Source organism: Heloderma suspectum, chromosome 6, assembly GCF_057233095.1.
Source record: "Heloderma suspectum isolate Gila_16-S chromosome 6, 16-S_ref, whole genome shotgun sequence".
Taxonomy (NCBI): Eukaryota; Metazoa; Chordata; class Lepidosauria; order Squamata; family Helodermatidae; genus Heloderma; species Heloderma suspectum.
The window spans coordinates 118,785,142-118,844,033 of NC_139463.1; the positions used below are offsets into that span (position 1 = coordinate 118,785,142).

General features: G+C 46.7%; 2 protein-coding genes across 3 annotated transcripts; one reads left to right on the plus strand and one right to left on the minus strand.

Annotated features, from left to right (window-relative positions):
- The first annotated feature begins 700 nt into the window (after nt 1-700).
- Nucleotides 701-22,184, plus strand: LOC146342850 (vomeronasal type-2 receptor 26-like). 2 transcript variants are annotated; one of them, XM_084808654.1, is made up of 6 exons: nt 701-1,008; nt 8,923-9,214; nt 14,553-15,419; nt 15,927-16,154; nt 18,636-18,762; nt 21,283-22,184. In XM_084808654.1, exons 1-6 carry the CDS (start codon nt 743-745, stop codon nt 22,182-22,184), a joined length of 2,682 nt encoding a protein of 893 aa, XP_084664780.1. In that variant the 5' UTR covers nt 701-742. The 2 variants fall into 2 exon arrangements, with proteins under 2 accessions (XP_084664780.1, XP_084664781.1); XM_084808655.1 differs by lacking the exons at nt 701-1,008; nt 14,553-15,419 and having other exon boundaries at nt 8,924-9,214.
- Nucleotides 22,185-33,967: 11,783 nt separating this feature from the next.
- On the minus strand, nt 33,968-41,250 carry LOC146342851 (vomeronasal type-2 receptor 26-like). The gene is made up of 6 exons (XM_084808037.1): nt 40,960-41,250; nt 37,400-38,263; nt 36,754-36,981; nt 36,121-36,247; nt 35,405-35,793; nt 33,968-34,471 (listed from the first exon to the last, which is right to left on the minus strand). The coding sequence occupies exons 1-6, from the start codon at nt 41,248-41,250 to the stop codon at nt 33,968-33,970; spliced, it is 2,403 nt and encodes an 800-aa protein (XP_084664163.1).
- Nucleotides 41,251-58,892: the final 17,642 nt, after the last annotated feature.

Genomic DNA, 58,892 nt, shown 5'->3' on the forward strand with positions numbered 1-58,892 from the left:
ATGTTCAAAACTGGTGCTTACATTGGGGAAATTATTCACAAAATACACACACATTTTCATGTAAAATAGAAAAACAACAATCGCAACGCAGTCTGGAGACAACAGATTGAGTTTTGATATGGAATTTAGAGACTTTTGAAAAGTTTCAGTTTTGAATTAACACTCATCCCTCAACAACATTTCTTCAGTCAAGCTCAAGCCTTCATCTTATGCCCATAATCTCCTGCTGGTATTTCCTCACAAGGTGAAACCCATAGAATTGTTCACACACTAAGTAAAGAAAAATTATCTTATGATCTGAAAAAAGCAACAACAAAGAACAAAACCTAAAAATCTTGTTTGTGATCCATGCTGCTACTCAGAGCCAAGAAATAATTCTCTTCCCTGTTATTATCCTCTTCACTGTAATTTGTGTTTACCCCTGAGAAAGGCTAGAGGATTTTCAGAAAGCTAGAAAACAACCATGAAGCAAGAAGGAAAGTGGTGACATTAACCCCTCCTTTTGTGCCATTCATAGCAAGAAGCTGGCAGGGCTCTGTCACTTTGATCTCTGCCACTCATTTCTTCAGGTCTTATAGGCCAAAATTCAGGAATGTATTGGCATTCTCTGTTGACTGACTGAGGCATGGATTTTGGCCCCTGTTGCTGTTATAAAGAAGGGAAATTGGTCTCTGTTGATGATGTATATTGGCAAAATCATATGCCAGCCAAGGGAGCCTCCAGAAACAAGCAGTTGCTTTAGATGGATGCAGGCACTGTTGCATCTAAAGAGAAGTTTTGCTGCCAGAATACTGGGCTGGTAGTGCTGTTGTTGTTACTTCTGCTTCTTCATTGGGTGTGTGAAGTAGATACCATGAAATGCCTCCTCTCTGATCCTATCCCTGTTCTACACGAGTCAAAGCTGTCTGGGGACCTCCTTATTGGTGGGATGGTTTCTGCAATCAATTTCTATTTTGGAGAATTTTCATTCAAGGAACATCCTTCGCAGGAGTTCTCGGATTATATGCGGTAAAAACAAAACTTTCCTGCATCATTAATTTCTTTATTAAATTTCTTATTTTTCCATCTGGCTGGTAACCTGGCCACTCTGGTCGATGTACAACAGTACAGTTTAAAACAGTAAAATTACACATTAAAAAAGTGTTTAAAATACCCTAACCCACCCCATTTGAAGTTGGCCAGATGATAACCATAAATACTGTAAATTGAAGTGAATGCTAAGGATCATAGAGCTTTTCCTTTCAGGCACACATCTTTTCGACTGGTAACACATGCAAATATTCTACCCTGCATATCCATGATTTCTTCTTCTCATAATGAGATATCTTACTCTGGTGTGTGTGTGTGTGTGTGTGTGTGTGTGTGTGTGTGTTGGGATGGGGATTGGTTTTTGTTTGTGGCTTTTTGTTTTCCTTGCACCAGATTTGGAAAATGGCAACTTTTACATGCCATAATAATTTTCAGGCTGTAACGTATTTAGTGAATCATTTTAGTGTCCCCCCCAAAAAAAATACAAAATCTTTCATCTCTTGAAAAACTTCCAAAACATATTGAAATTGGGACAACCAGTGGGAAAGACAACAAGCTAAACTGGGTGAGCATGAAAACTTGTATATTTAGATAAATTATACCACAAAGTCTGTTCTGGACAATGCTGGCATGCAAAAATGGCCTGGGCATGGCAGATCTTTTGAAAATTAGTCACTCTAATAGTGAACAGAAATGTATGCCTACAGAAAATGAACTAGAATGGGGTCACTGAGAAATAGCAGGGAGGAAATAGTATGCTTGCAAGACTGGAAGGTTTGCAGAAATATAGAGCATCTTATGTGGTGAGAGGGCAAAAAATTCACCGAAATCCCAATGGTAACTGTGCATGCTTATGAAGAAATGTTGAGCATCAGCTAAGGGAAGAAAAAGAAAAGGGAAAAAAAAGGAAAACCAGTAGGTGGGGGGTAATATCCAGGAGGAGAATATGGCTTTCTGACAGGCACCTTGAACAAGAGCTTGGAAGTGAGGATAGACAGCAATATTTTATTGCAAAGCCCACTTTTCCCTCCAAATGATACATGTTCCTCCTGCTAAAAAATGTGCTTGTACATATGGTGGCAATCTTGCATATTTTTAAAGAAATGCATGACAGAAATCTGGAATTGGATATACATTTACTAGATTCAATATAGAGCTCCCATATTGTGTTGACCTTCGACAATGTATTACTTGAAATGCTGTGTAAATGATGTTTTATTAGATGACAGGCTCTTTCATATCCAGAATCCACATCTCTCACCAGGTTAACTTCTGCATTTTACCGCCTCATCTATGTCTCTGTGCTTTCTCCTGCCTCATGTATCAGAATACAAATGGTCATTTTCTCTCTGCCTTGTAGCCACTCTAATCTCTTCTCCTGAATTCTAATATTAAAGAAAGCTCTTATTTGTATGTCTTGCCTTCAAATTAATATTTCTGCACTTTCCCCCTGCTTAGTGGTATTATCCTCTCATAGTTAGTGATGTACGAAAGTCACTTACCTGGTGACTTTCTTACCTGCAGCTTGCTTCGCAGTGTGGGGGAGGTGTTTCGGTTCTCCCCCCGAAATTCAGGCCAGGGGGGGAGGCACCGTCTCCCTGGCCGCAAAATACAAAGTGAAAAAAAAACCCGTGATAGGCTACATAACGAATTACGCAGCCTATCACGGCTAGATTTCCAAAGTCAGCTGTGATAGGCTACGTAAATCGTTACGTAGCCTATCACGGGTGACTTTGAAAAAGACAAAGCACATACGCAAATGGCACCGCCATTTGCGTTCCTTATTTGGTCCCAGGTAGTCTACGTAAAGATTTACGTAGACTACGGTGAAAATAAGGGCAACGCTTATTTAACGAAAAACGGGGGGAGGGGCTATAATCCTTCTGCCAGTACTGCTTTGTTAAACCTCTCACAAACATGTTGATGCCTGGCGAGGAGAAATGTTGCTTACTAGGTAAGGATGGCTTACGTTGACCTAGAAAAAAGGGGGAGGGGTCCTAGAACCTAGAATGAAATCGTGTTCCAAGTTAAAATGTGTTCCCCTAGTTGGGGTAGCATCTTAAAGCCGGAGTAGCGGGGCCAACCTAACCAGGCCTGGGCTAGGGATGGCGGAGAATTACTCCCCGAAACTTCGGGGGGCCGAGCGCCAACGTGTTCGGCCCCCCAAACAAGTTTCGGGGAGAAATCCTCCGCCCCCCCCACCCCCCACACCCCTACCGGGACGGGACTTACCTTCCCTGAATGTCCCTCCCAGCGGCAGGTCCGGCTGGCGGTTCGTCGGGTGTTCGAGCGGGTGTTCGAGCGCAAATAGCGTTGCCCTTATTTTCGCCGTAGTCTACGTAAACATTTACGTAGACTACAGCAACTAAATAAGGAACGCGAATGGCGGCTCCCTATGGGGGCCGCCATTCGCGTACGCGCTTTTTTTTTTTTTTTTAAAGTCACCCGTGATAGGCTACATGACGATTCACGTAGCCTATCACGGCTGACTTTCCAGATCTAGCCTTGATAGGCTACGTGAATCGTCACGTAGCCTATCAGGGGGCGTTTTTTTTTGTTTTTTGTTTTACTTTCGCGTTCGCGGCCGGGCGAGCCGGCAAGCCTCCTCCCCGGCCTGAATTTCGGCCGGGCGAGGCAGGAAGCCTCCCCCCCCGGCCTGAATTTCGGCCGGGCGAGGCGGGAAGCCTCCCCCCCCGGCCTGAACTTCGCGGGGGGAGCAGCGAAGTGCTCCCCCCCACCGCGTACAAGCTGCGAGAAAAGGTAAGTGACTTTCGTCCACCCCTAGCCTGGGCCCACTGGAGGGAGCTGTAGCCTGCCCCCCCCCCGGCTTTCTACTGCCTTGGCCTCTCCAAGGGGGATCCTACAGTCCCCAGACATTGGACAAGAGGTGCACGAGTGCTGACTGCAACAAGGCAGCACTCATGACAGAAAGGCACAGGTTCTGGGAGTATGTGCCCGGGAGCTGTATTCCCATTACAGACAGCGGTGCTGAAACAGCAGACCTGCCATAGGCCGAGGGCCAGTGCGGGAGACAGCCTGGGGAATGTGGCCACTGTCAGATCCGTCGCTGAAACACGTCCGGGAAGGAGTCAAATTGGAGCGAAAAGTCCTGGTCCATCCGGTCCCTGCGCAGAGAAGGGTCAATGGCGGCCCTCCTGTGGAAGGCCTCGACATAAGCCAGCCGCACACCTCCTCAGGTGAAAGCCATTACAAGAAGGAGTAGTGCCAGTGGCCTTGCAACTCGCCAGATTAGCGTAGGGATCTGATATGCCACTTACGTGGATGCCCGAGCAGGCGGGACTGAATCCATTGTGGCCGTGCTCTGATCCCTGACTGGAAAACGGTGCACTCGGGGAAGAGGAGGTTGAAGAATGGAGGAGCTCAACCGAAGGCGGTGAACCATCCGAAAGCCGAGGAGGAGGAGATGGAGGCTTCAACAGGGTCCAGATGAGCTGAAATAGAAATAAGTAGCGAGCATTGGGTCGGCTGTTGTGTTCACTTAATCTGGACCACCGAGGGTTTCTTAGGCCTGGCTGGGGGAGGGGGAAGGGATCCCTGGAGAACGCTCAGCAGTTTCCAGACGAGAAGAATTGACGCCACTACCGGGTCTGCTTCATCATCAGACTCGGACTCCGGCCTAGGCCGCAATCTATTGGGGAGGGGAGGCAGAGCCCTACCCTTCCCGTTCTTTCAACCTTGGCCATTCTTGGGGGGGGGGGCATGCTGTAGAAAATGAGATAAGTTTGGCACGATATTGGCAAGAAAAAGGAAGGGCCTGGGTCCCTGGACCCAGTCCAACACTCAAACCACCACCCTTAACAGTAAAAGTGGCAGGGGTCGGAGCACCCAGCAGGAGGTTCCAGTGGGCTACTCGCAGGGCACCCAGGACAACAGGCAGCAGTGCCTCCATTACCGCTAGACAGGAGGTGGACCCTCTGCGTCCGGCAGCGGTTAGATAGGTGAGTGCACAACGTTCATCCTCTTCCTGTATGGCTATGTGTGTTCAAATTTAAGACACCGTGTGTCTAGCCCTTAACTTTTATTCATTTATAGGGTGGGGGTGAAGAATCTGTGGCCCCCCCAATGACTCTGCCAGGGATTCAGGTAGGGGTTTTTCTAGCCCTACCTGGAGATGTGAGGGACAGGACCTGGCACCTTCTGCATGTCCAGCAGGGGACTAGCACTGAACTAAACCCCCGGAAAGGAGACTAGAACCAGGGTCTCTCAAGCCCCGGTTCAACACTGCAGCCACTAGGCCACAGTGGCTTTAAAGGGTTGCCGCCCGCTGCAAGCCCGGCGCCTAAGAGGCACAGACAGGGCCTATGGCCACTGAAGACACGCTTGAGCACAGGCGCCCCCTGCCAAAAGCGCCTGCGACCCAGGAGTCACGGTAGGCATGCAACAGGGAGCAGCGGCTGCTGGGGGTGTCTGTATGAGTTTTCTTATCATTATTTATTATTATTATTATTATTATTATTAATCATTATAACTATTTATTTATTTATTTATTTGTTCTTTTCTTTTTTCATTTTTTTCATTTTTTCATTTTTTTATTTTAATTGTGTGTGGGGGCACATGGTGTGTGCTTTTTTTGGTGGTGGGGGGGCGGACGAGTGCTCACGAGAAAGGAAGCAGGGCGAGCATGCCACCACTCTAAGCACCGGCACTAGCACCGGTCCAGCAACTGCAGCCAGGAGAGACAGCGCACGAAGACGCACGCCCCGCCGAGAGCGCAGGGTAATGAGGGCCACGGCAAGGGGGGGGCACCCAGCCTCCGCAATCGCCGGCGCCATGCAGGGGAATGGGCCAACCGGCGCTGCACAGCCGCCGGCACTCCCGCTGGGGCGGCAAGCACCAGCTGAGGGGGGGCGGTGTCCACACACAAGCTCCCCGCCACGAGGGCCAGCAATCCTGGGGCCGCGGCGGCACAGGCACGCCGCAGCAGGGGAGAGGGAGGGGTGGCCGCTCAGTGTCCGCTAGCGCTGGCACCCCTGCAGGGGAGGGAATGACAGCGCGGCACCCGGGCGTGCGCGGGCACAGCCGCCGGCGTGCCCTCCGAGGGCAAGTGCCGGTTGACGGAGGGCGGCGCCCACACACATGCGCCCCGCTGCGAGGGCTGGCAATCCTGGGGCCATGGCGGCCCAGGCACGAGGCAACCGGTGAGAGGGAGGGAATGCCGGCACTGCACCTGGACGCATGCTGCCACAGCCGCAGGTGCTCCGACCGGGGCGGCAAGCGCCGGCCAAAGAAGGAGGTGGGCGGGTGCGCAGTGCCCGAACATGCTCCGTCACCAACGCCGGCGCCTCTGCCAGCAGGGGAGGCGTTGGCCACAATGGAGCCGCGCTGGAGCACGCGCGCTCGCCGCGAGGCTTTGGGCGTGCAGATTGCACGCCGTGTTCATGTTTCTGGGAAGACGACGAAGCCTGTCTCCAGCAGGCAGGTGTCCTTCGTTGTTTCTCGGCAGAGCTGTAGTTTTCTCTAGCTGCGTCGAGCCAGAGAACTGATATTCAGAGGAGGGCTGAGTTTAAGGCAACTCAGCCTGCCCCTCCTTGCATGGTGGTGCCGCTGGGATGCACCAATCAGAGGCCCCTATGTCTTATCACCCCACCCGCCCGCAATGCCCCCACTTTCAGCCAGACAAGCTGGCATCGGGTAGGGCATATCAAAAAGGAGAAGACCACATGGAAAGGAGCGGAAGGTAATCCCGCAAGGAATCTGGAAGCAGAAGCCCTGATAAGGTTTTGTGATTTATTAAAAGCCTTTGTTTTACAAGGATATTCCTCCAACCTTTCATGCACATTTCCCAAACGTAAGAACCAGTTACGTTCATTTTGGAAATGTGTAGGGATGGCGGAGAATTTCTCCCTGAAACTTCAGGGGGACGAGCGCCAACGTGTTCGGCCCCCCGAACAAGTTTCGGGGAGAAATCCTCCGCACCCCCCCGCCCCCAACCCCCCCCCGGGACGGGACTTACCTTCCCTGAATGTCCCTCCCGGCGGCGGGTCCGGCTGGCGGTTCGTCCGGTGTTCGAGCGGGACAGGAGCGGCAGCCGGTCTTTCGACCGGCTGCTACCCCGCCATTGCAATGAAAGAAAAAAAAAAACCCGTCCCCTGATAGGCTACGTGACGATTCACGTAGCCTATCACGGCTAGATTTGCAAAGTCACCCGTGATAGGCTACGTGAATCGTCACGTAGCCTATCACGGGTGACTTTAAAAAAAAAAAGTGTTTACGGATAATGGCGGCCCCCATAGGGAGCCGCCATTCCCCTTCCTTATTTGGTCGCTGTAGTCTATGTCAATGATTACGTAGACTACGGCGAAAATAAGGGCAACGCTATTTGCGTTGCCCTTATTTTCGCCGTAGTCTATGTAAACATTGACGTAGACTACAGCAACTAAATAAGGAACGCGAATGGCAGCTCCCTATGGGGCCGCCATTCGCGTACGCGCTTTTTTTTTTTTTTTAAGTCACCCGTGATAGGCTACGTGACGATTCACGTAGCCTATCACGGCTGACTTTCCAGATCTAGCTGTGATAGGCCACGTGAATCGTCACGTAGCCTATCAGGGGACGTTGTTTTTGTTTTTTTTTTACTTTCGTGTTCGCGGCCGGGCGAGGCGGGAAGCCTCCTCCCCGGCCTGAATTTCGGCCGGGCGAGGCGGGAAGCCTCCCCCCCGGCCTGAACTTCACGGGGGGAGCAGCGAAGCGCTCCCCCCCACCGCGAACAAGCTGCGAGAAAAGGTAAGTGACTTTCGTCCACCCCTAGAAATGTGCAGTTTTGTGAGCATTTTTCAAATGCACATATTTTTGAACCCATTTGTTGCTGTTGAATTGCACTGTGAATTTGGAAATGTACAGACTGCAGAGTGTGTTCTGATTCAGGTCCAGTCCAAGACACTGCAAATCTGATACATTTTGTTGACAAAGAAGAAGAACATAAATACATGTATCAGCCTTCTGGGGCCAGTTTCCAAACAGGGTGTATGAAGCAGATGCACTTTCAACAAATGCAGGAAGGTAGTAATGATTTCTGGATTTGCGTCAAAACCCTTGGGCATAGCTGTGGATGGTGCCTCCAGCAGTGTGATAATGATCTAGCAGTATGTCCTGCATGTGACTTTTGTTCGTTCTACTCCATACTTCAAAAGATTGAGAATGCAAGTTTTGGGAGGAATAACTGAAGGACAAGAAATGGAGGGAGCAAACTTATTGGGATAGGTGGCCACCTCTGAACTCAAAGGCAATCAGCTATCCAACGCAGGGTAGGTGGATTGTGGAGGGGTTCTTCTCCTTTGAGCTCTGGCCACCCTGCATTCACGGCCAGACACCACATTTTGGCTGTCTTGCCATGGGACTTCAGAGTGCGGGGTCAGGGGGAGGCTGGATGATACAGAGGAAGCATCAGAGCAGCACTTTCCACACTCCCACCCCTCCCTGTCCCCAGAAACGCCCCCTTTTCTCCACACTGCTCATCCAAGCACAGAGTGCGGGGATGATCCACACCACCTAAGAGCCAGTGGGGGATGGGTGGGGGACGCTTTCTGGGAACCGATCTCAGAGTGTGAGCTCCAAGGTCAGTTCCTAGAAACCAAACAATCCTATGGCCTAGACACTGTCTAGCAGCCATAGGATCTCACCCTAAGGGTATTTAAGTGTAAACCATTTCCCCTATATGTGCTGATTCCTTCCCAGTGTGGATTCTCATGCTTCAGAACTCTAATTTTGGCTTAAGAAGGAGAACTATATATTCTTTTAAAGCCATCTGTAACAACTGAAAGAACATTCTTAAAATCAAGACCTAAACTTGAGCAGTGTGGACAAAGGCTGTGGTAACAGATCTCTGTGTTTTGTCCAATTCTCCAAGTAAAGAGTATTTCTCTCTGTTTGCAGGATGATGACCAAGTTCTACCAGCATATCTTGTCCTTGGCATTTGCTGTTAATGAGATCAATGCAAATCCCAAGATCATACTGAATGTCACACTTGGATTCCGCATCTATGACAGCTACAATAATGCACGGATGACCTATCGTACCACCATGGATCTTCTCTTCAACACCCATCAATTTGTCCCCAACTATAAATGTGATACCCACAAAAAATTAATAGCCGTCATTGGGGCACTTGCCTTTGATACCTCACTCCACATGGCAAAAATCTTAAATCCCTACAAGATTCCACAGGTAGGATCTGTGCACTGGGGATGTGAGACCTCCACGGCTCATATGTAATGCTTTCCATTACTTGACTATATGATCATGGTTTTAGAAGTTAAGAAAGAGAGAGACTGAAAAGCGAAGTCTTCTCTGATATTTAAATTACACAATGAGAAAAGCGGGAATGTGGGAAGGAAGCAGAAAAGTCAGCTTCTTTGGTCGGATTCCTTTCTCGAAATTTCTATCATTCTCTCCCTATCACGCTGGCAGAAGAATTGTTAATGTTAAGTATGGATGTGCAAATCAGCTAAATCCAAGCTCACTGAGGTTCTCTGAATTTTACCTCAAACAAATAATGTTTGTGTCCATTTTTCAAAGTGATGTATTTTTCCATACACAGTTTCCCATGTATCTATATCTACATCCACATCTATCTATACAAGACAGAAAGACTAAAAACATAGTATTCAAAAATATATTTAACCGATTTTTTTTTCAAATCCCACCCTCATCATTCTATATATTTGAATATATATATTCAACTGTGCACATTTTCGGATCACATCACAAACTTGGAAATATCCCATCCTTGACCTCAGACTGAACCTAGGGATGTACGAAAGTCACTTACCTTTTCGCAGGTGTGATTCGAGGTGGGGGAGGAGGCACTCCATCCCTCCCCCCGGAATCCTCCTTGGCCGGCTGCACTTGGTGGCAGCTCCACGGAGCCGCCGGCCAGGGCCATCCGCAGCTGGAGTTCCGTCTGCAGCTGGGCTGCTGCAGATGCAAATCCATTTGCGTGGCTGCCTTTACCGTAATAGGTTACATAAATACCTATGTAGCCTATCACGGAAAGAGCAGCGGCGCAAACAGCGTAGCAGCAGCCGTTTGCATCCCTCCTCTTTGCCGTGATAGGCTACATAAATCCTTACATAGCCTATCATGGCAGCTTGGCAGGACACAAATGGCGGCCTCAGAAGGCAGCCGAAAGACCAGCTGCCACCGCCACCACTGGAGCCCCAGGGAAGTTTCATTCCAGGGGGATTCCGTGGGGTGGGGTGGGTGGGAGGCTGTTCCGCCACGGGTTTCGGGGGGCCAAATGCCAGTGCATTCGGCCTCACTGAAATCTGTGGCGGAATTCTCCGCCATCCCCTAACTGAATCTGCGTTTGAGATTGGAGGAGCAAACTGGGTAGATTCCAGTCAAAAACAAGCTAAAATTAATCTCCTGAAGGGTGCAGTCTGTGCATGCTTAGAGAGAACAAAGTCTCAAACTTCCCAGCATTCCCAAGATAGATATGCTTGCTGGTGAATGCTGGGAATTGTAGGACTTTTTTTCTGTTTAAACATGCCCAGGATTGCAATCTAAAAATCCCATACTTAACACCAGGGCAAAACTCCAAATTCAAGTTAGGATTTGCCCTACAAAATATCCATTGTTTTATATTACACAGACACACTCAGGCACCCACTAAACACAGCTCTACACAGTGAAAGCATATTTTATTTCAAACAGACCAACTACTTGAAAGCACAAGTGAATTATCAGACACATTTATTTATTTATTTATTTATTTCTCTACCTCCCAATAGCCGAAGTTCTCTGGGCAGTTCACAAAAATTAAAACCAAGGAGCACACAATAAAACAATATTAAATATATAAAACATTAAAACCACAGTACAACAATACAACCAGAATAAAACCAGAATAAATCCTAGCAGCAGTGCAGGAATTTAAAATACTGATTTAAAACAGCAAAGCTAAAAGTCTAGAAATCTAAAATGCTAAAATGCCTGGGAAAATAAAAAAAGGTCTTCACCTGGTGCTAGAAAGAATACAATGTTGGTGCCAGATAAACCTCACTAGGGAGCTCATTCCACAGCCAGGGTGCCACAGCAGAAAAGGCCCTCTTCCTAGTAGCCACCTGCCTCCCTTCCTTTGGCAGGGGCTAGTAGAGAAAGGCCACTGAGGATGATCTTAAGGTCCAGGCAGGCACTGAGGCACATATGGGAGGAGGCAATCCTTCATATAACCTGGCCCCATGCCGCTAAAGGCTTTGAATGTTAATACCAGCAATTTGAATCGGGCATGGAAATGGACTGGCAGCCAGGACAGCTGGAAAAGTACTGGCATAATATTAGGGATGGTGAAGAATTCCACCATGGATCTCAGTGAGGCCGAATGCCAGTGCATTCGGCCCCCCGAAATCCGTGGCAGAATGAAGCCCCCCTGCCCCACCACCTCATGAAAGGCGCGCGAAATGGAGCACCTACCTGGTGCTGTTTGTGCTGCTTTGTGAATGGCAGCCACGTCTGTGGCCGCCATTCACTTCATGATTTTTCCCGTGATAGGCTATGTAAATATTTATGTAGCCTATGACGGTGAAAAAAAAGGACACAAATGGCGGCAGCTACGGCGGCTGCCATTTGTGTCCCTGTGTAGCCCAGCAGCAGCTGGATGTCACTGCGGGCAGCCATGGATGGTGGCTCCACAGAGTTGCCGCAGAGCGGAGCTGGCTGGCAAGGATTTCGGGGGGAGGGATGGAGCACCTCCCCCCTAGCATGGCTGTCACAAAATGAAACAGGTAAGTCATTTCGTACATCCCTACATAATATGAGCTCGTTGGCCAGTCCCTATTAACCATCTTGCTGCCCTATTTTGGACCAGCTGAAGTGTCCAGACCATTTTCAAAGTCAGCCGCCCAATTACTGCATTGCAGTAATCCAGACGAGAAGTTATCAGAGCATGGATAACTGTAGCTAGGCTATCTCTGTCCAGATAAGGTCATAATTGGTATACCTGCCTAAGCTGAAAAAAAGTGCTCCATCCAGGCCATTGAATTCATCTGTGCCTCAAGTGACAGTTCTGGATTCAAGAGCACCCCAAACTACGAACGTGATCCTTTAAGGGGAGTGCAACCCCTTCCAGAACAGGTTGAATATCACCTAGCCAGGCAGACGAATCACCCACTAACAGCACCTCCGTCTTGTCTAGATTGAGTTTCAGTTTATTGGCCCTCATCCCATCCATTACCATGCCCAGGCACTGATTCAGAACAGCCACTGCCTCACCTGGGTTTGATGAGAAAGAGAGGTAGAGCTGGGTATCAATCGCATATTGATGGCACCTCAGAAAACACCTCCGGGTAATCTCACCCAGTGGTTTCATGTAGATGTTAAACAGCATGGGGGATAAAATAGAGCCCTGTGGAACCCCATGCCATAATTGCCATGGTACAAAGCAATAATCCCACAGCACCAACTTCTGGAGTCAGCCATCCAAGTAGGAGCGGAACCACTGCAGTGCAGTGCCTCCAACTCCCAACCCAGACAACCTATCCAGAAGGATACCATGGTCTTGAAAGCTGCTGAGTATTGAAAGCCACTGAGAGGTCCAGGAGAATCAACAGTCCCTCACCCAGCAGAGGTCATCCCACAGGGTAACCAAGGCAGTTTCCACTCCAAAACCAGGCCTGAAGCCCAATTGAAATGGATCTAGATAATCTGTTTCATTCAAGAGTCCCTGGAGCTGTCCTACAACCACCCGCTCAAGCACCTTGCCCAAGAAGGGGATGTCCGCCACTGGCCTACAACTGTTAACATCCTCCAGGTCCACATTAGGCTTTTTCAGGAGTGGTCAGAATACTGCCTCTTTTAAAGTGGCCGGCACCACTCCCTCTCTCAAGGAGGAATTTACAATGTCAAGCCATGAAGGGCAAGGGTCAAGCACACAGTGAAACATTGAACTCTTACATGGAAAACAACATTTTCCCGGGACAAAAACAGCAGGACTCATGACAGGAGGAATCCCTGCTGTAGGGACGGCCGTGAATTTCTTCACGAATCTCGGGGAGGCTGAATGCCAATGCATTCGGCCCCCCGAAATTGTTGGTGAAATTCTCCACCCCCCACCCCCCCCGGGATGGGACTTACCTCATGCGAATGTCATGAATGTCTCTTGGCGGCGGGTCCTGCCAGCGTTTCGGCGGGGGCAGGGGCAGGGGCAGCGGCCGGTCTTCCGACCGGCTGCCGATGCCGGCATTACAAAATTAACTAAAAAAAAAAAAATACCCGTGATAGGCTACGTAACGATTAACATAGCCTATCACGACTAAATTTCCAAAGTCAGCTGTGATAGGCTACATTAATCATTACGTAGCCTATCACGGGTGACGTTGGAAAATAAAAAGCGCGTACGCAAATGGCGGCGCCCATGGGCGCCGCCATTTGCATTCTGTATTTGGGCCCGGGTAGTCTACGTAAAGATTTATGTAGACTACGCCAAAAATAAGGGCAACGCAAATAGCGTTTGCGTACATGCTTTTTTTTTTTTCAAAGTCATCCGTGATAGGCTACGTAACGATTAACTTAGCCTATCACGGCTGACTTTGGAAATCTAGCCGTGATAGGCTACGTAAATCGTCACGTAGCCTATCATGGGTGTTGTTGTTTTTTCCCATTCACTTTTTATTTCGCGGCCGGGGAGACGGGGCGCTTCTCCCCAGCCTGAATTTTGGCCGGGCGAGTCGGGGCACCTCCCCCCCCGGCCTGAACTTCGGGGGGAGAACCGAAGTGCCTCCCCCCCACCGCGAAGCAAGCTGCGGACCAGGTAAGCGACTTTCGTACATCACTACTGCTAGGTAGGAGAAATGATTCCGAATGGCAGTACCACCACGACCACCACCAAGCCACTACCCTTTGACAACACCAACGTTCTGGGCAGCAAAGCAAGGAGACCACCATTCCATTCTCTGTCTTCCCTTATACACACCCACTAACCCTGGGAACTTTTGAGGAGGCCTACTGGTTGTTCTGCAGGAAACAAAATGTTGCCAGATAGCGGTACGTAAGAGGGCCGTCTCACTGAGGCTCCCAGCTTTTGGAAGAGTCGCCCACATGTGGTTCGAAAGACAGAAACTGTGGCAAATTTAAATGGCTCCTGCAAATGCCCCTGTTTACAATGGCTTTCCCTGATATGTGAGAGACTCTGTTACTACCCTATTTTACTGCCGTACAACTGTAAAATTTTTAAACATTTTTATTATGTATTATTTTACTGAGGCTGTTATATTTTGTTTCCTATTTTAATGTGAACCACATAGAGAACCACATAGATTTCAATATATTAAGTGGCACAAAAATATTTAAATACATACATAAATAAAATTATGGCTGAATGGCAGCATATACATACTGTGAAATTACATACATTAAATAACAGCTTTTCATATGTTACCTTATCATGTGCATAGATTTGTGTTATTAATGCAATTTATCTCCCAGTATGAATGTTACATACAATATATGGTTTGACAGTTTATTTCATTGAAATCCTTCCTCTTCTGGTTATTTTTACTCCCTTCAGCTCACGTATGGCTCCTTTGCCCCAGCAGTGAGTGAGAGGATGGAGCTCCCTTCCTTTTACCGCATGGTCCCAAGCGAAGTCCATCAGTATAACGGCATTATCAGCTTGCTAAAGCATTTCAGATGGACGTGGGTTGGGCTCTTTGTGGTGGATGACGAACATGGAGAACTTTTCTTGCAGGCCCTGGAGCCTCTGCTTTCCCAAAATGGAATCTGTTCAGCCTTCACAAGCCGAATCTCCAGCCAATCACACCTGACTTCTGTAAATGAAGATCAAGCTGTGGCACATAATCTGTATCAATTTATCAATTTTCGGAAATCCCGAATATTTGTCATCTATGGTGAAACTTTTACCCTTATGTATATATGGTATTTTACAATTGGTACAAGAGCTCCTGGATATGAGCAAAATACATTGGTTGGAAAGGTGTGGATTATAACAGCCCAGATTGATTTTATACTAGCAAGCATAAGCCGGGGCTTTGATTTGCAAGTGTTTCAAGGTGCCATTTACTTCTCAATTCACTCAAATGAACCTTTGGGGTTCCAGAAGTATCTTCAGATCCTGAAACCCAATTGGGCAGAGGCAGATGATTTTCTCGAGGAGTTCTGGGAGCAAGCATTCGACTGTTCAGTTCCAGATCCCAGGGTGCTCTACAAGGTTGCTGGGAGATGCAGTGGGGAAGAGCAGCTGGAGAGTCTTCTCGGGCCTTTTTTTGAGATGCGCATGACTGGCCACAGCTACAGTATTTATAATGCTGTCTATGCTGTGGCATATGCTTTACATGCCTTGTACTCATCTAGATCGAATCACAGAGCAACATTGCATGACAGAGACGGTGAACTTCAAGATCTGAAGCCATGGCAGGTAATGGCTCCATAATAGAATGAGTTCTTTCCAAGTATCCAACAGTATCCAACAGTATCCAAACAGTATCCAACAGTATCCAACAGTATCCAACAGTATCCAACGGTATCCAACAGTATCCAACTTCCTCTTCCCTGAAGAACTGGTCAAAGGTGTAATACACCTTGTTCATTCACAAAGACATATTGGTTCACATTTCTCTATTCTTGCAGCCAACACTGAAAGACGCAGTAAATTTTCATTAGTAGGTCACAAAAAAATCTTCTTATTTTTTTTTATGGTGAAATTGCATACACAACAATGTTTGGGATCCAGCCCTAGACATGCTTTGAATAGACACAGTGAAATCATTACATTAGTCATGTCTACTGTTTCCCATTAATTTCAGTGAGTATGCTCTGTGTGTCAATCTGGACACAACCACAGATCAGCAAGGAAAGGTATTTTGGTTTTCTGCGTGAAAACATCAATAAGGCTTTATTCTGTTTTCCTTTCTTTTCCAACTAGCTCCACTCATTTCTTCAAGGCATTTCCTTTAACAACTCTGCTGGAGAAAGAGTCTTTTTGAATGATCATGGGGAGATGGAAGGTGGATTCGATATAACAAACTTTGTCACATTTTCAAACAAGTCCTTCCTTAAAGTGAAAGTTGGATGGGTAAATCCCAATGCCGTTGAAGGAAAAGCATTCAGCATTAATGAGGACACCATTATTTGGCACAGGAGTTTTAATCAGGTGTGGATTCAATGGTATTTAATCATCATGGTAGGTGCACTGTGATGAGGGTGTGTGAACTGGGCTCCAGAGGCAGAGATACACATCGCTGTCTGAATTGACCCTATCAAGTTAGAGCCACATGTTACACTACAGAGAGACATGGATAAAATCAGGAATGATGTAGGGATGTACAAAAGTCCTTACCATTTTGTGGATGTGATTCACAGTGGGGGGGGGAGGTGCTCCGTCCCTCCCCCCGGAATCCTCAATGGGGGGGAGGCAATCTGGTCTTCCCCCCAGAATTCTGCCCGGCTGGCTCCACTCCTTGGCGGCTCCACGGAGCAGCTCGCCTTGGCTGTCCGCAGCCGGAGTTCTGGCTGCGGACGGGCTGCTGCGGACGCAAATGGTGGCCGCCATAGCTGCTGCCATTTCCATGAAGCCAGGCTGCCATGATGGGCTACGCAAATACTGGAATAAATTTGCGGTGGCTCCGGCAGCGGAAGCAGCTGGTCTTTCGACTGGCAGCCGCAGCCGCCATTTGCATCTGCTGTTTGCCGTGATAGGCTACGTAAGAATTTACGTAGCACATCACGGCAGGGCCCCCCTCAAAAAAGCATATGCAAATGGCGGCGGCTATGGCGGCCGCCATTTGTGTTGCCTATTTTTTGCCATTTTATCCTACGTAAATATTTACGTAGGCAATTATGGTAAAAAAAAAGGGGAACGCTAATAGTGTAGTGGGCGCCATTTGCGTTCCTTTTTTCCCCGCTGTTTTATCCTACATAAATATTTACGTAAGCTATTATGGCGAAAAAAAGGAACACAAAATCCCCTCTTTTTTTGCCGTAATAGCTTACATAAATATTTATGTAGGCTAAGACAGCGAAAAAAGGGAACGCAAATGGCAGGGTAGCCGCTGCCATTTGCATACGCTGGTTGTTGTTTTTTTGGCCTGCCGTGATAGGCTACGTAAATACTTATGTAGCCTAGTATGGCAAACAGCAGATGCAAATGGCGGCTGTGGCAGCCGGTCAAAAGACCATCCGTTGCCGCCGGAGCCAGAGCCGGAGCCAGAGCCGCCGGCGCCGGAACATCTGCCCCAAGTAAGCTTAGTCCCAGGGGGGGAATCCGTGGGTGGGCAGGGGTGGGAGGGCATTCTGCCATGGGTTTTGGGGGGCTGAATGCCAGTGCATTTGGCCTCACTGAAATCTGTGGCAGAATTCTCCGCCATCCCTAGTCTAGAACCATGGTTATGGTTTACTGTGTCTTGATGAAACTTTGGTAAGGCTTAGGAAGAGCCAGACAAAAACAAAATGTGGGCTACAATACGACTCAGGACCTCAAAATTACTCTCCAAATTGGCTGTAGGGATGTTGGAGAAATCCACAACAGAACCGAATGAGTTCGGATTTTCATGAACCTGACCAGCAGATTCCACAACAGACCAGCTTTCCCCCTGTTAGGGGAATTCCATGGACTTGTGGAGCAGTTTTCAAACTTTCTCAGATCTTGCACAAATTTTGTGATAAAAAATATGCAAAACGAAAAAAGAAAAGAAAGAAAACTGGGCAAATATGTGCATTTTCCCAATAGGCTAAAGTATGAAAATGCACATTTGGGGAGAATTTGCAGATTTTGGATACCAATTCAGAGACCAAAAAATAAAATAAAAATCTAATTCCGGGATGGGAGGACGACAGAACAAAAGGCACCTGACAATCCCCAAAACACAGACAGAACTGATTTAACACAATCTTTACATCACTAATTGGCTGTCCCTGCATTTATGGATGAGTCATTCAGCAAAGTTAGCCATTTCTTTCGTCAAGCTTGGAAATATTTCTCAGGGAACCAAGAGATGGCAAAAGTAATAATGCCGTGTTCCAGAAAGTTCTAGCAGATGGTTGCATGCACCATGTTCAGCATCTTCCATATCAAATAGGGATGGCAGAGAATTCCACCACGGATCTCAGTGAGGCCGAATGTCGGTGAGGCCGAGTGCCAGTGTCTTCTGACCGGCTGCCGCCGCTGCCGCCATTTCCAGTATTAAAAAAAAAAGACGTGATAGGCTAGGTAAAGATTTACGTGGCCTATCATGGCTAGGTTAAAAACAACAACAACAACGTGATAAGCTACGTAAATCTTTACGTAGCCTATCACGTCTGACTTTAAAAGAAAAAAATGCACGTACGCAAATGGCGGCTACAGCCACCGCCATTTGCATCCCTGTTAGCCAGCGGCCGGAGGTCCGGATGTTGGCGGAGCTGGCCAGCAGCTCCGCGGAATCCACGCGGATCGGAGCCAGCCGGCCAGGATTCCAGGGGGAGGGACGGAGCGCCTCCCCCCCACAGAGGAACCCAGCGGAGACAGGTAAGGGCAATTTCGTACATCCCTAATATCAAGTGATCACTTTTTAAAAAAAAAATATTGTGTATCAGCTAATGATTACAATAAAGGTTTCCAGTGTCTCCTACTGTAAACGTTCATCTTTTTGGATAGGTCCTGCCCCTTTCTATCTGTAGTGACTCCTGCCAGCCTGGATCTCAGAAGAGAAAGAAGGAAGGGGAGAAATTCTGTTGCTATGATTGTAATCCATGTCCAGAAGGGAAGATTTCAAACCAAACGGGTAGGTGATGTGATGCATCAAATATTCCACCATCTTGGGTTCATACTATGCTATATTTGGGAGTTCTATATTTCCTACTCCACATGCAACCACTTGGCTAGTGTCAGGAATACATCTGTATCACTGTGTCCATTTGCAAGAACTCTTGATTGTCATCTGAGCTCAGTAGACGAACATTTATTTATTTATTTATTTATTTTCACACAGAAGGTCCCAGGTTCAATTCCTGGCATCTCCAGGTAGGCCTGGAAAAACACCCACATGAAACCCTGGGCAGCTGCTTCCAGTCAGTGTTGACAGTACTGGGCTAGATGGACCAATGGCCTGACAGGATATAAGTAGCTTCCTAAGATCCAAAGACCCAGCTGATGTCCAAATCTCAGTTAACACTTTCCTCATTTGGGAAAGAACTTCTGACGGACACTAACCATCCATTCTTCTAGGTGGTATCAATGTTTGTAGTCAGATCATCAAATAGCCAGTTATGTAGACACTAAATATTTGATTAATACCCTCTGATTTCTTAGAAGTTTATTATAAGAAATCACCATTGCATTTATTACAATATAGTGAGTACAAAGGCCAGGAGGACTCCGACTCTATGCACTTGGAGGTTTAGGGGGAGTGGAACTCCCTGTAAAATGAGTTGTAAATGCCTTTCCAAAGGACTTGGTTTGCAACCCACAGTACCTTAGTCTTATCTGGGTTAAGACTCAGCTTTTTCACCCTCATCCAGCCCAAAATAGCCCCTAGACCCTGGTTCAAGAGTCCTACAGCCTCCCAAGGATCTGTAGTTGGAAATGGGAAGAAGACCTGAATATTATACACAGACTGATGACACTTCAGCCCAAAGGGTGAGCCTCAACAATCATAGTTGCTTGACTCCTCATGAGTAAAGGTCTACTGAGGAGTAAAGTTATGCTTCCTGAGTAAAACATCTACCAGAATCAGGAGGTCTTGGTGCTGTCTCTTTGGGAGGGGCTCTGGAAGCTCTGGCTATATCAGCTCTCAACTGGGTCTTGAGAGCTGCTGGGGGGGGCAGGACACTTAGCATGAGCTCCAGTGCCATGAACCCTTGTTTCCATCACCTTGCACCTTGACGGAACCTCCATTCTACTGACCTTTGGACCTCTGCTTGGCTCTGCTTCTTGGAACCCACTCTCTCTTGCTAGGAATACTGTGACCATTGGCTCTTTACTGACTACTCCTACCTTGCATTGTGCTCTTGCTGGACTGGTGCCTCTGTGCTTGACCCTGGGCCTCTTGCATTGCTCTTGGATTTAGCCCTCAAATTGCCCTACCTCTGGGTCTCTTCCAGGCAAAGAAGAACACTACTCAAGAATTGTTAGTTTGTCACGGGACGGTAGTTATCCAGAACCAGAGGATCAACATTTGATTCCTTCAACATGGGCTTCAACACTGCTTCCTTCAATGCTGCAGGGATCTCAATGCCCCCCAGGAGGAATTGGCCACCTCACAGGTCTAAGTAACCAGCCCAGCTCCAGAGTATTTCACAAACTAGGGTGGAGAGGAATCCATAGAGCATGATGCTGGCCTAAGTCCTCAAAGCAATTTCTCCTTGTCCATAGGTTGCACAAGCTGAAAGGTATCCATAAAACAGTGAGATGGTGCACTTCCGTAACCATTTAAGACTTTGTGAAAACAAGAACCTCCAAGTCGGCATGGATATGAGTGACTTCATCTGCAAAATGTCGAGATAAAATGGCAGGCGTTTGAGGGTTCAAGTTGTTGTATTCTATGCAGGGAGGAAGAATCCTGAAGATCCTCCTATTATGAATGACCAGGAATGGCCTCAGTCAGGGATGGGTGAGCTTTCTGGTCTTGAGGGCCACAGGCACTGCAATGTGGTGGGTTACAAGTGTGTCCACATGTCCACACATATTCTTCCCTCCACCAACACACATCTCGATGCAAATGAATCTGGATGTTGAAATGTGCCTTTCTTGAGTTAAAATCAGCTGATGGTATCCCTAGGTCAAGTTTAAAGCTTCTTCCACTACCACTGATCCTGACTGAGATAGCTAGTTCCCGAATACAAAACAGTGATAAAAGACAGCAGGATCATATCTCTGTAGCACCATAAGCCTTCTCCTGCCAAGTCAAACATGGGGAATGCAGGTTTGCTGATGTTCAAAAAGAAAAGTACATAAATAATAAAGTTGGTAGGGTGAGTCATGATGTTTTTTAAACCATTGGGATTTAGGAGAGAATTTGACAAAGCTGAAAGTTTCTAATCAGTAGCACCCATGAGAGTATAATTTTGGAATACTAGTGTAACAAATACAGGTTTGGGAGTTGGCCATATACACCCTGGGGTGGGACAGGGGAGACAAAGAGGATGGGTATACATAAACAAGTTGGTTTCTTCATCAAGATGACCCTATTGGGAATAAGGCAAAATCCTATTACATTGATTCCTTTCAGCATTTTGGACCAGGCTGCTCAAAAAAGCGTATTCCAGAGAGAAATTAAATACATGACTCCTCCTTTCTTTTCCAGACACAGATGACTGTTTTCAATGCTCAGAAGATCAGTATCCAAACGAGGACCGAGAGCGATGCATCCCTAAAGTTATCAGCTTTCTGTCCTATGAAGAACCATTGGGGAGAAGTTTAGCTTCTGTCGCTCTTTCTTTTTCCCTGATCACAGCTTTGGTGCTGCAAACTTTTATTAGGCACAGAGATACCCCCATAGTCAAAGCCAACAACCGGGGCCTCACCTACACTCTCCTTATCTCTCTCCTGCTCTGCTTCCTCTCTTCTTTGTTATTCCTTGGCAAGCCTGGCCAACTGAGCTGCCTTCTCCAACAACCAATGTTTGGTTTGATCTTCTCCGTGGCTGTTTCTTGTGTCTTGGCCAAAACCGTCACTGTGGTTGTTGCTTTTATGGCCACCAAGCCAGGGTCCAGCATAAGGAGATGGGTTGGGAAAGGGCTGGCCACCTCCATTGTCCTTTCTTGCTCCCTCTTTCAAGCTGCCATTTGTGCTGTGTGGCTCAGAACCTCTCCCCCATTCCCAGATTTAGACATGCACTCAGTGATGGAGGAGGTGATTGTGCAATGCAATGCAGGGTCTGCCCTCATGTTTTATCTCATCCTGGGCTACATTGGACTTCTGTCCATCCTTAGCTTTCTGATGGCTTTCCTTGCCAGGAAGTTGCCTGACAGTTTTAATGAAGCCAGGTTTATCACTTTCAGCATGCTGATGTTTTGTAGCATTTGGCTGTCTTTTGTTCCTGCCTACCTAAGCACCAAGGGCAAATACATGGTAGCTGTGGAGATCTTCTCTATCATAGCTTCTAGTGCTGGGGTGTTAGGCTGTATCTTTCCCCCCAAATGTTACATTATTCTCTTCAAGCCTGAGCTGAACAACAGGGAGCAGCTAATGAGGAGAAAGCATTAAAGCATCAACATTTCCAATTAAAGGTATTATTTCCAATGCATGGAGATAGTGAAATTACTTGGTAAAGTACAATTTATCAAATGGAGACTCCAGACATGCCAGTCCTGCCCATCTTCTGCATATTTCATCTCTGTATGTCATCAGAAGGAACGGCATGACATCAATTCTTTTTTCCATTCCCCTGCCATTTCAGTTGGATGAACTGTCATTTCAATCCTCTTCCTTCAGAAACACTTCTTTCAGCCATCAATTTCATCTGGCAGTGAAGCCCACTCCAATGAGTCAAGTGGGATCAACTCTCATTTTGGATCCTCCTCTTCCTTAACTCTTTCTCCAGTGCCCATTAGGGATGTCAGAGAATTCCGCCATGGATCTCAATGAGGCTGAATGCCACTGCATTTGGGCCCCAAACTCCATGGCAGAAAGGCCTGCCACCCCACCACCACCCCGCGGATACCCCCCGGGATGAGACTTAGCTGGGGCGGATCTTCCGGGTGGTGGTGAATCAAAAAGGCCACCATTTGTGTGCACGTTTTTTTTGTGTATTTTTTCCCAGAGCCCTCCGCGGCCGGAAATCTGGCTGCAGGTGGCTCTGGCCTGGCTGGGCCTGCCTGGCTAATCTGCCGAGCTGCCAGGGAGCACAGCCAGCCATGGAGGATTCTGGGGTGGAGGAACGGATCGCCTCCCCCCTGTCAAGGATTCCAGGGGGAGGGACGGAACACCTCCTCCCCACCATCAACATAATCTGTGGAAACGTAAGTGACTTTTATACAGCCCTAGTTCCCATTCCAGACCCCCTCCCAGATAATAATATAACATTCAGACTCTATACCTGAGTTTCCTTGCTTTGCCGCCCTTTTCCTTTGTATTGCATGGGTTAGTTATTCATGGGTGTGAACTTTCTTTTGGCTCAGGTTTTGATAAGAATGCACCAAATTCTCAAATATTTTCTTATTCTGGATGGAAAGGACTTGAGAGGGTCTTCTTCTTTTGTAATGAATGTAGGAGAACCCAAATTTGTAGACCCCTCGTTGTGGGAATAGTAAACTTTTTAAGATGCACTGCATACATACAGCTGATGTTATGGAGAACTGGCTCAGAGTGGCTTGACTCCCTAGGTAGTTGGTATAAAGTGAGAGGACACAGCTCTAGACAAACCTCTATGCAACACATTAAATGTTATCTTTACAATTTAGCATGTAATGCTGTTCCTTGAAAAAATATCTTAAGTATTGCTTCTTTATAGAGAAAGAATGTTAGCAATTTACATTGCTTTTCATTTTGGCCTTCTTACCTGATCTAGTCCTCTTGAGGTCTGGGAATTTAAAAAAAAAATCCTGCTTTTTATGTAATTTTTCATCCTTCACACACCAGAAAACAACCACACTATGTCTTCGGGGCTGTATATTCAGCTGAGATTTTGTCTCTGACAAAGCATCTTTCTAAGAATTCTCAATTGAGGCATTTGTATCATTGCACAGCCATGTCAGAGTTCATGTACAGATGTGAAACAACCCTATTACAGAGGTAAATAACACCTCAGGATAGAGTTACCACACTTCCGTGTATGAATCACTCTTTGATGAAAGGGATGTTGGTGGTGATGGTGGTGGGGAGACAGAAGCTTAGGAACTAATCCTCCTTAACACAAGTCTGGAATAAAATCAGAAGTAACAGCGAATCCTGGAGGAAGCCAGGGAATCAATGCACTCAGCACAATTCCATCTTTTACTCCTGCCGGTCGTCATTTGTCAGGTTACATATTACCCTTCACTGGAAGTCGCAATCAAGTCAAATGCTTAAGGAAAAGGAGTAAATCTCACTAGAGATTTAGGTCTGATGGGAGAAAATGGTTTTTGTGCATTTGCATTAATGTTTTCTAGTCTACCAGTGTTATGGTATATGATATATACGGTCATGTATGCACACACCGGCATCACACAACTAGAAATTACTTCTGTGTGGCCTAGAATTAGTGCAGTGTAGAAATAGCAATGTAAGGCTTAAGCTACAAAAATGCTGCTAAAAATATGTCTGCAGCAGCTTAGAAAGGGGACACAGTAAGGTAGGGATGGGAAACTTAACTTGGGTGAGGGGGCCAGATGGCCCCATCCCTTCTGTGGGCCACATGATGTGAGGTGCCACTCCCCCTCTCAATTGGGAGAGGGAGCACTGTACAAAGAAATCCCTGCTGTTATATGTTTGAAGCAAACAGCAGGGAGGGAGCCCTCTCCCTGCTAACCCTGATAGGGAGGGAAAATGGGCTTCTCCCATGGTCCAATCAGCCTGAGGGACCAGCCTAGTGAGTCAAATGGGGCTAAGGTCTGGAGATTCCCCTTCCCTATACTAAGCATAGGAGAAATCACAAAAGCAATAACTAAGTTGGAATTTATGCAACATCACGGAAAGGTATAAAACGTGGGTGCAGCACCTCTTTCAGCCCAAGGGCCAAATTTCACTTTCAAGAAACTTTTGGGGACTGGGGAAATGGGGCACAGCCATTTGGGGAACCCAGGAGGGCTCAATGTTGCCCCTAGGCCTGACGTTCTGCAGCCCTGTCCTAAAGAAAGGGACCTACTGAGTACAACAGGGATGTGACCCTCTTGTGGTTAAATCAGGAACATATGACTATAGAAAGACTACAATGCTATTGATGCAGAAATTGAGTGCCAGGGGTGGTGGTCAATGGAGAGAGGTCACTGAAAGAAAGAGGTGATCATTATGGTCCCAGGTCATGGTCTGAAGGCACATGAGGCAGCCACCCTTCTGATGCTAAGCAAGTTTGGGGCTGGTCAGTTCTTGGACAGGAGACCACCTGGGAACCACATATAGCCATGTTGAGTTCTACAAAGGAAGAATGGTGGGATATAAATGTAACAAATATATAATACATGAATACATAGTAAATATGATGTGAAGGGAAGGTGTGGGGAGATGGGAACTGGTAGGAGTAAAAACGTATAGTAACCAATCACATCACACATCATGTCCTAGTGTGGAAGTATACAAGTGAAGTGAAGATATCGGGTGGACTCACCCACCTCTGCTAGCAGAATACTATATTTGGTAATGTATGCATTGTATTTCCGTAAACTCGCATGTCATGTTTTAACTGCGTGCTTTAAATTCTGTTAACTGTAATATAATAGCATCTTCTTTCCACAATTGTCATGAATGCATTTGCCTTCTCTTACGAAATTCTGTAAAATGTAACCCGTCTGTGTGCTTTCATGTATACATGAGCTATGCTGTTCATTCCACCAAGCAAGAGCGATACCATTTGCATGCGGGGCAGGGTTGCAGCGACCTGTCTGAAACAGGAACTAAGCATTTTATTTTCTCTTTGGCTGTGTCTTAATTTCACAGCTAAAATTAGCTCCTTTGCTCATCTTTTAGTTGTTCTTCTCCATGCAGCAGTATGTAGGAGAAAGAATATTTGCCATGGATATTTTGTAGTACATTAAGGAGGAGGAGGAGGAGGAGGAGGAGGAGGAGGAGAAGGAGGAGGAGGAGGAGGAGGAAGAAGAAGAAGAAGAAGAAGAAGAAGAAGAAGAAGAAGAAGAAGAAGAAGAAGAAGAAGAAGAAGAAGAAGAAGAAATAAAATGAATGGTGTTCTTTTCAGTTTTAACAGCCTTTGATTCACACCATTAATGCCAAGGAGTCTGTGCAATAGTATTTGGTTAGGAGAAAGATTTGTAGTTGACCTTACTTTACTATTTTGCCTTCAACACTGGGTAATTACACAGTTCTTTTCCTACTAATTATTTCCATGCCAAGAAAATCTTCACAACACTCTTCAAAGGGTGAGGGAGTGGGTCATGCCATGCAGACATATGGGGTAACTCCACACCCACTGCTGATGCACCCCGTGGCCAAAACCCTTCCCTTATTACCAACATACATGCATAGAAGTCCTCAATGCAAGGGGGTTAGTATATTGATCTCCCTCATATGGAGGTGTTGTAGGCACATATGTCACTGTAGTATTACCAAATATGCTCTCATTTGCAGACATGTGTGCATCTCTATACACATTCTCATAGATGCGCATTTGCTAAATCATATCGTCCTTAGACAGTGGTCATAGAGTGTCAATCGACTAAGAGGTGACCCCCAACATGAACACACACAGAGAACTTAAGAAAAACTTGGCACATATATTAGATACCAAAATGGATATATAATGCACACATTGAATCCAGGGAAATTAACGTGGTAAAGCAATATCCCTTTAAACACATGGATAACAATGTCAATGAACCTGCAAGACTTCATGAGAACTGTACTCTTTGTGGAGAAATTAGCGACATTCTAGGATAGTTTGGTTGTGGAACCAAATGGAGGCTGTATGGACAGAAATGGACCGTTTGTTCTGCAAGGGAAGGACTGGATTGGGTGATATTACCAGAAGAAGTGGACGGAGACTGTTGGGTCAAGTGGATTCCCTAACACTTGTGGGGGTAGGAAAAGAATGGGGAAAGGGTTCAGGAGAAGCAGTCTGGAGTTGGGTAGAGGGGGTGGGTTTTCAGGAAAGCTAATCTAAGGTGAAGGGTTACAGGAAAAAATGTGACCCTTTAAAATCTCAGGCTCCAGAGTCTGAGGAGTGGGCAGGAAGAAGCAGCATAGACATGAATAAGGACACCTAGGGTAAAGGAACTTGTGTTTTGCAATTTTTCTTTTCTTTTCCTTTCATGCTGTTTGTATCACTCAGCTCTACTGCGTAAATACCTTTAGTTGAGATGGTTTGCTTGTTGGGGTTCAACCCTGTGTCTATAATGTCCATCACCCCACTTCTACAGCCCAAACCCCATGTTCCTGGGAAGGGGAAGTTAAAAGAAGGAAAGTGGGACTCTTAAGGAGGCAGGAGATCCTTAAGGGGTTGCTCGGGTGGTCTTGCTCATAAGGGGAACCCTGACACCCTCAAACACTCCCTGGTTCCTCCCAGGAAGCACAGCTTCCTCAGCCTGAATGCAGTGTTTATTTGTTTTTGTTTTTTGTTTTTCATATATTTACATCCATTCTCTTTTGAGAAAGGAAAGGGAATGCAAGAGAAAAATAAACCAGAACTTTACACCTAGTCTTTCAAGTGTGCAGGTGTGGGCGATCTCCCCTCCCAAGCACTGCCACCACCTATAGGGAAACATTCTTGACACCAACGAGACCACGATGGCATCCCTTGAGCAAGTGGAGAACATCATACTAGACGGCACCTTGCTGGAGTCACTCACTGACCTGCTACTAAATGTTAACCCATCTGCTAAGGAGTATCGTCAATTAAGTGGAACCCTTGAGCATGAGAACACTGCCACGGTTGCTGCTAATCGGGCACAAATGGACGCATCTCAGTGCTTCCATCATGACTGCAGACTGATGAGCACTGTGGATGCTAAAACATTCCCCACTGCTGTGTTGGTTACCTCAAACGGCTTTCCTCTGGCTGATAGTTGTCTGATGGTATACCCTAAAGGTTGACAGTGCCGCGAGATCTCCTGCATGGAGATTCATGGCCACCCTTCAGTTTATCCTTTGCTGCACTTTCATGGTGAGGCTGGATGGGGCCCTGGCATGGCACATGTCATGGCACATGGCACATGGCAGCCAGGCAAACCAATTTGGCATCTGTTTGCCTACACCTGTCCACTTCCCCTGACAACTCTTTGTTGCCATGAGCCATGTGCACTCAATGGCAAACCTCAAGATTCAAGTAGAGGTGTACAAAACCCGCTTACCTGGCTCCGCGCTCCGTCCCTCCCCCCGGAATCCTCGACGGGGGGGGAGGCACTCCATGCTTCCCACCAGAATCCTGCTTGGCCGGCTCTGCTCCGCGGCCAAGCCGTGGAGCCGCCAGCTGGCTCCGCCTGCCCGCAGCCAGACATCTGGCCGCTGGGCAGCCCTGAAGGGATGCAAATGGCAGCTGTCGTAGCCGCCGTTATTTGCCTCCCTGTGGTGAGCCATGATACGCTACGTAAATATTTATGTAGCCTATCACAGCAGGGGGGAAAAAACCCTAGCTTACGCAAATGGCAGTAGCCGCCGCCATTTGCATCCACTGGGGTTCCCCCCCCCCACCGTGATAGGCTACATAAATAGTTACGTAGCCTATCACGTCCTCTGCAGGGACGCAAATCATCATGATGCATGAGCTTTATCAAGAGGCGGATAAAGGGAGTGAGACCTTACATCTTCTGCTTGATCTCTCTGTAGCCTTGATACCATTGAACATGGTATACCTCTGGACCAACTATGTGGAATGGTATTGGAGGTACTTTAGTCCAGTGGTTCTCTTCCTACCTATTGACTTGATTCTAGATAGCGATAAAGGGCTGGTGTCTTGCAAGATTCCACAAAATTCCTCCTCCAAATACAATATTTCTGTAAAGCCTACAGCAACCTCTAGTCCTACTTCACTTTAACTAAGACTAAGGAAGTGTAACTTGAATAAATGCATATTCTTCCCCTCCCCTACCTCTACTATCTTCCCCACATTGAATTATAGATTGAGAGCCCTTCAGGGTTCTCGATCTGCCATCTTGTACTGGTAAAGTTGTAGTGATGGTACTACACACCATTAAACAAGTATGTGACTGCTATGCTCTTCCACATATGAAAACACGGTGTCAAAAGATGCCCATTCCATCATGGGGAACATATCATTGCCCTTGTTTTCAACCAGAAGGAATAACATGACATTGTAAATACAACAGCTAATCTAGAGTTTATTAATCCTTGTTACAACTAGGGATGTCAGAGAATTCTGCCACGGACTGAAATGGGATCGAGTTCCCTTCAGTCCATGCCACGGAATCCTCTGCGGAGCGGCACCACGAGGTCCAGCAAAGCCAGCAGTCATGCGGGTTTTTTTCGTCGTCCACAAAGAGTCATGAAATTTTCATAAATAAAAACACAGTGTAGTATATTCCGATAATAAATATGTACTTTTTTTAAAAAAAAAGTATTGTGCCCACCGCCTTGTTTGTGGGTGTTCTTTTTCAATTGAAATCCTCGGTCTCGGTTTACTTTCAGCTAAAACACTTCCTCTTCCTAGGGGCTTCCCAAAAGAAGGCTGTCAGATGTGCGATAAACTATTTGTTTAAAGCAATGCTGTTTTTAAACAAAGAAAAAACCTTTTAAAATGAACATGCCGCTCCAGGACCGGCATGGTCATTTTGAAAGGTTTTTTTCTTTCTTTAAAACAGTGTTGCTTTAAACAAAGAGTTTATTGCTCAGGCACACCTAAGACAGCCTTCTTTTGAGAAGCCCCTAGGAAGAGGAAGTGTTTTGGCTGAAAGTAAATGGAGATGGAGGATTTCAATTTTTTTTTAAAAAAAAAAATTAAATATTTATAAAAAATAGCGATTTTTACGGAAGTTATGCAGACTTACAGAGATGGCTGGGCACTGGAATTACGGTTGTCGGTACGGATTTATCTTCACAATTTTCAGAGCAGAAAAAAGAGGAGAATTCCAGGGGCTTGTGAACAGTGGAACAAAGCACTGGACGCAAACTGGGGAAGTCAAGCGGCACAGAAGGTACACAATTCGTGCATCCCTAATTACAACACAGGATCATTCAAGTCAGTAGTTGCAGGAGCAGGATCCCTTCTTAGGGTCCAAACTGAGTAGCTGCAGGATAAGGTGGAACATCCTGGTATTGGTAAATAAATGCAGAACCAGGAGGAAGTCTTGCAGAATGACTGCAGAATGCAGTCACTGCAGGACCAGGGTGAATGTCAATGCTGCAACACAGTGAAGGGTGCAATCCTATGCAAGTTTAGACAGAGAAAAGTCTTACAACTCCCAGCATGCCCCAGCCAGTTGTAGGACTTTTCTCTGTCTAAACATGCATAGGATTGCACCCTAAGTAGTTTCAGGAGCAGAATGATTGTCTACGTGGTTGTGCACTCTGTTCATAAGTAGTTGTGGGGTCAGGATGGTCTAGCGCTATGTTTGCTGTGGAGGTGGGAAAGTTTTATGTTGTATTCTTGGTCCTGTACTTTTCTGTTTGCTGTCTGTACTGGAAGGTCTCTTTTAACTTTCTTAGCATCCTCTGTTTCAGCTCCTTGGCCTTCTGATAAGCTCTCTGGTCCCTTTGCCTTCCTGCTACCCCTTTTTGTACCTTCATGTCTTTGCGCCTTGCCTGGTGCCCTTTCCAACCATATCTACTGAGCCTTTTTGCTCCTGCTTTGTTTTTCTTCCTCCTTTGTGCTTCTAGCATTCAGGTTTTTATCTTGTCTTCTGTCCCACCACCACCTCTTTCAGACAGCCATTTTAAGAACCATTGTCCTTATTCCCTTTCCCCATGTTTATCCAGCCATACCTGCAACTGTCTTCTTTTGCTGGAGACAAACCTGAGGAATTGTGCAGCCTCTCCTCAGATATGGAAGATCCTGTGCATCTGTGCCTGAATAGGGTCCCACATCCCTTGTACAGAGCCAAGGTTTACAATGGCTGGACCTCCACTACTCTGTCATCATGTGCTTCGCCACATAGTTGGTAATGGTAGGCTGTGTTGACAACATTGACATGAGTCTTGTATGCTAGCCCTATAGTACACAGCAGCGTTGTCCAACTAAGGATGTATAAGAAATTCATTTCAGACCATTTTGATCAGAATTTTCAGTTTGCACCTTCCAGGTAGAACACAAACCTAGATGTGATTTGTCTGGATATTTCCAAGTTTGCAATGTAATTCACATAACAAAGAAAATGAGTTCAACAGCATGCATACATTTGAAAAATATTCATGAGAAAAAAGTATATTTTTTAGTAGGGATGTTGGAGAAATCCACCAAGGCCTCCAGAGAGGCTGGATTCTTTAGAATCTGCCCCCCCTCAGAGCCCATGGCAGAACGACCTCCCCCCCGACACCCCCTGAAATCCCCCCCAGGATGGACCTACCTGATGGTGGTGGCGGCTGCGACAGCTGCGGCTCCAGGTCATCTTCCGGTCGCTGCGGCCGCAAATGGCGGCTGTCGTAGCGGCTGCCGTTTGTGCGCCTGCATTAGGCCATGATAGGCTACATAAGTATTTACGTAGCCTGTCATGGCAAAATGGCATAGCAGCTGCCATTTGTGTGCCTGCCTTTTGCTGTGATAGGCTACGTAAATACTTACGTAGCCTACCATGGCCTAATGCAGGCATGCAAATGGCAGCCACTATGCCATTTGCGTGCCTGCCTTTTGCCATGATAGGCTACATGAATACTTATGTAGCCTATCATGGCCTAATGTAGGCACCCAAATGGCAGCCGCTACGATGGCTGCCATTTGCGGCCGCAGCGGCCCAGCAGTGGCCGGAAGTCCAGCTGCGGCTGGCCCCGGCCGGCGGCTCTGCGGCCTAGCTGCGGAGCAGAGCTGGCTGGGGAGGATTCCGGCGGGGAGGGATGGATCACCTCCCCCCCCCCCCGCGGACCCCAGCAGCAGACCGGTGAGTGGGATTCGTACATCCCTGCTTTTGAGAGATGTGCACAAATATGCTGTAATCAATGGGAGAAGAAAGTGTACATTTCAAAGATGGGCAGAACTGATCCATACATTTCAGAAAAATATGTATGAAAATATGCACTGATATTGGGGGGGGGCAACACTTGCAATCTAATAGCTTGATTTTTTCTGGTTTGCACAACTTTATTATGAATCTGGTGCCCCCTGGATGCTTCTGACTCCACCTCCCAGTATCCCTAAACATTGATCATGCTGATGGCAGTTGCAGTCTAAAACATCTCCAGAGTACCAGATTGAAGAAGGCTGATCTGTAGAATTCAAAATCATATATTTGTGTATGAATTCAGCCACTGGCCTTTCAGAGGTATTCCTCAGAGTGTCCTCCTTTTTCTGTATAAACCTGGTGAGGATAGAGCTGTATGCTCTACAGAAATGATAGTTGGCACTGTGGGTGCAGGACAGATCTCTTTTAGAATGGCCAAATGATCATTAGGGATGATCCCTAATGCTGGTCCTGCAGCTTGCTTCGCGGTGGGGGGGAGGTGCTTCGGTTCTCCCCCCAAAGTTCAGGCTGGGGGGGGAGGCGACCCGCCTCACCTGGCCAAAATTCAGGCCGGGGAGAAGCGCCTCATCTCCCCGGCCGCGAAATACAAAGTGTGTGGGGGGAAACCCGTGATAGGCTACGTAATGATTTACGCAGCCTATCACAGCTAGATTTCCAAAGTCAGCCATGATAGGCTACGTTAATCGTTATGAAGCCTATCACGGGTGACTTTGAAAAAAAAAGAAGAAAGCGCGTACGCTATTTGCGTTGCCCTTATTTTCTCTGTAGTCTACATAAATCTTTATGTAGACTACCGGGACCAAATAAGGAACGCAAATGGCGGCGCCCATGGGCGCTGCCATTTGCATACGCGCTTTTTTTTTTCCCTTCAAAGTCACCCGTGATAGGCTACGTAACGATTAACGTAGCCTATCACGGCTGACTTTGGAAATCTAGCTGTGATAGGCTACGTTAATCATTACGTAGCCTATCACAGGTGTTGTTGTTTTTTTTACTTTATTTTGTAATGGCGGTGGCTGCAGCTGGTCGGAAGACCAGCCGCTGCCCCCGCCCCCGCCGAAACGCCACCGAAACGCCGCCGAAACGCTGCCGGGACCCGCCACCAGGAGGGACATTAGCCAAAGGTAAGTCCCATCCTGGGGGGGAGGGGGGTGGAGAATTTCACCGCCAATTTTGGGGGGCCAAATGTGTTGGCATTCGGCCTCCCTGAGATTCGGGGAGAAATTCACGGCCATCCCTAGGAAGGAGAACAAAGAAGGAGAAAACCTAATCTCCCTTGGCAGAGAGCTCCACATCCTCTGAGCTACTATGCTCTTGTCTGATCTCGGAAGCTAAGCAAGGTCAGCCCTGGTTAGTACTTGGATGGGAGACTGCCTGGGAATCAGGCTTCCTGCATTGAGCTCGGTTGGAGTCGATAGTCTTGTAGGCCCCTTCCAACCCTATGATTCTATGATCTATGCTACCAAACATGCTTCTGAAGATGGGAGTCTTCAAAGAAGGGCACCTCCCTAAGTTCTTAAGATCTAGGCATGTTCATATAGGAGAAAGTATTCTCTCTTGTGGCCTGGTCTATTTGTGTATACAGCTTTATAGGTCATAACCAGGACTTTGAATTCTGCCAGAAATGCACCAGTAGCCAGTGAAGCTCTTGTAACAAGGGAATCATGTGCTCTCTCTAACCAGTCCCAGTCAACAGTCTGGCTGGCTGCAGCAGTCTGGACCAGCTGAAGTTTCTAAACATTTTTGGAAGGTAGCCTCCTCATGTACAGCACATCTACAGCAGTGAATTCATGATGAAGTAAAGAACTCATTATGTCATGAGTACCTTACCCTATGACATTGAAGCTCTCAGAGGTTATCTGAGATGCCCCAATTAAAGGAAAAATAGCAATATGTTGCATTGTCCCACTGTACCTTTCTGGAGCATGGGGGTGAACATTTTGTGCTCGTGAAGTAGCGTAGGAGGGCAACATGTGCCTGCCAGATGTTTTAGCCTACAACTCCAATCATCAAATTCTGTGCTTACTAGGGATGAACCTCTGAATGGACACAAGTTGCCCACCTCTGAGCTATTACGTGATTCCCAGACACTGAACATTGGCTTGCTGTAGTCAATGGGGCTGACGGAGAGTTGGAGCAGCAAGATAAACTCTATGGGGAAATATGTGGGTAACTTTATGTACATTTATATCATTAATCCTATAGTAACCACTTTAGTCTTAAAACCATTATCATATTGGTAGTACATTATAATAGAAGGAAGACCAGGAAAAATATTTAATTCCTTCTCCTTATTAGTTGTTCCCTTCTGTTCAATTCAGGCCTCAGCATAATGATGTAGCATTTAGGGGAAAAGATACAACCCAGTAATCCAGCAGCAGAGGACAAGATGGAAAAGATCTCCACAGCCACCATGTCTTTGCCTCTTGTGCTCAGATAAGTTGGAACAAAGGAGACCCACACACTGCAGAAGACCAACATGCTGAATGAAATGAACTTGGCTTCATTAAAACTATCAGGTAACTTACAGGCCACGAAGGCCACAATGAAGCTGGCAATGGCCAAGAGCCCCATGTAGCCCAGGACAAAGTGAAACATAGTGATTGACCCTTCATTACATTGCACAGTGATTTCTTCAGCTACTGAGTCCACGTCTAAATCTGGGAAAGGGGGAGTGGAGGTCAGCCATACAGTACAAATGGTTGCTTGAATAAGAGAGCATGAGAGGGCAATGGAATGGGCAAGTCTTTTCCCCACCCAGTTCTTCAGCCTAGATCCAGGGTTTGTGGCTCTGAATTAGGGGTGGATGAAAGTCACATACCTTTTCTCGCAGCTTGTTCGTGGTGGGGGGGAGCGCTTCGCTGCTCCCCCCGCAAAGTTCAGGCCAGGGGGGGAGGCTTCCCGCCTCGCCCGGCTGAAATTCAGGCTGGGGAGGAGGCGCCTCGCCTCGCCCGGCCGTGAACGCGGAAGTAAAAAAAAAAAACGCCCCCTGATAGGCTACGTGACGATTCACATAGCCTATCACGGCTAGATCTGCAAAGTCAGCCATGATAGGCTACGTGAATCGTCACGTAGCCTATCACGGGTGACTTTAAAAAAAAAAAGCGCGTACGCGAATGGCGGCCCCCATAGGGAGCCGCCATTCGCGTTCCTTATTTAGTTGCTGTAGTCTACGTAAATGTTTACGTAGACTACGGCGAAAATAAGGGCAACGCAAATAGCGTTGCCCTTATTTTCGCCGTAGTCTACGTAAACATTTACGTAGACTACAGCGACCAAATAAGGAACGCGAATGGCAGCTCCCTATGGGGCCGTCATTATCCGTACACACTTTTTTTTTTTAAGTCACCCGTGATAGGCTACGTGACGATTCATGTAGGTTATCATGGCTGACTTTGCAAATCTAGCCGTGATAGGCTACGTGAATCGTCACGTAGCCTATCAGGGGACTTTTTTTTTTTTCTTTTATTGCAATGGCGGGGGCGGCAGCCGGTCGAAAGACCGGCTGCTGCTCCCACCCCGCTCGAACACCCGATGAACCACCAGCCAGACCCGCCGCCGGGAGGGACATTCAGGGAAGGTAAGTCCCGTCCCGGGGGGGGTGCGGGGTGCGGGGGGGTGCAGAGGATTTCTCCCCGAAACTTGTTCGGGGGGCCGAACACGTTGGCGCTCGGCTCCCCGAAGTTTCGGGGAGAAATTCTCCGCCATCCCTACTCTGAATGCAAGAGAAACTATAGTGGTTTTTGCCAAAACACAAGAAACAGTGACTGAGAAGATGACACCAAAAGCTGGTTGTCGGAGAAGGCAGGTTGCTTTCCCAGGCTGGCCAACAAACATCAAACAGCAGAGGAAGCAGAGCAGGAGAGAGATGAGGAGAGTGTAGGTGAGGTCCTTGTTGTTGGCTCTGACTATGGGAGTATCATTGTGGTTTAGGAAGATGCGTAGCACCAAGCTTGCGATGAAGGAAAATGAAATAGCAACGGAGGCTAAACTGATCCCTAAAGGTTCTTCATGAGACAGAAAATGTATAGTTTTGGGGATGCAAGCATTTCTATTCTTGTTTGGATACTGATCTTCTGGACATTTGAAACAGTCATTCATATCTGAAAAAGATAATGAGGTCCCATTCCAGTACCAATTCATCTGTTAGCATGAACTGTATGGGTTGGATCCAAAGCTATTCTTCTGCACCGAGAATAATTCTGCTTGTGAAATGGGATTTCATGCCTCCTCTTCTCCCCCATGCCCTCCAGTTTTCCCCCAGAGAGTTGGGCTACCCTCCAGAAAATATTTGCAGGGCATGTGGAGTTCTTCAGGAGGGAGGAGAGGACACATGAAGTCCTATCCCAGAAGAAGAATTGTTTTGCATGTAGAACAACACTGTTGGACCCAACCCATTGATTGCAAAACTGGAGCTCTGCATTACCTACCAGTCTGGTTTGAAATTTTCCCTTCTGGGCATGGAACACAATCATAACAGCAAAACTTCCCCCCTTCCTTCTTTTTCTTCTGATGACCAGTGTGACAGTGTTCATTACACAGAGAAATGGGAAGCACCTATATAAACACATGAGAAAGGCTTAGAATGGGAGATATTCATATCTGTTTATTGTACAATTAAACATCTCTAGGCTAGTATCATTTCCCATAGAAACAGAGAGAGCCAACTGGTGGCCTGCAGGAACAAAAATGTGTGAATCACTCAAGTCATACTCACAGCCAAGAGAGTAATGGTTATTGGGCAGTTTTAATTTAATAAATTAAAAAAAATACTTAATCAAGACGTGGTAAATATTCACCATGATTCTTGTATATATAATTCTTGTATATAGCTTCATTAACTATGTATGAAAAATGTAACATATTTTGAAGATAAGAAGAGACATATTTGGCCACACAATATGGTTTCTTGTTTTTGAATGTACTAAGTAGCACTGACTTTCTTCTAGGGTTTGATGACCAATCTCAAGGTCAGGTTAGACAGAGAAAGATACATACATTTGGTACCCTGGTTACCCATCTGGAAAATATTTAGTCCACCAAAAGTGCCTCAGAATCCATACCTGGCTAAACCCTCTGTGCCATACAATCATATCTCCATTAATAATGAATTCTTTTCCTTCAGAAGCTTTGGGATCCACCCTTCCAACCTGCACTCTCTTGAAAGAGTTATTGGGAAAAGTGACCAAGTTCACAATGTCAAATCCACCTTCTACTTCCCTGTTATCATTAAAGGACACTGCTTCTCCTGCTGAGTTATTAAATGAAATGGTATGAAGAAATGGATGGAGCTAATTGAAAGAGAAAAAGGAAAACAAAAAAGGGAGTTGAAAGATAAGATTGGGGAATATCATATCAGAGAGTTCTTCTTTCCTTAATGATTATGTTTATGGGTTGTAAGAAATGTTAGTCCTAATTAGAGTAGATCCATTGAAATGAATGGGACTAAAGTTAGACTAACATTCAATTCAACCATTGAATCCAGCCCTATATAATTTCATGTGAGAAAGACCAAGTATGAACATCGAGACTTCTATCACTTTTAGTCTCCCATTATGGGAAGAAATTTAAAGTCACATAATGTGATTAATGAAGAAGATGCATAACTCCATCTTGTAATGAATTCATGGAGGAGAAAGCTGGATGCATTCTGACCATAGAACTAATCTGTTTGTTGAAATAAACAAGTTATTGTTGCGGAGACATTACCTGCCAAGGCTGCAGATCATGAAGATAAGCCATTTTACCCCCCACCATTGTTCTGTGGTTGGATCTGGATGAGAACATGGCACGCAAAGCATGAGCCACAACATAGACAGAATTATAGATACTGTAGCTGTGGCCAGTCATGTCCATTTCAAACTGAGGCCCTGGAAGACTTTCCAGCCTCTCCTCCCCAGTACACGATCCTTTGGCATGTATAGGCTCTCTCAGATCTGGAAATGAACAGTCAAATGCTTGCTCCCAGAAGTCCTTGAGGAAACCATCTCCTTTGGTCCAGTAAGGTTTTACGATCTGAATAAATTCTCGGAACCCTGGAAGATCCTTTGATTGAATTGTAAATGAAATGGCACCTTGGAACAACTGAAGATCCCAACCACATTGAAAGCCTTTTAATATGAAATCAATCTGGGTTGTCATAATCCACACCTTTCTAAATGAAGTATTTTCCTCCTTTCTAGAATCTAGTATAAACTTAACAGTTCTTAGCCATGAAATTGTCAGTGATTCCCCATAGATGATAAATGCACTGGCTTTATTGTATGTGAAAAGAACATATATCTCTGAGACTATATCAGTAAATTCATCCAAGTTATCAACAGAGATTAGCTGTGGGATTCTTTTTGTAAAGGCTGAACAGATTTCATTCTCAGGAAGCAATTGTTCCAGGGCCTGCAAGAAATGTTCTCCACTGCTATTACCTACAACAAAGATCCCAACCCATGTCCATCCAAAATGCTGAAGTAACCGGATAATCCCCATGTACTGACTGTCTTCATTTGGGACCATGCGGTAAAATGAATTGATCTGCATTGTGTCTCTCTCCTCCAGGGCAATTGAGCCATATGTGAGCTAAATGGAAATTAGATGTTTTAGAGATAGATTAGGATGTCTATATTGCATGCTTTTCAATGCAATTATTACTTCTGAAAAAGTCCTAGGGCAGGGTCTGAAGGAACATGATGCAGCATCCTGGCTGGAATTATGTAGATATTCTCTAGTGGTGTTAGCAACATGACACCACCTCTTAGCAGTTTTGTCCAACAGATCAAGGTTGTTTTATTTTTATATGCATTTTGTTTAGGGATGTGTACTGACTGGGGGGGTAGTGGTAGGGGGTCTCACAGGGACGAAGACCCAGGACTTCTTTAAGAGCCAGGTCTCAGCCACTTCCTTCCCACTCCCAGCCTACTGCTGTGGGCCAGGTTCTTCCAGCAGTCTCCTCCCCTTCCCTGCTGCCGAGTGAGGGTGAAGCTTCCATAGAGTGTAATATTTTGAAAACCTAAAATGTTTGTGTTTGAGTGAGTGAGTGAAATTTTTTTTAACACTCCTGCGTTTTTTCTCAGACATCATGGAAATGCCACTGCCTTACTCTCAGCTGCACTGTTGTTTTGATCCCAGCTGAAGGTTGTATACCTTACAAGGTTGTGTAATCTTAGAAGGGGGTGTGGCTGTGAGGGGCCTTGGCTGCTGTGACTGTCATGAAGGGACCCTGAACTTCTGAATTTGCCACTACACTACTGGTACTGACACACACACACACACACATGCACACACGCACACAGAAGGGAAAGAGGGTGTGGAGGCTACAATTTCTAGAAAGAACCTCTACAAGCAATATGCCTTTCCTTGGGCTGAAGCCCATTCTTGCAGACAGGAACTAGTGCGTGTTGCAATTCCTGGTCTCAGGTGAAGAGGAAGGAAGGCAGAGAGCCTTGGTGGTGAAGCACCCGCTGTTGGCACCTTGCTCTGGCAAGCAAAGAGCTTAGCAATTTCAGTGATTTCAGCATGGAGCCTTTCCTCTGGGAGGAGAGACTCTGAGTGATTTCAGCAGCAGCATGGCCCCCGACCTCTGAGAAGAGGGGGACTCAGGACTGCCCCAACCTGAGGCTTCTTACACAGTTCAGAGAAAGGCAGTGACATCACAACTCTGATGAGCTAGACACTGCTCATAGGCACGGCTAATGGGGCTACTTACTATGGGGGAAAGACTGAGTTGGCCTCCCATCTTGTATAATAGAAGAGGGTGTTTGGGGATGATGGCTGTACTTGCCAAAAACAAAAGTCCTACTTACTGTCTCTTATTAACTTAACCAAAGATGATCTTGCATCTTAATGACTGTGTTAAAGACAGGTGGTGTTCAACAATAGGCTGGTGTTCAACAATAGGAGCATATTGTATGTGATTGACTAGGTAACTTTCCAGATATCACTCTTGCCACCCAGCACATTCACATTTTGCTGAATTTTGACCCCCAACTTTGCCTTTGGGGGATGCATTTTAAGCAGCCCATTAGAAATGGAATTGCTTGATCTAGTCTTGCATGTTGCTCTCAACCCATTTCCTGTGCTTTTCTCCCACCTTTGCTGAGGCTGCGGATGAAGATGCCTGGGTTTTTGGCTGTGTCTCAACATGGAGTCAGCACTGCTCACTCCAAAGAGAGCTACTTCATAACAGCCCATTTGAGCAAAAGCAGCATGTTCAGTTTGGGGGTTTCTGAAAACAGATGTCCTTATCCCTGCATGCTTTTGAGTGCGTTATAAAAGTGGCATACATCATAGAGGTGCCCCCAGATAAGACACCTGCAAATAGGGATGGACAAAAGTCACTTACCTTTTCGAAGGGTGACATCAGTGGTGGGGGGAGGAGCTCTGTCCCTCCCCCCAAAATTCTCCCCGGCAGGCTCCGCTCTGCGGCAACTCTGCAGAGCCGCCAGCCGGGGCCTCCCGCAACCAGACATCCAGCCATTGGGCAGCCTGCACAGGGAAGCAAATGGCGGCAGCTGTAGCCACTGCCATTTGCATTCCCTTTTTTTCCCGTGATAGGCTACGTAAATATTTACGTAGCCTTTCACGGGGGAAAAAAAGGGAACACAAATGGCGGCCACCGTAGCTGCCACCATTTGCGTTCCCTTTTTTTTTTGCCATGATAGGCTATGTAAATACTTACGTAGCCTATCACAGCTTCTGCAGAGATGCAGATGGCATCCCTCCGTTAGCTGTGATAGACTACATAAGTATTTACGTAGCCTATCATGGCTATAATGAGGAAGCGAATGGTGGCAGCAGACATGGCCACCATTCGCAAAGCAGCGCGAATGGCAGCAGGTAAGTGCTCTGTTTTGCGTGCCTTTCGTGGGGGGGCGGGGGGCTTCATTCCACCACAGATTTCAGGGGGCCGAATGCACTGGCATTCAGCCTCACCGAGATCCATGGAGGAATTCTCTGACATCCCTACCTGCAAAATTTGAGAAGAATAAGGTATCAGATTTTGTGAAAGGGGAGACTTTACATTTTTTTGGTTGGGGAAACTGATTCATTTCCCCTCCTCACTATATATATATATATATATATATATATATATATATATGAGGTAGGTTGTATGAAAATGGTATGCATCCTAGAATTTTATCAAGCTATCAGAATATGATGCATTTTCTGGGATAGAGTTTCCCTGCCAGCCATACCCCTCCTTCCCTTTGAACCACCAAATGATTCACATAATAAAACAAGAGTGTGATTTCCTGTACCAGCTGCACAGATCCTACCTGTGGGATCTTGTAGTAGCCTAAAATGTCAGCCATATTGACAGAGGTATCAAAGCCAAGTCCTCCAATGATGGCCATGAGGTTTTTCTGGGTGTCACATTTGTAGTTGGGGACAAATCTACGTGATTTGAAGAGCAGATCCAGAGTGGTACGATATGTCATCCTTGCATCATAATAACTGTCATAGATGTGGAATCCCAGTGTGATATTGGGCAAGATCTTGGGGTCCTTGTTGATCTCATTCACAGCAAATGCCAAGGCCAGGATGTGCTGGTAGAATTTTGTTACCATACTGCAACAAAGAGAATGAATTAACTATATCAGAATTCTACAATGTATGAATCTGCTGTATCACAATACCACCCATTTCTGTCTCTTAACTGGTTTAGATTGGAAGAATATTCTTATATTTGTTACTGATGGTACTGAGCTTATAAAAACTTTAGCCTAAATATAATTCATGATGAATCAGAAATCTTGTATTTATGTTCTGCATATTATTTTCACGTGTCTACTCTTATCTATCTTTAAAACAAAAAACAAGAAACCCCTCTGTGTTCTTCTTTACTTCCTTTGTTTCCCTCCAGCTTTGAGTACTCCTGTATGTGCCGTAATATTTTCTGTTAGTTTTGCTGCGTTGAGCAAAACACTGCAACAAAGAGAGTGAGTTTACTATATCAGAAGAAATATGAATTCATGAATCTTCTGTATCACAGTACCACTCATTTCTGTCACTTCGGGTGCAATCCTATGCATGATCAGGCAGAAAAAAACCCTACATGCCAGCACATTCACCCCCCCCCCCGGAATCCATGGTGGAATGAAGCCACCCGCCCCACCACCCCGTGAAATGGGCCTGGAATGGAGCCTACCTTTGTCAGCCGTTCTGGTGCTCCTCAAATGGCGGCCACATCTGCGGCCGCCATTCGCCTCCTTTTGAATGGCCATGATAGGCTTCGTATTTATGTAGCCTATCACGGCTAACACAGGGACGCCATTTGTGTCCCTGTCTTTTGCCGTGATAGGCTATGTAAATATATATGTAGCCTATCACAGCAATAGGCAGGAATGCAAATGGCGGCCGCCATAACCGCCGCGATTTGCGTCCCTGTCTTTTGCCGTGATAGGCTATGTATATATTCACGTAGCCTATCATGGCAAAAGACAGGAGCGCAAATGGCGGCCACCATAGCTGCCGCCATTTGCATCCCTGTCTGTTGCCATGATAGGCTACATATATATTTACGTAGCCTATCACGGCAAAAGACAGGAGCACAAATGGAAGCGGCTATGACAGCTTGCGTCCCTGCGCAGCCAGCGCCCTGATGTCCAGCTGTGGGCGGCCCTGGCCGGCAGCTCCGCAGATTTGCCGTGGAGCGGAGCCAGCCAGGGAGAATTTTGGGGGAGGAACGGAGCGCCTCCCCCCACAGCGAATGATGCCAGACTCCATGAGCGAATGAGTCAGTTTTGTACATCCCTACCATTAACACATCTTGAGGCAGTGAATTCCATAAGTAACTGCATGCTGCATGAGGAGTTACTTGAATTATCAGAAAGGATGAAACTTCAGGGTTCCAATTCAGTATTAGACTGAGGCAATCGTAATTAGGGTCAGCAATTAATATGAACAATAAACATGCCTAGGAAATTCATAGCATGTGCAAGATAGAGACCATCCTGCCAAACCATGCTCAAATCCATCTTGCACCTTCTTTATTTTTTTATTTTGATGTAATATTACTACTACTGCATTTTAGGAACTAAGGAAGAGAGTGTCTCCCCAGCCCCCCTATTAAAAGTAACCCTTTATCCACCAGATTATATTATGTATGTACATTATTGCTGTTCTTTCAGGAAAGAAGGAAGAAGATGACAAATATTACACTTTCCACTGAGTTCATTCTTCTGGGATTTCCTGAATGATGTGGGGAAAACAAGGAGTGAGAACAATTCCCACCCAAAGGATTAGACTGGTGGTCATGCGTCTGAAATCACACTTTATTCAAAAACGTGTACACAGGTAATTCACAAAGGAACTACAAGTTGGGAACACGTTACACATGGCTTTGATCAGAAAACACAGTACGTAGTAAGAAATACTGGGCAAGAGGTCTTAGCCAATCAAAAGCTTGCATATGTTATCTATATCCAATCACTTTAGGGATGATGCTGATCACGCACACATCAGGCATTTATCACATGTACAGAGTGCTTCTTTCTATCCCTGAATACACTCTTAAGCATAACTGGGGCTCAATGATTTGAAAATTCCTGCAAGGCAGTACCTTATCTCATTAGGCAATGGGTTTCTGTCTGCCTATTGTCCTCATGAGATAGGAGCTGGAGTCTCTTTTATCTCAGTTCAGGAATGTTTATTCCACCCTCTTACTTAGTTATCTGTGTCTTATTTTCCTCAGTTACATTCTCTGTACTTGTCCATCCTGGGGACTTTGGTTAAGGCCTATGCTGAGGCCTTTTCCCCGCAAAATGGCATGTCCCGAAGGTGGCATTTTATACCACATGTCTACTTATGTGTCTTCTGTCAGTTACAAGTCACACCTTAATACTAGGGATGGGCGAAAGTCCTTACATAGACTAGACTTGCCAAAATAAGGAACGCAAATGGCAGCGTCCATGGGCTGCCGCCATTTGCTTATGAGCTTTTTTTTTTTTTCCAAAGTCACCCGTGATAGGCTACGTGACGATTTACGTAGCCTATCACGGCTGAGTTTGGAAATCTAGCCGTGATAGGCTACGTAAATCGTTACGGAGCCTATCACAGGTGTGTTGTTGTTGTTTTTTACCGCACTTTTTTTTTTTTTGCAATGGCGACGGCTGCAGCCGGTCGAGAGACCAGCCGCCACCCCCGCACCCACCGAACAGCCTCTGAACCGCCGCCGGGACCCACCACCGAGAGGGACATTCAGACACGGTAAGTCCCATCCCAGGGGGGCGGGGGGCCGGCGGAGAATTTCCCCACCAATTTCGGGGGGCCGAATGCATTGGCATTCGGCCTCCTGAAGATTCGGGGAGAAATTCTCCGCCACCCCTACTTAATACCCATGATTGCTTCCATGGAACCCTTGCTCCATACTCCAGTATACTTATCCCTCATCAACTTCTCTATATCTACGATTTGTTCCCAAAGTGCAGAGACACCAAGTATGCTAGCTAATGCCTAAGACACTGCTTCCAACTGACTGTGCTGGCTTGGGTCAGTGCATTAATATTTCTGCAACATGTAGTAGTATAGAATTACCCAGGTTGTGGAAACAATATCATCGAACACTTTTTCTGTGATGTTGTACCTGTTTTGAGATTGGCAAGTTCCACTACAAGTATGTTGGAGTTGATAGGTCTCATATGTAGTACCGGTTTAATGTGGGATTCCTTTTGTGAATCTCAAAAACATGAATTATAGCCACCATAATTTGAATACCTTCTGCCACAGGCTGATCCATGGCATTTCTCCCATGACATGAGGAGAAATGGGGAGACATGAGGGTATTTTTATGTAAATATCTATCTTTCATTCTATAGTACCCACTTGTAAAATGGTTACCCTTCCAACAAAGTACTACAAAAAAAGTCTAGGAAATTCTCAGTCCTTCCTCCTTATTAGTTGTTCCCTGCTGTTCAGCTCAGGCCTTAGCATAATGATGTAGCATTTAGGGGAAAAGATACAACCCAGTAACCCAGCACTGGAGGACAAGATGGAAAAGATCTCCACAGCCACCATTTCTTTCCCTCTTGTGCTGAGGTACGTTGGAACAAAGGAAACCCGCACACTGCAAAAAACCAACATGCTGAATGTAATAAACTTGGCTTCATTAAAACTGTCAGGTAACTTACGGGCAAAGAATGCCACAATGAAGCTGGTGATTGCTAAGAGCCCCATGTAGCTCAGAACACAATAAAACATGGTAACAGACCTTTCATTACATTGCACAATGATTTCTTCCATTTCTGAGTGCATGTCTAAATCAGGAAATGGGGGAGAAGTTGCCAGCCACACAATACAAATGCTTGCTTGAGTAAGGGAACAAGAATCAACAATGGAATAAGCCACTCTTTTCCCCAGCCATTTCTTCATCCTAGATCCAGGCTTTGTGGCTATGAAAGCTAGAGAAACAATGGTTGTTTTTGCAAGGACACAAGAAATAGCCACTGAAAAGATGATGCCAAAAGCTGGTTGTCGAATGGGACAGGTCAGTTTCCCAGGATGGCCAAGGAACAGCAAAGAGGAGAGGAAGCAGAGCAGGAGAGAGATGAGGAGAGTGTAGGTGAGACCCCGGTTGTTGGCGTTGACAATGGGGCTGTCTTTGTGCTTAATAAATGTTGCTAACACCAAGGCTGTGATCAGGGAAAATGAAACAGCAATTGAGGCTAAAGAACTTCCCAGAGGTCCTTGATAACAGAAATAGTACCATTTTCTGGATGCACCAACTGTTGTTTTGGCTTGGATATTGATCTTCGGGGCACTAGAAACAATCATCCATATCTAATAAAAAGAAAAAAAGAAAGAGGCCCTATTATGGTGCAAAGTCAGGATATGGACTGTTCTAAACCAATTGTTCAGGATTTGCTGTATGCAACTCATGCATTTGTATCCTAACAATTTATCACTTGTAAATGGTCAACTGACACAAGAGTGTCAATTCAACTGGTATGACTGGGGGGCGGGGGATGGAGTGCTACATAACCTGTCTCATTTGAAATCTTCCCTTTGGGGCATGGGACACAATCATAGCAGCAAAACTTCTCCCCTTCCTTCCTTTTCTTCTGATGACCAGGCTGACAGTATTCACTGCACACAGAAAGGGGAAGCACCTGTCCATAAACATGAAAACAATTACAAAAAAACATACATTTTGTTCATCTGCACATATGTTACGTTCATCATGTTTCACTCATACAGGAAATGTTTGTGTGAATGTAACATTTTGACACTGAAATGCAACATTATTCTCAAAATACAAATGTAGATATTTGGGACTTAAATATTGCATTTAGTAGTTGAAAATGCTAGGAAATCCTGCCCCTGCAATTGGGCTATGGGGCACTATTCCAGGGTCCTGCAGCCAGGAGGGGAGTCATGGGATATATAGGGATGGCAGAGAATTCCGCCACAGATGTCGGTGAGGCCAAATGCCAGTGCATTCGGCCCCCCGAATTCAGTGGCAGAATGGCCTGCCACCACCCTGCCCCGCCACGGATCCCCCCCAGGACGAGACTTACCTCAGGCAGATCTTCCGGGTGCCGGTGGCGATGGCGGCGGCTGGTCTTCTGACCGTCTGCTGCCACCGCCATTTCCAGTAGTGGGGAAAAAAAAGATGTGATAGGCTACGTAAAGATTTACGTAGCCTATCATGGCTAGGTTTTAAAAAACAAAAACATAAATGACGTGATAAGCTATGTAAATCTTTACATACCCTATCACATCTGACTTAAAAAAAAAAAAAAATTGCCCGTACGCAAATAATTGCGTTCCTTATTTTGGGCCGTCTTATTCTACATAAACATTTACGGAGACTAAGATGGCCCAAAATAAGGGACGCAAATGGCGGCGGCCGTAGCCGCCATTTGCATACGCGCATTTTTTGTTTTTTGTTTTAAAGTCAGCCGTGATAGGCTACGTAAATCATTACATAGCCTATCATGGGTGGATTTGAAAAAAAAAAAGTGCGTACGCGCATACGCCTATGGGCCCCGCCATTTGCGTTCCTTATTTGGTCCCGGTAGTCTACGTAAAGATTAACGTAGAGTACAGTGAATATAAGGGCAACGCAAATAGCATTCCCTTATTTTCGCCATAGTCTACGTAAATCTTTACGTAGACTAGACGTACCAAAATAAGGAACGCAAATGGCGCCGCCCATGGGCCTCCACCATTTGCGTACACGCTTTTTTTTTTCAAAGTCACCCGTAATAGGCTAAGTGATGATTTACGAAGCCTATCTCAGCTGACTTTGGAAATCTAGCCGTGATAGGCTACGTTAAATGTTACGTAGCCTATCACGGGTGTGTGTTGTTGTTTTTTTACTTTACTTTTTTTGTTTGCAATGGCGGTGGCGGCCCCGCCCCCGCCGAACCGCCACTGAACCGCCACCAGGATTCGCCACCGAGAGGGACATTCGGCTACTGTAAGTCCCATCCTGGGGGGGCGGGGGGCCGGCGGAGAATTTCCCCACCAATTTCAGGGGGCCGAATGCATTGGCACTCGGCCTCCCTAAGTTTCGGGGAGAAATTCTCCCCCATCCCTAGTAAGGAGGAACCTGGGAACTACAGACCAGTCAGTCTGACCTCAATCCCTGGGAAAATTCTGGAGCAGATGATAAAGGAATCCATCTGGAATGACCTTGACAACAATGCCGTGATTACTTGAAGCCAATATGGATTTGTCAAAAACAAGTCCTGCCAGACAAATCTGATCTAATTTTTTATCAAGTAACCTCCCTTGTAGACGAGGGAATGCTGTAGACATCATATACCTCAAATTCAGCAAAGCTTTTGACAAAGCTTCAGTAAAGTGCCCCATGATATCCTGATGAGCAAACTAGCTCAAAGTTGGGATGTCAGAGAATTTCTCCACGCATCTCCAGGAGGCCGAATGCCAACACATTTGGCCCGCCAAAATTGGTAAAGAAAAGGTCTGCCACCCCCCACCCCCCCCGCCACCCCCCCCTGGGATGGGAGTTACCTTGTGCTAATGTCCCTGGCAGCGGCGGCTCCCGGCAGCGGTTTGGCAGCCGTTTGGCAGCGGCGGTGTTGGCGGCGGCTGGTCTTCCGACCAGCCGCCACTGCCACCATTTCCAAGTAAAAAAAACAAACGTGATAGGCTACGTAAAGATTTACGTAGCCTATCATGGCTAAATTTTAAAAAAACACCATGATATGCTACATAAATGTTTACGTAGCCTATCAAGGCTGACTTTGGAAAAAAAAAAAAAAGTGCATACACAAAAGGCGGCACCCATGGGCGCCACCATTTGTGTTCCTTATTTTGGCACGGGTAGTCTACATAAATATTTACATAGACTACGGAGAAAATAAGGGCAACGCAAATAGCCTTGCCCTTATTTTCACTGTAGTCTACGTAAAAATTTATGTAGACTTCCCCTCCCAAAATAAGGAACACAAATGGCAGTGCCCATGGGCGCTGCCATTTGCGTACGTGCTTTTTTTTTCTTTCAAAGTCAGCCATGATAGGCTACGTAAACATTTACATAGCCTATCACGGCTGACTGCAGGCCAGGGATGCAAATGGCAGTGGAGAAGTGGTTTCACGGCCGGAGAGACGGGGCGCTCCCCCCCGGCCAGAATTTTGGCGGGGAGAGTTGGGTTGCCTCCCGCCCACCCAGAATTTCGGCGGGGAGGAGCAGGGTGCCTCCCCCCCGCCAGAATTTTGGGGGGAGGGATGGAGCACCTCCCCCCCATCATGAAGCAAGCTTTGGGATCAGGTAAGTGACTTTCCTCTTCCCCTAGCTCAAAGTGGGCTAGATGAAACAACGATCTGGTGGATCCACAGTTGGTTAAAGAATCAGATTCAAAGAGTGCTTATCAATGGGACCTTCTCAAACTGGGGAGAGGTAACGAGTGGGGTACCGCAGGGCTCAGTCCTGGGCCCAGTGGTCTTCAACATTTTTATTAATAACTTGGAGGAGGAGGTGCAGGGAATGCTGATCAAATTTGAAGATGACACAAAATTGGGAGGGATAGCTAATACTTTGGAAGACAGAAACAAAATTCAAAGTGATCTGGATAGACTGGAGCGCTGGGCAGAAAACAACAGAATGACATTTCATAGGGATATATGCCAAGTTCTGCACCTAGGAAAAAGAAACCAAATGCACAGTTACAAGATGGGGGATACGTGGCTCAACCACACTGCAAGCGAGTAGGAACTTGGAATTGTTGCTGATCACAAGCTGAATATGAGCCAACAATGTGATGTGGCTGCAAAAAAGGCCAATGCTCTTTTGGGCTGCATTAATAGAAGCATAGCTTCCAAATCCCAGGAAGTACTAGTTCCCCTCTACTCAGCACTGGTTAGGCCTCATCTGGAGTACTGTGTCCAGTTCTGGGTACCACACTTGAAGAAGGATGCAGACAAACTGGAGAGGGTTCAGAGGAGGGCAACAAAGAAGATCAGGGGACTGGAAACAAAGCCCTATGAAGAGAGACTGAAAGAACTGGGCATGTTTAGCCTTGAGAAGAGAAGACTGAGGGGAGTTATGATAGCACTCTTCAAGTACTTGAAAGGTTGTCACAGAGAGGAAGGCCAGGATCTCTTCTTGATCATCCCAGAGTGCAGGACACGGGATAATGGGCTCAAGTGACAGGAAGCCAGATTCTGGCTTAACATCAGGAAAAACATCCTGACTGTAAGAGCAATACGACAATGGAACCAATTACCTGGGGAGGTGGTGGGCTCTCCCACACTGGAGGCCTTCAAGACGAGGCTGGACAGCCATTTGTCAGGGATGCTTTGATTGGATTCCTGCATTGAGCAGGGGGTTGGACTCGATGGCCTTGTAGGCCCCTTCCAACCCTACTATTCTATGATTCCATGATTCTATAAATCCCATGCAACCAAATGGCCCACATGGAGAAGGGAGTGTCTTCTAAGAATACCTACAGAGCCATACCTGGTTAAACCCTCTGTGCCACAAAATCATGTCTCCATGAACAATGAATTCTTTTCCGTCAGGAGCACTGGGATCAACCCTTCCAACTTTCACTCTCTGGAAGGAGGCATTTGGGAAAGTGACCAAAGTAATGATGTCAAATCCACCTTTAATTTCCCTTCTGTCATTAAAGGACACCATTTCTCCAGCTGAGTTGTTAAATGAAATGGCTTGAAGAAAAAGATGAAGCTAATTAAAAAGAAAAAAAGGGGAGGAAGGAGCAAAGGGAAATGAAAGAGAAGAGAATGGGACATAACAAAATATTACAGATTTCATCTTTCCTTACTGATATCGTTTACATAGTTTCATATGACAAACATGAACATGTTTGGGAGGGGCCGTAGCTCAGTGCTAGAGCACTTACTTTGCATGCAGTAGGTTCCAGGTTTGATTCACAGCAACTCCAGGTAGGACTCGGAAAGGTCCTGCCTGAAACCCTGGAGAGCAGCAGCCAATCAGTAGGAGTGTACGAAACCCCGCTTACCTGGCTCTACTGGGTTCTGCAGGTGGGGGGAGGCGATCTGTTCCTCCCCTTAGAATCATCGACGGGGGGGAGGTGATCCATTCCTCCCCCCCGGAATCCTGCCTGGCTGGCTCCGCACCGCGGCCAGGCTGCGGAGCCGCTTGCCAGGCCAACCCACAGCATGGCCTCCAGCCGCTGCTGGGCTGGTGCGGATGCAACTGGCGTCCTGTGTAGGGGTAGGAATGGCGGGAATTCCACTATGGATTTCAGTGGCATTCGGCCCCCCAAAACCCATGGCGGAATGGCCTCCCACCCCCCACCCCCCCGCAGAATCCCCCCTGGGACGAAGCTTACCTGGGGTGGGGACTCTGGAGGTGGCGGCTGGTCTCTCAGCCAGCTACTGTGGACTCAAATGGCAGCCGCCGTAGCAGTACTTACATAGTGTATACTTACGTAGCCTATCCGGCCAGGCTGCTGTGATTAGGGATGGCCGTGAATTTCTCCATGAATCTCAGGGAGGCCGAATGCCAACGTATTTGGCCCCCTGAAATTGTTGGTGAAATTCTCCACCCCCCGCCCCCCCGGGATGGGACTTACCTCTCTCGAATGTCCCTCTTGCCAGCAGGCCCGGCGGAGTCTTGACGGCGTTTCGGCGGGGGCGGCGGCCAGTCTTCTGACTGGCTGCCACCACTGCCATTACAAAATAAAGTAAAAAAAACATAAACATCCGTGATAGGCTACATAAAGATTAATGTGGCCTATCACGGCAAGATTTCCAAAGTCAGCTGTGATAGGCTACGTAAATCGTTACATAGCCTATCAGGGGTGACTTTGAAAAAAAAAAGCGCATATGTAACGCAAATGGCGGCGTCCATGGGCGCCACCATTTTGCGTTCCTTAGTTGGGCCGGGCTAGTCTACGTAAAGATTTACGTAGACTACGTCGAAAATAAGGGCAACGCAAATAGCGTTGCCCTTATTTTCGACATAGTCCACGTAAATCTTTATGTAAAGTACCGGGACCAAATAAGGAAAGCAAATGGCAACTCCCATTTTGCCCCGCCATTTGCGTTCGCTTTTTTTTTTCCAAAGTCACCCGTGATAGGCTACGCAACTATTAACGTAGCCTATCATGGCTGACTTTGGAAATCTAGCTGTGATAGGCTACGTTAATTGTTACGTAGCCTATCACGGGTGTTTTTTTTTTCACTTTTTATTTCGTGGCTGGGGAGACAGGGCACTTCTCCCCAGCCTGAATTTCGGCCGGGCGAGCTGGGGCGCCTCCCCCCCCGCCTGAACTTTGGGGGGAGAACCGAAGCGCCTCCCCCCCACCGCAAAGCAAGCTGCGGGACCAGGTAAGTGACTTTCGTACATCACTAGCTGTGATAGGTTATGAAAGTATTTACGTAGTCTATCACAGCAATGGCAGCCACACAAATGGACACCACGCTATTTGCGTAGCTGCCTTTGCTGTGATAGGCTACGTAAATACTTTTTAGCCTATCACAGCAAGCTAAAAAATGGTCAGATCACTATCTGGTGACTTTGTCATGGTCAGATCACTATCTGGTGACGTTGAACTTCTCAGTTCCACAACCCCTCCGCAGGGGTGGAGGACCCATTAAAATGGTCCGCCCTAGGCATCTTATGGATCCAAATTGATTCCTGAACATTCTTGGGGATTCTCTGGGGCATGCCAACGGCCACTCGGTCGAGACCCTGGTGGGTGGCTGGAATGCCGCAATCACTGGGGCATTGGATCAGGTGGCTCCAAAACGCCCTCTCCCCCTGAACAGGGCTCGGACTGCACCATGGTTCAATCTGCGGTTACGAGCTCTGAAACAGTAGGTGAGACAGCTAGAGCGCCGGTGGTGGAAGTCTCGCTCCAAAGACGATCAAACACGGGCTAGAGCTGTATCTTCAGCCTATCACGTGGCGGTGAAGGCAGCAAAAAAGGAATATTATGCTGCCTCCATCGTGTCTGCAGAGTGCTGTCCCAGAAGGCTGTTCCAAGTGGTCCAGAGCCTGGTCGGTCCTGTGGCTCCAGAACCACTGGAGCATTCTAAGGCCTCCTGTGAGGTCTTGGCAAGGCACTTTGCAGATAAAATTGATCAGATTAGGTGTGTTACTCTGCACACTGTGGATACAGTTAGTGAGCAAGAGGCGGCCTGTGGCAAACCAGTTTTGTGGGATTGGTTCCAGCTTCTTCCTCCTGATGAAGTGGACAAGGTGCTTTCATCGGTACGGCCGACCACCTGCTTACTTGATCCTTGCCCATCTTGGCTCATTATGAGCTGCAGAGAGAGACTGGGTGAGGGGATCAAGGCGGTGGTGAACGCCTCCCTTGAGGAGGGAGTGATGCCATCAGCCCTCAAGGAGGCAGTGATAAGACCGCTCTTAAAGAAGCCCTCCTTGGATCCTCAAGTTTTGAACAACTTTCGCCCAGTCTCAAATCTGCCATTTTTGGGCAAGGTGATTGAGCGGGTGGTGGCGATGCAGTTGAAGGCACACTTGGAAGAAACTGATTATCTAGACCCATTTCAGTCGGGCTTCAGGCCTGGGCATGGGACAGAAACGGCCTTGGTCGCCTTGGTAGATTATATGAGGAGGGCTCTGGATAGGGGTGAATGCTCCTTCCTTGTTCTCCTCGACCTCTCAGCGGCTTTTGATACCGTTGACCACGGTATCCTCCTGGACCGCCTGGAGGGGTTGGGCATTGGGGACATCGTATTGCGGTGGTTCCAGTCCTTCCTCTCCGGCATGTACCAGAGGGAAGCACTGGGAGAGGAGGTTTCGGACCCGTGGCCACTTACTTGTGGGGTGCCACAGGGTTCCATCCTCTCCCTGATGCTATTTAACGTCTATGTGAAGCCGCTGGGGGCTATCATGAGGAGGTTTGGGGTGCAGTGTCATCAATATGCAGATGACAAGCAGTTCTACCTTTCGTTTAAATCTTCACCAAGGTTGGCCGTAGAATCCCTGTCCAAATGTCTGGAGATGGTGAGTGGCTGGATGGGGAGGAATAGGATGAAGCTGAACCCTGACAAGACCGAGGTACTTTTGGTGGGAGACAAGAGGAGGCTGGGGGATGTTGACCTGGTGTTGAATGGGGTACGGCTACCCTTGAAAGACCAGGTCCGCAGCCTGGGGGTCATTTTGGACTCCCAGCTGTCCATGGAGGCTCAGGTGTCAGCTGTGAGCCGGACAGCGCTGTATCAACTCCATCTGATACGGCGGCTGCGCCCCTTCCTTCCCGACCATCTGCTCCCATCGGTAGTACATGCCCTGGTCTCCTCTCGTTTAGACTACTGTAATGCGCTCTACATGGGGTTACCCTTGAAGACGGTTCGGAAACTGCAGCTGGTACAGAACGCGGCGGCTCGCCTGATTAAAGGCAGCCACCGGCGAGATCACATCACTCCAGTGCTGAAGGAGTTGCACTGGTTACCAGTTGTTTTCCGGGCCAAATTCAAGGTGTTGGTTTTGACCTTTAAAACCCTATATGGTTCCGGCCCAGCCTATCTTAAGGAGCACCTCCAGCAGCACCAGACAGGCCGCTTAACAAGATCAGCCTCGGATGGCCTTCTCTCTGTCCCATCAGCCAGGACAGCTAGACTGGTGGGGATGAGGGAGAGGGCCTTTTCTTTCGTGGCCCCCACTCTGTGGAACTCCCTCCCTAGGGAACTCTGTCATGCCCCCTCTTTAATGAGCTTCCATCGTGCATTAAAAACGTTGTTGTTCAGGCAGGCGTTTGGGGTGGGTTAGGGTATTTTAGAAAATGTTTTTATTGTAGAATTTTATTGTTTTAAACTGTTTTTATTGTATGTTGTACATCGCCCAGAGTGGCTGGGTGACCAACCAGATGGGCGATTAATAAATTTAATAATAAATAAATTTAATAATAATAAAAAAGCATACCCAAATGGTGGTGGCTACGGCGGCTGCCATTTGCGTTCCCTTTTTTTGCCGTTTTAGCCTACGTAAATATTTACGTAGGCTAAAACAGCAAAAAAAAAAAAAAGGAATGCAAATGGCGGCCACCGTAGCCACCGCCATTTGCATACGCTGTTGTTGTTGTTGTTTTCCGGAAGGCTGCCCAGTGGCCGGATGTCCGGCTGTGGGCACCCCTGGGCGGTGGCTCTGCAGAATCTTTCCAGAGTGGAGCCAGCCAGATCAGGATTTCGGGAGGAGGTGTGGAGCGCTTCCCCCCCCCACAAATCACCCCGTCGAAAAGGTAAGTGACTTTCGTACATCCCTAAGTAGGGGATGCCATTTGCATCCCTATGGTAGCCCGTGATAGGCTATGTAAATATTTACCTAGGCTATCATGGCTAAAGCAAGGACACAAATGGCATCCCCTACACGATTTGCATTCCCGTTTAATCCTTGAAAGGCTACGTAAATATTAATGTAGCCTAACACGGATAAAACGGGAACACAAATTGCATAGGGGATGCCATTTGCTTCCCTGCTTTAGCCATGATAGGCTACGTAAATATTTATGTAGGCTATCACGGGCTACCATAGGGATGCAAATGGCCAGCCTTTGGCATGTAAGCAGGTCTGTTGGGTTGGATGTTCTTTTTATACTGTTGTGATTTTGTGTTTTAATGCAACAGAAGAAGCCAATGTGGCTTCACAAAAAGCTTAGGGATGACCTGAAAACAAAAAAGGACACATATAGGAAGTGGATTTGCATTCCCCTTATTTTCACCGTAGTCTATGTAAATGTTTACATAGACTACATGTGGCAAAATAAGGAACGCAAATGGAGGCACCGATGGGCGCCACCATTTGCGTACGTGCAGTTTTTTTTTTTTTTTGAACTCAGCCGTGATAGGCTACGTAAACATTTATGTAGCCTATCAAGGTATTTTTTAAAAATCTAGTCATGGTAGGCTACGTAAAACTTTATGTAGCCTATCACATTTTTTTTTTTTTTACTTGGAAATGGCAGTGGCGGCAGCCGGTCGGAAGACTGGCCGCTGCAGCCTCCGCCGCCAAAACGCTGCCAAACCGCCACCAGAGACTCCGCCGCCAGGGAGAGTCGCCGAAGGTAATTCCTGTCCCGGGTGGGGGGCGGGGGGACAGACCATTTCGCCACCTATTTCGGGGGGCTGAATGCACTGGCATTCGGCCTCCCCGAGATTCATGGCAAAATTCTCTGACATCCCTAGTGCAGATACAATGATGGTGGAGAAGCACAATTTCTTTGCCATCCTTGTTCCCATGGAGTAGGCTTTAAAATGAGCTCTAACCCACATTCAATTGGAATTGACTTGTTCTGAGTTTTCTGCTAACATTACTCTAGTTGGTGACCCACTCATTTAATCATTCACAACCCGCTGGAAAACAGAGGGACTCATTTGGCTCCAGTGCATGGCAGAGGATGCCCTGGAATGATAGTATCAAGCACTTGGACCATTTCTCCATTCCAGAGATCAACCAGGGCTTTGACAGAATCACTAGCCAAGGTGACATCAGATAGCCATCCAGATCCATCAGTCTCATAAAATGGAAGCTGGGAATCTGGAGATTATGGCTCATCCAGGGGCTGCAACTGCCTCACCTTGCACCTTCCTGCTGCAGACACCCATGTAAACAGACATGGGTCAACTCACAGGAAGATTCCTGTCGCAATATTGTAAGGCTCAGATGCTTCATAAGGCACTCAGGGATGTCAGAGAATTCCGCCATGGATCTCGGTGAGGCCGAATGCCAGTGCATTTGGCCCCCTGAACTCCGTGGTGGAACGACCTGCCCCCCCCAGCCCCAGGACGAGACTTACCTGGGGCGGATCTTCCGGGAGGCCGCAGCAGCTCTGGCAGCGGCGGCGGCAGTGGCTGGTCTTCTGACCGGCTGCCGCCGCCGCCGCCATTTCCCGTCTTGTTAAAAAAAAAAAAAAAGATGTGAAAGGCTACGTAAAGATTTACGTAGCCTATCATGGCTGGGTATTTTTTTAAAAAACACACGACGTGATAGGCTATGTAAATCTTTACGTAGCCTATCATGGCTTGGTGGATTTAGAAAAAAAAAAAACCGCGTACACAAATGGCAGCGACTACAGCCGTGGCCATTTGCGTTTCTTTTTGGGTTCCAATGGTGTTCCTTCTTCTTGGCTGTCTGAATCTGCAAAAATATTTACGTAGACTATGATGGCAAAAATGAAGGGGAACGTAGGCTACAACGGTGAATAAAGGGGAACGGTGCTATTTGCATTCCCCTTTATTTTCGCTGTCATAGTCTATGTAAATATTTATGTAGATTCAGATGGCCAAAAAGAAAGAACGCAAATGGCGGCGGCCGTACCCGCCACCATTTCCGTATGCGGTTGTTTTTCTTTTTTCCCCAGAGCCCTCCACAGCCGGAAATCTGGCTGCGGATGGTTCTGGGAAGGGATGGGCCTGGCCAGCTGCTCTGCCAAGCTTCCACGGAGCACAGCCGGCCATCGTGGATTCTGGGGGGGGAGGAATGGATCGCCTCCCCCCCATCCAGGATTCTGAGGGAAGGGACGGAACGCCTCCCCCCCCACCATCAACATAATCGCAAAAGGTAAGTCACTTTCGTACATCCCTAATTAGGCACTACAGGACCATAAACTGTGGGGCATCTTTGCTAGTCCCAAGCACTCCATCCTCACATCTGGATTTGGGCCTGAAAGACCAAGGCAAGGTGTGGGTTCATGTTGGACAAGTTGTCAGCAAGCATAATTTGTGACACTGCACAACATCACCACTAATCACGGGGCACATCTGTTAAGGCATTGGCCTTAGCTTCCTGTTTCCTGGCTTTTTGGAGTTTGAACCAACATGAGACAGCCTTTACTCTGGTTGTTATTATTGTTTTTGTTATTATTTCTATACTGCCCCATAGCTGAAGCTCTCTGGGTGGTTTACAAAAGTCAAAACACTAAAATACTATATACAATGCTTAAAAACCTTTTAGATAAAAACATATGGACAGTATATACCAACAACATAGAACTAAAAACAACTTTAAACAAAAAAACACCAAACACTACTTAAAGAATCCAACAATAAAACTAGGGATGTCAGAGAAATCTGCTGCGGATTCAAATGAGGCCAGATTCTTTGGAATCTGGCCTCAGGAATCCATAGCAGATCAGGACCACTTACCTGTGCTCCAGGAGGACTGGAGGCGGAACAGCACTCAGCTGCTTCTTCCAGCTAGAGCTGTTTGCCTCCTCCCTGTCCCTGCCAATTGCCTTAAAAAAAAGCCAGATGTCCGGCTGCAGGTGGCCCCGGCCGGCGGCTCTGCGGAATCTCTGCGGAGTGGAGCCGGCCGGGTTAGGATTTTGGGGAGAGGTGCAGAGCACCTCCCCCCCACCGCAAATCACCCCGTCGAAAAGGTAAGTGACTTTCATACATCCCTACTAACAATAAGTTGTAAAGGGAAAAGGGTTTAGATCCATTTCCCATCATGAAGAGGACAAAGGCACTCCAACTCAGCACCATTGTGCACTCCAGATTTAAAACAGCATTGTGGCAATAATGTTCTGTGCCATGTTCTGCACTGTGCAAACCACAATTACTATTTGTTTAACCTTTGAACATGTGCCAAATGGAATCGCCACCTCTATGAGTCACCAGAACACTTTGATGCGGTTCAGATCAGAGAGTTTACCTTGCTTGTAAGATTCTGAGCCCCCAAATATTTATCTATCGATTTATTTACAATATTTATATACCGCTCCACATCAGAAGATTTTGGAGGAGTAAACAACGTGGTAAAATAATAAAATACGAAGCTAAGAGAGTTAAAACATTTTTTAAAAAAGACAAATCCCGATAAGGAGGAATTTAATGAATCACAGCTGGTCATGCAAGGAAGGCCTCTCGAAACAACAACAAGGTCTTCAGGAGGCACCAGAACAAGCACAACGTTGTTCCTAACCTCTAAAAAGAAAAAGTGTGTTTTTTTGGTTTTGGGGTGTGTGTGTGTGTTGTGTTTGTTTGTTTGGTTTACAGCAGGGATTTAAGAATTGAAAGAAAAACAATTTTGATGGACTGCTGCTGGCTCATATCTTCTCATGAAATTTGTTCCTCTGCAAGCTCTGTGGCCCATCCTTTAAGGTTCATTGCCACCACCCAGGGGGTGTATTATGATGATGGTAACCAAGGTTACAATGAGAGTTTAGGAAGAGAAATATTTACTTCTTAAAATATGAGCAATTGCTCAGAGCCCCTTATATACATTGCCTTACCCAATTAGTTAAATAACTGGCAAGCCTTTTTGCATCGAGTTATATGATAAAGTTCAGTGAAATCCAAAGTATGAATCCTTCCTGTGCCATAAACGCAAAAAGTAACTCTCTCTTTCTCTGTCTCTCTGTCTCTCTCTCTCTCACACAAACACACACAAACACACACACCAGAAGCACACATAGTTATTTTGCTCATTCTGCACAATAAGGAAATATTAACCTACTATGCAGGATTTTTTTTTTTTCAGAATTACTAAAATAATCTTATGTGTGAAAATGAGCATTCTTACAAAAGTACACATTTTCACATATGCAAATATGAGCATTCACAAACATGGACCTGTTCACACATATGCAAATATGCACATTTTTTTGCGATCGCCATTTTATTTCTCAAATAATGGCTACTGAGAAGCTCGATGAGACTGCTGGGGTGAGTGCCGGTGATTTGCCAAGCATGGGCAGTGGGTGAGCAGGGGTAGGGGTTTGGCTAGTGGGACTCAGGGGTGTGGGTAGGGGCAGTTCTGCCAGATTCCTGGATGGAATCAAGGACCTGCACC

Coding starts and splice junctions, on each gene's coding strand:
- LOC146342850 (XM_084808654.1), top strand. CDS start 743: ATGGATGCAGGCACTGTTGCATCTAAAGAGAAGTTTTGCTGCCAGAAT. Junction 1,009..8,922: donor GAGTTCTCGGATTATATGCG/GTAAAAACAAAA, acceptor CTCTGTTTGCAG/GATGATGACCAAGTTCTACC. Junction 16,155..18,635: donor GGCACAGGAGTTTTAATCAG/GTGTGGATTCAA, acceptor CTTTTTGGATAG/GTCCTGCCCCTTTCTATCTG.
- LOC146342851 (XM_084808037.1), bottom strand. CDS start 41,250: ATGGTAACAAAATTCTACCAGCACATCCTGGCCTTGGCATTTGCTGTG. Junction 38,264..40,959: donor GCTACTACAAGATCCCACAG/GTAGGATCTGTG, acceptor ATTTCCATTTAG/CTCACATATGGCTCAATTGC. Junction 35,794..36,120: donor GAAAATTTCAAACCAGACTG/GTAGGTAATGCA, acceptor TATCTTTTTCAG/ATATGAATGACTGTTTCAAA.